This window comes from Leucopleurus acutus, assembly GCF_964270905.1.
Source record: "Leucopleurus acutus genome assembly, chromosome: 4".
Taxonomy (NCBI): domain Eukaryota; kingdom Metazoa; phylum Chordata; class Mammalia; order Artiodactyla; family Delphinidae; genus Leucopleurus; species Leucopleurus acutus.
Window position 1 is genome coordinate 73,617,037 of NC_139146.1, and position 72,089 is coordinate 73,689,125.

The following is a 72,089-nucleotide window of genomic DNA, read 5'->3' on the forward strand; positions in this document are numbered from 1 at the left end:
ACTAATGCAAGCAGTAATGGCATTTTTGCTTAGGTCTCCACCTGTGAAAAGGGAAACTTAATATGCTTCTGAGAACCCTTGCATTTTTCTTGTCAGGATGAAAAGAAAAATAAGTAAAGGAATAAAAACTCAGAAAATAAGAAATTAATTCTTTTAAAACTACAATATTGAGATGACTCAAGGAAACAAAAAAAATTATCCACAAACACAAAATTTCCCTTAGTTTTTAAATGTTTCAAATAGACTCAATTGTCATTTTGCTTTAACTATAACAATCCAGGTGATGGAGTTTTAAAAGCATCTCTATTGCCTACTGCAGAAATGTCTTAGTGTTGAAAGCATCTCTACTGCCTACTGCAGAAATGTCTTAGTGTTAAAAGCATCTCTACTGCCTACTGCAGAAATGTCTTAGTGAATTTCTTAGTTATAATGTCTTAGTTATAATTACTTTATCTTAGAATTGTGTGTGTATATATGCACACACATACACTTTTTTCCATATATATGGAACTGTTTTTTTTAAAGGTTTGCACTGGAACCTGGGTCAATCAAGTAACATGAAAAAAATAAAAGTCTGTACGACAAATAGTCATTTGATACAATGCAACAGATAAACTTTAGCTAAATGCTAAATGTGTATATTTACAGGAATAGTGATTAGAATTATCTGCCTCCCCCTAAAAACTGAAAAACCAATGCTAAACCTTAATAGCTGTATTGGCTTTAAAAATTTAGGGACAACTTAAATAAGATCTTTGGAGGAAAAAAAAGGTAATATGTAAGTTGTATTTTTTCCTCTTCTTTGTTCCAACTCTAAAGCAAGTTCATGAACACAATATAAAATTTTCTTTAATAAGTTTATTGCTCATAGTTCCTAAACTCATATTCATAATGTTAAATATTTTATTCCCAGATATTTGTAAAGGTCATGTCTACAGAAGAAATATGTGGATGTATATTCATTCACATGGTCATTTCAACAGACATTATTAAGTTTGGTCAATTTCTTTTAAAGTGATTTGATCTCTAAATTCCAGACTCCCTTTTCCAACTTCACCTAAATTGGCTTAAAATTTTATTTGACATATTATAGTCTTAAGAGACCAAATACTGTGAAGTAGCCCATATTTCAGTTTTGAGCATGTAATCATGTGTTGAAGTCATGTGTTACAACAGACTCACTTAAGAACAATAAAAACTCAACTAGGCAAAGCAAGCAAGCAAAGTAAAAGTTAAAAACAAAACAAAACAAAAAATCCTGTAGCTCAAATTAGGTCTCCATTTGTTTACTAGAAAAACTATGTCAGTGAAGGTTTAATTTTGCAAGACTAAATATACTGCAACCTACACTGGAACAAAAACGAAGTCACCTTAAATACAGATTTCCTCACAATTATAAAAGCCAACAAACTTTTATCTAACCATAAGAAAAATCTCATCTTAACAAAAACAGATGATATTCGTTTGACAATGGCTTTAATTTCTCAATAATGAAAGAAAAATATAATACACACCTTTAAAATTCAACTGCGTATTTTACCAAAATTGTATTCATTTATTTTAATGTTACTAGACTTAGCTGAATGTAATTAGAATTACCTGAAAGCATAATTAATAGGGACCTCTTGGGTCTGCATAAATGCTCACCCATCAAAAATTTCTGATGAATTATTGATATTTTATTTGTAAACTATTCCATGCTCATCAAGGACATAGGAACAAATTCCTAAAATCCTTTATTTGGTACTTTTTTAAATTGTCACACTTAAATTATAAAAAATAAATAGAAGAATACTGCATTCAAGGTAGCCTCCTATCTTCTCAAAGGACATTATATAGCAGAGGAAAACTCTATCTAGAACAGTATTTTTCTTTTAAAAAATAATTTCCATTGTAATACATAAAGAAAGCTGTGTGCAGTTCTTGACCATTGCATAACTTTCCCCTTTGTAAACCAAACTGTAGGATAACAATGCAGTTATTTCTCTCCAACAGCAGATTTCAGCATATTGCTTTCCAAATCATGTCTACCTTGCTTTCCACTGCCAGTTTTACAATGCTTAACTCTTCTGAGAGGTCAAAATGTCACTAGCTCTAACAAATGTAAAAAGAAAGTGACTTTAAAGGGCTTCAATAACTTCAGTTAAAACAAACTCCTGTTTATGAAGACTTCATGGTAATGCAATGAGATTGTAGTAATTACCTAAACAAACTGCTATTGGAAAAAAAGGAAGAGATGGTGGTCTTTTATTTAGTACAAAAGGTTTCTTGAGGAACTAGAATGTGCTTTTCTTCTAAAACATTTTAAATCGATATAGCATTTATATTGAGAAGAACTGGAACCAGTTTTACTAAATTAAGAACCAGTAGGAAAAATAATGAGAGAGAAAAATCTGCAGTTTGAGGGTACATAATGGTCCAGTAGAGGAGAGCAGCCAGAACACCAACCTGTTACTTATCTTCTCTTGAAGGCTGGCTGACATTATGGTTCTTTAAAAAAATTAAAAAAAAAAAGGAATAGATAGCTTATCTGCCAAAATTAAGTATTACCTGGTATAGTTAGTTCACTGAACTATTTCTGAGATAAAGAGCTAAGAAAGCAATATACTGTCTATTTTGCATGAGGAGAAAAAAGTCAATTCTCAAATTCAGAGCACCATGTTTATGAAGTAAATGTTAAAAAACAAACCAAAAGAAAGGCGTAATTTTACTTTAATATTGGAGGTGTAACTATATTTTAAAAGGTCTTATTAGAAACTTCTCTCAAATATTATACTTAATGTTTACCTTTTTAAACAAGCAAAGCATTACTATAAGTATATATAGAGGAAGTACTCACTCTCTTTCATTTTAAAAGCAAAATTTGATAATAACTCAAGTTTCTGCCGATATTGTAAATAAGTCAGAAAAGCTACTCAGTCATTACTATTAAACATCTAGCTACTTAACTTCTATATAGGACTTAATAACAGCAAAATAAATGATTAAAAAACATGAGGTAGTCATAGTATCCTCCTTTTGTGGAAATGAAAAGCAAAGATGCCAAGTAACTTGATGATCTTGCAGAATATCAGAAATCAATTCAAAATCAGAATCAGCAATCTGAATTTCCGTTTTCATTACTGTCTATTAAGGCTACAAACAACCTCTGTTGTTTCAATTTACCATGGGCAGGTGGCAGGGGTAGGGGGGCTATTGCTCCCTCGAACAGAAACAAGTACACAAAATTATGACTAATAATGTAAACAATATTTAAGTTTCTCCTAAATTACTATCTAAAAATCTTTGTAAAAGTACAGACAAGGTAACTCAAGATTTAAAGACAAATCTCCTTCAAATCTCAACTTATATAAAAGGTATGATCCTAAAAACAACATAAAGTTGGCTATTATATCCATGTAAAATTAAGAGTTGTTTTATTTATTTTGAAAAGGGTATTTATTTAAACAGAAATTATTATGGGATAACCAATATTTTGGTTTGGGATTGGTCTTGAGCCTATTCTTTCCACCTTAATACTAACATAAATCAACTTTCTTTAGAAATAGTGGTTTGAGAAGCCCCATATGCAACCATTCTATTACTCCTTTCCTGGAAAGTCCAGATTGATAGGGTCTATTGAAAAGGAAAACACCAATTGTACCACTGCACCAATTGGAAATTTAAGTTAAAAAATTACCTTTTAAAAATGCAAGTACCACTTTAGCAGAATTCAGTGTGTCAGCCGTTCATCACTTAATGTGACTGACTCACTTTAACTGGCTTTCTAAACACCTAGCTAAGAGTGCCAAAAAATTAACATTCTTACTGGGAGCTTTGGGGAAGGAAGACAGAAAGGCAATTCTGAACTATGTCCACGCCTGGGTGAAGACTCTGGACATCAGGAGGGCAGCAAAAGGACCCACAGTACTTCAGTGGGATAGGAGAAGGAAACAGAGTCCAGGACGAGATGCTGGAATTCAGTCAAAGACAGTTTCAAACACAAGGTACTTATGATTTAGTACTACTGACCAAGAGCTGAGCCAAAGCAAATATTTACAGTGAAACATCAGGCAAGCAGCTAATGGTTATAACTGTGAAGCAAATACCATAAAAGTTGAAACAGTCTATATACAAAATATTAAACCAGTGTAGTTTGAACTCATGCAACTATGGATCCAACTGTACATGTCACTATTTAATATCATTTTTTATAACCAAGATTGATATGGAATGCTGTCAAGATTTTATATACGGTTAGCCTGTGTCTATTAACATAAAGAAGCAATCAGAAGCTCTCTACATACAACACTGAAAATACAACCATGGAGAAAGTTGTTACAAAACTAGTTCTCTAGTAAGAAAAGGATATCATTGTTTACTAGTATTCAAGCTTGAACACTTGTTGATTTCAGGCCAAAATTACATGTTTATATTTTAAATGGATGAAACCTAGTCATTAAAAAGTCTTAAAAAGTCATCTGATGACCATTTGATATAGGTGAAGTTGTGAGAGAGGGGCGTATATACCTTAAAAGCTAAATGTGTCACTTCAGTTTTACTGTAGTCATTAGGTTTTGGACTACATATTTTAACTTAGGTATATAAAAGTCATGTACTAAAATATAATAAAGTTTGCAAAGTACATTATTTGATAAAGGAATGTTTCTACAAAGGGATACTGGACTAATTGTAAAATGCCAGTAATATATGAACAAAGATCATAAGTAAAATCTAAACATTAGATTTTCTGCTAATACCTTTCCTTGGCCAGTTTTACAAGTACTATGGTTCATGTCTCACAAACTTTAAGTCAGAAAACAGACAGTAAAGATCATCATTTAAAACACTTTCTTTGGACTAATGTTCATATAACACAGGCATCTCTGACATTCCTAATTTCCAGTAACATGGGCACTTAAATTCATGATTCAAGAAAAGGTAAACCAGAGGGCTTACACTGGGGGGTACTAATGAAAACCCAAGTGTGAAAATCTAACTCCTCAAAGCATCACTGGCTTATGGTAATGCCACATACTAAGCATTGACAGCTCTTTTCTATATATTCATTAGAAGCATGAGTGCCCATTTCTAGGGAATCCTTAAGCAACTGACATGTTGATACTTCTCAATAAAATTAGGAAAGTTTTAAAAAATCCTATACTTAACATCATCAAGTATGAAAACTATCTTACTGTTAACAATATTCTTATGGGAATATAATAATGTCAAAATTACAATTTATAGAAGAATAATAGGAGAAAAAATTATGCCTAAATAGGTATAGTTCTTCCTATAAAGCTGATTAATATGGTGCTTTACAAATTTACAAAATTTTAGATTTGGAAAACTGTGTTGCATAGTCTACACAGTCATCATATTTTTCTGTTCTTTCGGAATCCTGAGGCAGAATTAGCATTCTCCATACAATAATCTGTCACAGGGAAACCAAAGAGGAATACTAGAGTTTCCGAACAGCATTACCTTTTAATCTGCACTACTTTAAGGTGACAGGACACACCCAAGACACAAGGTAAATAAAGTGAGAAGTGTATGAATCCTTTGTACTTTGAGCTTTTCATAGGAAAAGTGTTATATAAATTCAAGTTGGTGTTTTGGGAGGCAAAGGAAACAAATAAATCTCAGACCAAAAAAAAAAAAAAATTCCTAGTTTTTAAGACAGTTCCTAATGTCCAATATAGGATATAAGATACTGGCATTCAACTATCCAAATTTACATAGAATAATAGTACTTTGGAGAAATATAAATGAATACTTTTTAAAAATACAGGTATATAAATTAATGAAACTGGTATTTAAAAGATTTAATACAAGGAAAAAAAGTATTATATAGTGGTACCAATTCTTAATACAAATTAAGCATAGTTTATATAATTTCAAAAGTTATTCACATTATTGCTAGATACCACAGTTGTACGGAACAAGTTCTTGACACACACAAAATCTGTATAATTTCAGGTTTATAAAAACAAAAATTTATACATAGGCCATTTAGAAATTTAGAAAGTTTTAAAATGCATGGAGATATGTACAACCAAAAGGAGAAAAAAATGTATGTCTGTACATATTTGAAAGAAACAAACTGATCTGACTCAAACTTGTATGTCACACTCCCAATCAAAAAAGTATACATAACTGGACTGAAAGCAAACTAGTGGACTAAAACGGTACTAAATATGCCCTTCATTTCTTAGTAATAATCTGTTTTAAATATTAATGGGGTATTAAACACCAGCTTACTTTAATTCTACAACTTTTGCTTTCTTTCAAAAACTTTTCAGAAACACATATCCATTCTACAACTGTGTTAGACTGGGACAAATATTTTCCTTAGAAATTTTTTAAAGGAGTATTTCTATACTTTTGTATACAAGATTTGATAAACAATAAAAAATAACCCAAATAAGGCCATTATTAATATCATCTTGATCAAAAATATACAGATTGTAATGCTACTATATTTTGTGATCCTGAGCTCTAGTAACCATTAGATGCATGCATACCATTCAGGGATTTGTCTATTCTAATGAAAATAATTTAATCCTGCCTTACTACTTTTGAAGACAGAAATACCTTCAAAACTTTTTGATACGTCTTCATAATGTTACAGATATTTCTGCTGTAAACAGAGCATTAGGAATTGTATGAGAAAATATGTTAGGGTTCAAAAAGCTATGAAAGAAAATTTACTATTTTAAAATAATGACAATAAATTTAAAAAGCAAGAAAAATAATACAAAGAGGGTGCTTGCTAGAACAGATAAGTAGAGCCTTACAAAGGTCTTTTTCTATATTAAGGAATTAATAAATAAAGGACTGTGTGTACCTTGGTGGTAAAATAAAAAAGGCTGGCCACTTTTTATGCTAAGTTCAAATGTATTTTTTTGATAATACAAAAAAGTAATCCTTGAAAATCAGAATACATAACATAAAAGAGCACAATAACTTAAGTATTAAACATCTGTATGAAATAACTGTTGCAAAGTCTGACAAAAATGCACACTTAGAACATGCGGTTATTTAAAAAAACAAAAACGGAAAAAAACACCACACGATTCTGTAGAACCAATGTTATGTCACCACCAGGAGAGCACCAAGCAAGGCACCATTGGAAAGACAACATACTTGGAAAGTCTCTATAAATAAAGTAAATGCTAATCTGGTCGAAAAATCGGTGTCTTTGGTAAAAATTCTATGAGGATGACCTGTAGAAGGAGAAAAAAAAGTTTTAAAAAGATTTAAAAAAAATTTTATCTTAAAAAAAACTTCAGTTATATTCCATCACTTAAAATGATTTTGATAGTGCCTCTGACAGACAGAAGGAGAGTGCATGCATGAATGAATGAGAAAAGGAAGCTACCATTTACTGAGAACTAACTACATACCAAGTGTTTCACACTATATGGATCTATTTAATCCCAACAATTTTCTGTGAGGCAAGTATTGTCATACTCATTTTATAGATGAGAAAACTGATGATCCGAGAAGTGTAACACCATGGATTGTGGAGTCAGTATTTGAACAAAGGACTGTCTTAACTCCAAAGCCTTGCCCTTTCTACTGCCCTATGGTGGCTGTGGCTGACCCAATATTCACTTCCTCTGGCTTCCTCCCTTTTACCTAGAGTTGTTCTCATTTTATTGTACCAGGATATGTGATCTCTAGAAAAAGAGTTGGTCGTCTTTCTCTTAATTTTTTAAAAACGGTCTTTTCTTTTTAGGTTAGCAAAATTAAAGGTTAAAATTTGTTCCAAAAGACTTTTTACAAGAAAACTAAAGGAAAATCAACAAATACAAAACACAGTAACACAGAAAGACACAAGTTGACCACAGTTGATTTTTATTCTAAACTTGGAACTGTCTTAAATTACAATCAATTCTTCCTCTTGTTCCAACTCTATATGGAATAGATGCTAAATGATGAACTCCTCACTCTTTTTCAGAAACTGTGTCTTGATATGACCTCCAGGTTTGGATACTCTTCTACATTTAGCCATCTGGGCCAGAAACCTTCATTTTCACTCTTCAGTTCTGGCTTTTGATCTGTCTCAATAAAGAAGGTATTTCTATACGTGGCTCCAAAACATTCCTCTCCTAGTTGACTTATCCTTAGGTGCCCCCTGGGCCACTCTCCTGACCTGTTATTTGCCTACAAAATGTTTATTAGCTTCCTATCCAGCTTCTTTATTTAAGCTAGATTCCTCTGTTTCTCAGTTTCCTCATCTATAAAATAAAGGGATTGGAGAGATGACAAGATTCTTTGTAGCTCTAAAATTTGATGATTAAATTACATTTTACAGTATATACTACATAATGAATAATAAAAGCTATCTTTGACTATACTTGAATTATTACTAGTTTTTAAAGAATATATCTTACAAACTTTTCCCTTCAGAAGCCACACATAAAAATTAACCACTCGTCTCATTTCTTCTAGATCATACTGCTCTGCCATATCTCAATAAAAAAAAGTTGGTACAAGTTGGTATTTTTCATAGATTTACTCCAATATTCAAAATATAATCGAGGAGAATTACTTCCCTTTAACTAACAAATGAAATTTCTGTAAGTTAAATAAAATCTGAGGTCAAATAGATATATATGGTAGATTATTTACTATCTTAACTTTTCAAAACTATTTTTAGGGGGTTTTTTAAATTATGTTTTTCCCCCATTCAACTATCACAAACATATACATATACATACACACACACGCTCTCTCTCTCCAAGAAAACTTAGAAAAATACATTTTTTAAGCAATTTTTTTTAAACTGCTCTTCTTAGTAGAGTGTTTATCTAAAAATTTATGATAATTAAAGGGAACTATTTTACAAACACAGCACATAAGTTCAGAATGTTTTGGAAGGTTAAATTAAATTATTTTGTTTTAATTAATAATAGAACATCATAAAAATAAACATGAATATAATATGCATATTTTATGAATGAATGACATTCTTATAGTTCTATCCTGAAATAACAGTATTGGGAATAACTTTTATGTTTTGCTTTCCAAAGTAAATTTAGAAATGTGCAAAATAAATAAATAAATAAAAAGCTCCATTTTAAGCTTAGTGTTTGGGTTTATAAATATAGCAAATATTCTTTTCACAAAATCCTTTAAATCTCTTACATATCCATCCCTCCTCACAAAATACATAAACTCTCTCACCATCTATGATGAAAATATAAGACTAGCATATTCATAGGTCAATCTCAAAACAAGTTATTTGAATGTGCTTTTATTATTATAAAGAAGTATCAAGTGTCTTTTTATCATCATAAATTAACATGCTTAATAGATAATGATAAAATCTACATTATTTGGTTCACTGAATAGAGATATTCTATGAAAGAAGAGACATTTTAAAGATATCTTTTATGTTCAAGGCTAGAAATGGGATTTGATTGTGCTAATGAAAGAGAAAATGCTACAGAGAAAAAAATTTTATGATAATTTCCAACTATTTCCAGTATCTAAGCACTATTTTCATCAATCTTTTATACACACACACACACACACACACACACACACACACACACACACATAAAACCTATGATGTCTATACTGTTTCAAAGAATAGACAAAATTTGTCAGAAATGATGTGTCAGATAGTTAACTCTTCCTCAGATCTTTTTATTTTTGTATATTACCTTTCCATATTTAAAATAAAACACCCAAGCTCGAGGGAGAATAAAGATTCATAATTTTCTATAGTATTCTGAACTTTTCAAAAGGAGAAAAACTGTTCAAGTAAATCAAGAAGTCAGTAAATTAAATCCCATTCTAAGCTCTAAAATTCATTGTATATACATGCCCATTAGACATCGTTTAAAGAATAAACACAGGATGAGCAACATCTCATCTCCTGTTTACTTTTAAGATAATTTTTACAAAATAATATTCCAATAACACTTTAAAAGACTCTTTAAAGGCCACTGAGGTATGGGCAGTTAAAATCTATAAAGGCTAAAGGTTTCTTAAGCTCCAGCGGCTTGACTGAAAGGTTTTCTTCCATACTTGGAAATCTGATTAGCATTATATAAAAAAGCCATATCTGACTTGCTGCGTAACCAAAGTTGTGGTTATTCTTTATACAGCATCTAAAATTTCACACTCCATCAACACATGTTCAGCCTATTTTATCTTGGCAATTAATTTATTATTTTTCAGAACACAGTGAAGCCTTGTTTTCAAGTCATTCATAACTTTATAAATCAGTCTTGCACATGAAACCATGCATCTGTGAACCGTAGAAAATCCTTGCACTCAGGAGATTAAGCTCCTGACACCTTTGCTGATTAATAATCATGGAAAGAATAAGATCAGAAGCAAAATAAATGATCATTTAATAGAGAAACTCACAAAACAGCCCTTTAACTTACATATTCCATCATGTTATTCGTTTCACATTTCCTTTTGCTCAGTCTCCAGTGCAAGCACAGCTAGACAAGAAGGAGAGTAAAAGAAGAAAAATGAGCTCTATTTTATTGCAGCACACAGACTAACCCATTTGTCCACCTTTCATATTTTTAGTTCAACAAAAGCATCTGTTTCCATACTGTGCAATTCAGACCCCAACGGTACGAAGCTGCTCCCTGTGGTACTCACCTTGTGGTATAACCTATTGTTTTCCCATTCTAATAACTTCTCAATCGATCTTCGTGTCTGGAAGACAAATGAGAAAAAAGTTTACTCTTGACTGGTTTTAGAAAAACTTTGTTTTGCAGCTGCTTTTTGTGTGAAAAGGAAAGAGGTATAAGACAGTGACTGAGTATAGGGTGGTCTATAACACTATCAATATTTAAGCACTAAATTGTAGCCTGAACAGAAATAGTACTTTGTTTTGATAAAGATATGGTTTTGTTTTTTGGCATTGTATTTTTTAACTGTTTCGAACTTACTAGCCTCTGATTAAAACTATCAAAGTCTAAACAGCTAATGTTATCTACCAAATGACACAAATTTAAATCCCCATTTCTTTCAAAAATATTGTAATACTTAAGTAGTAAAACAAGAATACCTTAATATATATATATTTTAAAACAAAGGTTATTTACACATTAGTTAACGAAATGAAAAGGGCCTTTATAGTAAATTTAAAAAGGAAATAATTAAAGGTTAATAAAAAAATCAATTTGCTAACAAATCAAACTAATTTTTACCTCATACTTAAAAATAATGGCCAAATTTAAGAGCTAGTTTATTATTCCACAGATAAAGATTTTCCAACAGAGGCAAAACTGCATTTAAACCAATCATTTTTGTTGGTTTTCAAACAAAACTGGTTTTACTTGAAAATCAAACTATTCAATACTACTGTTAAAGGAATCAACTAAGAAATTTATATTTAAGATCACTTGATTTTTGCAATATATACTATGCAGCATGAAATGTTTCTTGCTTGGGAGGAATAAAGGGGAGGATAATTCATGGTGCCAGGTGTTAGGATGAGACTGACACAGATGCAGGTGCAAACAGGACAGTGTTGCCACAAGCAGCAACTGCAACTTGCTGCAGCTGCAGCTTCATTCAGTCTCCAATCATTTTTGTTGGTTTTCAAACAAAATTGGTTTTATTTGAAAATCAAACTCTTTATTCAATACTACTGTAAAAGGAATCAACTAAGAAATTTATATTTAAGATCACTTGACTTTTGCAATATATACTATGCAGCATGAAATGTTTCTTGCTTAGGAGGAAAAAAGAGGAGGATAATTCATGGTGCCAGGTGTTAGGATGAGACTGACACAGCTGCAGGTGCAAACAGGACAGTGTTGCCACAAGAAGCAACTGCAACTTGCTGCAGCTGCAGCTTCCTTGCAAGGAAAGGAAAAAAGCATACAGCTCCATTAATGTGGCACAACTAAATAAGTACTAATCATCAAATACGAAAATCTTCATGTCAAACAAGGATGAGCTAGGTGAAAAACTGTTAGGATCAAGCTGGTTTTGAATGTTACATAATAAAATGTTTAATATTTATTTAAAGTACCTACTATAATCTAGTTACCATATTACCTCTTAGCATGTTAAACATGCTAAAGACACACCACAGTCACAGAGGTGCCAATTATAATTCATAACTACTACTTACTGCCTTACATTTTCTAAGCTTATGTCATAAAAATCAGAAAATCAACTAACTCCCTGGATAATAATATGCCAATGACTAATTTATTACATTACTTTTTTTGAACAGTTTTTTGGCAAGAATTTTAAAGGAAAAAAGTGCCCTTGTTAACAATGATCAGCAAACCTCACTTGTTTCTTTGTAAAGATAGCCTTTTAGAGGCAGCTCTCCTTTTAAATGAAAATAGGGCAGCAGTTATGGTCACACTTTTTGTTAATTTAGTTGCCAGTCAGCCCCAAATCAAAAGAAAATAAGGCTGCAGAGTGTAATTAACATTCAGTTCAGTCGTTTTGTCCCTTGTCTAGCCCCCAAGCTTTGTTAAAATTGCCATCTGAATGCTGAAGGCTGTAGGGAAATCGATTTGATTCTAATCGCACCATGAAAAGAACATGATCTAACTGCTTTCAGCCCTCCGTAAATCTGTACTAGGTCTTTAGCACAATGCAACTTCCAATTTAAAAAGCACTGAATGTCTCGTCAATGACTTTGTGAAGAAAAAAGAACAAGGAGCAGACATAAAAATTCCAATAGTTGTTTAAGCATTAAAGTTCATTTGCATCACAGCGAACCTGAAAAGGGCTGACCTCTCAAACCGCCTCTCAGGTCTATGAAGTTGTAGCCTTGACAAGCTCACATTGACAGAGCTCATTGACTCTGAAAGGCTACTCTATCAATGGTGAAAAATGGCAATAGGTTCTACTCTGAGCAGGCATCTGCCTGCCCACCCGCTGCTAAACCAATGGCAAAACCGATTCAAAACCTGAATCTACCTTGTAATCTTCCTTTCTAGGACCTTTTAATAATAGATTAAGATTACTATACAATTTGAGGTTTTACTTTTTACTGATGGTTTAAAAAGGGGGCAGGGGGTATGAAAGAAGTAAGGTGGGGAGAACAAGCTTTCCAAGTCTCTTGTTTCATATTAATGTATAAAAATTAAAAGGTTGACATTACAATCTGCAAATATTCATTACTCACAGAAAAAAGGGTAGTTACCACAATCATCGTTTCATCACAAATTTAAACCCATACTATATTATAACAAGAACAAATCTCATTATGAATGGATCTCATGGTGTATATGATACATACACACACACATAAATTTAGAAACTTAAATATTTACTTTAAATAAATCAACTACCAGTATTTGAATAAAAGGTAATTATAAAGTATGAACCTTAAATTCCAAAATATTCATGTAGGAATTCTGAATTTATCCTTTGCCTCTAACTGAAAGTTTAATGACAAGTTTTGATGATATAATAATTATATCTTACAATATTTAAGAATTCTAAACCAAACAAACGGTGGTATGCCATATTCTAAGTAAGCATCTAAATATAAAATATTTTTACACACTTCACAGTCTGGAGTAATAGCTGTGAATTAACACCATCTAATCTTGCTATAAGACTTCTTTCCTGCTTGACAGGTGAAAAAAAAAGCACTTGCACGTGCAGCTTAATTAATCATTGCACTTGACATCTCAATGATTTACAGTGAGGAGCAGGTGAGAACATACAAAACCAGAAAGGAACCCTTCATCTGAGTGGAACATTTCTAGCACACTAAGGTGACAAGTATATAGATTGTAACAGTCATTAAAAAAAAAAAAAAGAAAGAAAAGAAAGAAAGAAAAGAAACTGTGCCACAAATTATTTGTTAGTAACAACAAAAGCTCAAATTAAATGGAGAAAAAAAAAGCTTTAACTACTGAGAATGTTTAATACTTTGCAATTATTTTAGTTAACAAAATCAAAATATATTTTCACAATTAAATACAATACCAATTTGGCAGATATTGAAAAAAATATGACACTTCAGCATTTATAAAAGCTATTTAAAGCCTTTAAACATGAAAAGAAAGTACCTTATTATTGCAGTAATCTAGAAGTAAAAGTTAAGAGTTTATGTCCACAGGGTTGTCAGCTATTTCTAATGAAATATAAGATTTAACATTGCCAAACTCTGTGATTACTACTCGACAAACAAACTTAACCATATAAATATCTGTCCTTGATTTTTAAAAGTTTGTATCGATCACCAAATTCAACATAAATTAAAGCAAACTAATATGCATCAGAAAAAAAAACAATATGTGTAAGTCTGTCAACATGAAGTACCAAAAACATATATCATCTTTCGGTATTCTAGGCCAGTGGATCTAAAAATAAGTCATCTTAATTTTCTTAAAAGAATTTGGTGCTTGTGAAAAGCACCAGACTGACAGTCATGGGAACTAAAAATCTTCTATTTAACTGAAAGAACAGGGGAAAGGGCAGTGCAGGCTTCAGTGCAAGCTTCCCTACAGTGGGCCTTAATCCTTTTCAGTGCTCACACCCTGGGGGCGAGAGGACAGGTTAGTGGTTCTTAACCAATGAATCCTCAGTCCTTCTGCATAAGATGATCAATAAGAAATCTAATTTTATCATGGATTCTTATCCTTAATTAAAAGGACCAAGACCATCAACTCATACCATGTAATCAAAACAAGTTTTTTATGAGAATAACATCATGTCAGCTAACCTGGTTGGGAAAAGGACTGCTCCAAGCATCTGGACTCCTACCCATCTCCCTCATCACAGAGCTCTCACTTTAACTTTTTTTTTTAACACATTTCCTCATTTCAGCACCTTGCTAATTTTATTTTTCTCACTGGTGAACTAGTTCTAATATAGCTGTTCAGCAATGTTAAAGTAAAAAATAATAGAGGTTTAAAAACATCATTACAATTATAAATAGACTTATTTATTAAATAGACTCAACTTGAGTAGTAAGTAGTAATAACAGGAGGATAGAAATTTTGGCTTCTACTCCTTTGGTTCCTTTACATTTTTGGCAGAATTGTGGAAATAAGTCAAAACATGCCAACTGCAAAAGAGGTAAAATAGCCTGGATAATTCACATAAAAGGCTAATTAAATAATGATTAATCAACAATTAATATTAGGTATGATACAGCCCTATCAATTTCCAAAGAAGCATCTAGAGTAAGCTTACAATAGAAAAATACATATGAAACACCTAGATAAAGTTACGTTACTGCAATTGAAAATCAGGATTTCCTGAAAATTCAAATTTGACTTATTATTAGAAGAAACATTTTTGTAATTTTTTTCTAATATCATACTTTCTAAGGAATATGTTATTTATTCCCTATAAACAAATTATGTGCCACTAGATATAAATAAGTCTTTCAGGACAGCAAGAAATCATTTAGCAAATCTTCAATGTATTACTTCTCTACTTTGTTACCATTATTACTTAACAGCATACTCATTACCAACGATTCATTTACTCACAATCAATTGTTTGAAAAAACGGTTTTTCAAAGAAGTAGTTTTCTAGAACTTGCTAATAAAATCAATAGAAATTTCATAGATTTTAAAGTACTTAAAACCAAAGGAAAAACGTTTAATGTGGAAGCTGTAACAAAATTTCTCTGAATTTTTCTCAAAGAAATGACATTCTTATCAGTCTTTAGAACATAAGATGCTAAGATATGTTAACAAAATGTATAAATAGGGTAGCTCACTAAAAACTATTTGTAAAAGTTCAACTACTTAAAATTAAAGCTTATTTGAACAGGATTTATTCATAACATCACAATGTTCAATGTCTTATTTAAAACAAGTTTTAGTTTTAAACTCCTAAGTTTATAATGCATTAATTAAGCTTTAGCTAGAATAATGCTTTGAATGTATTCATAATTTTTTAAACTTTTAAGTATTTTCAAATAAAAACTATACTTATCTTTTGACATCTGTGCAAATTCAAATCATTAAAATAAGTGAAACAAAAATGTTCTTAGTTATAAGTCATTAGAAAGAAACCATACAAAATTTTAAATAATTATTTTAACAAGAGAAAATTACTTGATTCACCTCTGTCTGTTCTGGATTAATATAAATCTTATACTGCAGTTATGTGCAGAAAATTAAATGGCATATCTCAGTATTATGATACATGAAAACTGTATAGTCACCAAAAGACAAACTAGAATATGATTAGATTCCTCAAAAGGATTTTTAAACAAATTCCCTTCCTGTACTTAAAGGCCGCTTTTAAAAATTTTATGTGAATATTAACTTTTAAGTAACCTAGATAAACTAAATATCCACTAAAGTATATTCAGAACAATCCTTTTCATACTGTTTGTTAAAAGTACTATTTTTAGATGAAGATAAACTAAACAACTGCAAATATTTTGTGTATCAAAAGTGCCCTTTTAACTTAGTACTGAGCAGTGACTTACAGGTACTAATCTTAAACAAGGTATGCTTAAATACAATTTAATCAAGAGTATATGACTAGGGCTTCCCTGGTGGCGCAGTGGTTAAGAATCCACCTGCCAATGCTGGGGACACGGGTTCGAGCCCTGGTCCGGGAAGATCCCACATGCCTCGGAGCAACTAAGTCCACATGCCTTGGAGCAACTAAGCCCGTGCACCACAACTACCGAGACTGCGCTCCAGAGCCCGCAAGCCACAACTACTGAAGCCCGAGAGCCTACAGCCCGTGCTCCACAACAAGAGAAGCCACCGCAGTGAGAAGCCCTCACACCCCAATGAAGAGTAGTCCCCACTCGCCGCAACTAGAGAAAGCCCGTATGCAGCAAGAAGACCCAACACAGCCAAAAATAAATAAATAAATAAATTTATATTAAAAAAAAAAGAGTGTATGACTAGGCTTGTGGTTCTTAAATTTTTAAGGTTACTCTGACTACCTTGTGAATGATGAAAAAAGCATTTATGCACCAATATGTAAAATGTTGCACACAATTTTAAGGGGTTATCCACAAACCTCTGATAACTTTTCAGAAAATACTGATAACATATCAAAAAACTAAAACTGAGCTTCAATTGACAGCAGAAAATTAGAAAAATTATTCATAAGACAAATGAATTTCACTAAGCTAATAGAGTCAAATGTATTACTATCAGGGATTTTTAAAATCTATATAACTACACAAGGAAGAATCACTGGCTAGAACCAACAGGTGGGGTTAAAAAAAAATCACTGCTGATTAATTATAATGGACAACTGGAGAAACAGAAACAAAAAGGAGTAAGGAATAGTATTTGTTGATCCTCACTTTGGATGTGACCCCATGCCATGTGTCTTCCCTTTGTTACCTTATTTAATCTTCACAATAAACCTAGAAGGCAGCTTGTATAACTTTTATTTTACATATGAAAACTGTGTCTTAGTGGGGTTAAGAAACTTAAAGCTACACTAGGAAATGGTGGAGCTGCGATTTGAAACCGGGATTGTATGGCTTTCAACATCATGCTCTCTCCATTATTCAACGAACTATGAATTTGTAAAGAATTTGTAACTTGTTGAATAACACGTCTATGACACGCAAGGTATCTTAAGCCACTAACTAGGCTATCGGCCTTGAACAGCCAACCTAATCTAAAACTAAATTTTCTCCAGCTCTAAGGTCTAGAAGTACTCATTCTACTTTATTCTTAAGTCTCAATGAGATTTATCCAAAATGTATTTTGTTTTTGTTTATATCTTGCTTTGTGCAACAAAACATGAATTGAGGTATATTATTATTTTATAGATTAAGTACACAGGCTTAAAGAAGTTAAATAGTTTGCCCAAGGTCACACAACCAGTAAGGGTAATGACAGGATTCAAACTCAGATCTCTAAACTTTAAACCCAACATTCTTTTTACTTGGGATCAGCAAGCATAACTATTTTTACTTACAACTGAATTAAGAGACATCAATTTATAAATCCTCCCAATCAAGGCACAAACATAAAATGAATACAATGTCCTTAAAATACGATTTCTTCAATTCCAAACACGAAGAAATTTCAAACAAAATGTTAAAAAACAAGAGAGTGATAATCACACCATTCTTTCCTTCCCAACATGCAAAGAACAGCATAATCTTTATGTAAAGTCAAGGTAACTAGAGACTTATATTTCTGTGTAGGATGTCAAACTCAAGCCAACACTCCCATCACAAATAGAAACGGATAAACTGAAGAAGAAAAAAAACCCATTATTTTTAAAACATCAGAAAATTCTGGAAGCAACAAGGACTAGATGAAATAAAATCCAGAGAAGGAAAGAGCGCTTTTTAAATCATTTGATGATATGTACTGGCCATTTTCTTTCTTTGCTGATTAGAGAGGTCAGCTGAGGATTAGGCTTGGCACCAGTGGGACTCTACTAGGGAAAAGGGAAATCAACAGAGCTTTTGTAGGTTGTACAGCCTGGCCCAATGGACTGGAAATTAGATGTACCCTAAAATGCAAAGCCAGTTTTCCCTAGAGACACTACTGAATTCTGGGGCAGCATGGAAGGATGGGGGACCAAGACAAAAAGGCAGAGAAAAATTACTCATAGTCTCCTAGTATTTAGGAGACAAAATTCTGCTAGATGGAGGACGATCTGCAACAAACTCATGATTGGTCTCCCCCTCAAAACACTTGAACCTGCATAAGATGGAAAGCTAAACTCAAAATATCCGAAGGATACAACCTCCTGAGGAGAGGAGACAAAGACCTGCCAGGCCTCAATCAAAAGTCTGAAAGGGTCATACCCAAGAAATAGAAAACCAGAGATGGACTGAATCTACTAAACTTGCAACCCAGCCCAACCCACCTCAATCTCTCATTAGATCAAAGTGATCGTTCTCCTCAAGCTATCTGCCTAATACAGAACAGATGGGACCCTTGATTTTGGAAGATTTTTTCTGGAGTTTCTACTTCATTCTGTTTATAACATCTAGCATAAAATTTAAAACTAAGAGTCAGGAAAAAATGACCAATAATCAAAAGAAAAAACCCACAGAAACAGATCCACAGATAATTGAAGTATTGATATTAGCTGACAGGAATTTAAATTAACTATGATTAGTATGTTCAATTAAATAGAGGGAAAAGACGGACAAAATGGGTGAAAAGATGAAGAATTTCAAAAGAGGACTAGCCTCTATAAAAACATCAAATGGGGCTTCCCTGGTGGCGCAGTGGTTGAGAGTCCACCTGCCGATGCAGGGGACACGGGTTCGTGCCCCGGTCCGGGAAGATCCCACATGCCGCGGAGCGGCTAGGCCCATAAGCCATGGCCGCTGAGCCAGCACGTCCGGAGCCTGTGCTCCGCAACGAGAGAGGCCACGACGGTGAGAGGCCCACATAACGCAAAAAAAAACAAAAAAAACATCAAATGGACCTTCTAGAACTGAAAAATACACCATCTGAAATTAAGAACTCATGGCATGGGGTAACAGCAGACTGGACACTGAAGTAGGTGAGCAAATCTTTCTATAAACCACCACACCAATACTATGTTCTAAATATTCAGAGGGAACTGAATGTCAGCCAGCTCTAGGCAAAACACATTTTAAAGGAGTCGAACACATCTTTAAAGTCCCAGTGCCATCTCTGCACATTTAAGACTCAAAGTTTACACTTCTTTCTTGCATATCTTCTTTCATAATGAGAATTTAATTTAGTAACATGTTTTTACTCCAGCTAAAAACAAATCATCAGTGCCATTCACACTAACGGAAGTAATTTATTTAGTTTATGTAAGAATCAGTTTTCTAAGTTTCACGCCTAAAGTATTCTTTAAAATGAAACAGCAATAAATATATTCTTCTGGTCCTAAGAAATTTTTTACATGAGATCCCTTTTCCACAGCAATTGAAGTAAGATTTGAAAGAGGTTAAACCTATTTATCCTTATAATGTGGGAGATACTAAAGAAGAGGCAAGAAACTGCAAATTGAACACTTAAGGATAGATGGGTGTTAGAATACCCGATTCTACCTTCAGTGCGAGTCCCTGTCCCCCCTACTTTGCATTAACTCCTTACATGACATTCTCAGTCTCTCTAAGAGTAAATACACAAGTTTTAAGGAAGGGTGTAATATTATAAAAAGAAAAAACTTTACCAGAAATAATGTGTACTTATTTATTAGGGAGTGAGACCCTGATAATTTTTCAAAGACAGGGATGTTGATTTTTGTTTTTATAAAAGTAAAATAGAAGCAAAAGCAATATATCAACTCTTAGTTGTCCAACTGGAACTTTGTATAAAATCTGATTAAAATATACTGTTTTCCTGCATCTTTACCTCCTTTATGGCCTCCTTCCTTTACTGTTAGTTTGTATTTTCAAGAAATACAAATTTGTTTATGGGCTTCCCTGGTGGCGCAGTGGTTGGGAGTCTGCCTGCCGATGCAGGGGACACGGGTTCGTGGCCCGGTCCGGGAAGATCCCACATGCCGCGGAGCGGCTGGGCCCATGAGCCATGGCCGCTGAGCCTGCGCGTCCGGAGCCTGTGCTCCGCAACGGGAGAGGCCACAGCAGTGAGAGGCCCATGTACCACAAAAAAAAAACCAAATTTGTTTAAATATTAGGGAAAAAATAATTGGAAAGCTAAATCTGCTGAAAAACGAAAGTACTGCAAAAGCTAATATAAAATGCTTGAACACTGTTACCATTTATAAATCAACTGGATAAACTTACAACACTCAATGGGCCTGAATCTCCTATCTTGTGAAATAATGATCTTTTAAGTTTCTTCCAAACCTCTAAAATCCCCCTGCTTCCAGGTATAAAATTAAATTATGATAAGTAATAAAAAACAGCTTGATTTTGTATCCTTATCGAAGAGTGAAAAAAAAGCATATCTGAGGCTTTAAGCCTGGGGTTCAAATTATGGCCTAGCTTTGTAGACTGTGGGATCTCAAACAGATTACTTAACTTCTGAGCCTCAGTTTTCTCATCCTTAAAATAGGAATAATATGAATGCCTACTCTTGGAATTTGGGGAAGATTGAATGACACAGTACAAGTAAATTGATTAACTCAATGACCCTGGCATTAAGTGAACACTCAAGATTAGAAGAGAACGTTTGGGTTTTGCAATATATATGTGTATCAGATCATCATGTTATATACTTTAAACTTATGCAATGTTATGTGTCAATACAGCTCAGTAAAGCTGGGGGTGGGGGAAGAATGCATGGGGTAGATCTTACATTAAATGTTCTTGTCACACCTACACACAAAAAAAAAGAGGGAGGAAAGGAGTGAGTTATTAGAGGTGATGGTTGGGTTTACAGCACCGCTTATAATGTTGGTTTCACAGATGTATACTTATCTTGAACATATGAAAGCCCTTATAAATATGTTATATTTATAGAAATAAAGCAATTGGATAGCATTCGTTAAAAAAAAGTTAGCACTGGTTTTCCTATACTTTCAATTAATAATAATGATTGTCATAAGACTACATTTAACTCATCATCTCTTTTGTTTACCAGAAACTTTTCAAGATCGCCCTTCACTAAAATTTCATTGATGTTTTTAAGTTTGTTTTGCTTTCATTACCTGAAACATATTAGCATTTTTCTTTATCTAATTAATTCTTCATCCAAAGGTTCACTGACATTCTCATGATTCAGAGTTACTGAATACAAATGCTCAAATCCCAAACACAGAGTAAATTAGAGTTCTAAAAGTTTTGGGTAACTTTTAATACTGTTAGTATAACTGAGTAAGTATACTTCAAATTCCTCTCATATACAAATATTTGCAGCTCTTTGGTTATGACTGTCCTAGGTTCACTTTCCCTTGAATTTTTTTAAGTCTTACAAGGCTGCATTCTCGCTCAAAACCCTCTACTCTTGACCTCTTCCATTTGGATTTTCCACCCCTTCTATACCCCAACCAAAGTAACTCACAATTATTGGATAACTAAACTTGAGGTTGACAGAAAAGATATCTAGAAGTAAATCTAAGCATAATACAACTTAAAGTAAAACAGTTAGATGAGATACAGGCCTTTTTTTTTTTAATCAAAGTTTCAAAACTAAATAGCAATTATCCAAAAAGAACTCAGAGAAGCCAAAAAAGTAAAAGGAAAACTAAAAAAAAACAAAGAAAGAAAATATTTACTAAAATGTTAAATCTTTAGATTTGAAATAAAAATCAATATTGAGAACTTCTTTACTTAGAGCTTGGAAATAGCGATGTTTTGTAGACCTACACAGTTCAATTTCCAAAGGATTATAGATTTTTAGGGCTGGAGAGTACCTAGAGAGATTAGTCAGCCTCTCTTCTTCTGAGATTAAAAGAAAAAGAAGATGTGGGGGGGATGGTGGTGAAAGTCCAGTCTCAGAGAGGTTTTAAGCGACTCTCTCAAAGTCACTCAGCTTCAAACACTAATTTACTATTGTTTATACTTTATCACACTGCTCCTGCAGAAAAAAAAAATGTTATCTACTCTAAAAGACAAGATGCTTTTATTTACTTAGGAATCTTATTTTGAATAGTGAGGACTATATCTTCTGAAATGTTACGTTCTTACTACTCACGAATTTCAAAAGCCAAAAGGTACATTCATTCAGCAAATACTTATTGAACATAAAGTAGACGAGAGGCACTGTGAGAGGCACTGGGGATATAGTAGTTAGCAAGACAGACACTGGGAAGAATAATAAAATGATATTAATAGCAACTGCCGTTAACTAAGCACACACCATAGCCAAAATGCTATACTAAGTACCCTACATGCACTTGCTCTAATTTTTAAAACAACACTGCAAAGAAGAGATTAACGCCGTCTTAGAGAGGTTAAACTGAGGTTTAGAGAGAGTGAACTGATCATTCTGAGTAAGTACCACTTTCCAAACCAGTTCCTCTAGCACCAAAGTGCAGGTCCCAGCTACCACATGTTGCAGCCTATTTCCCTATTCCTAAAGAAATGATTCCCTGATACAGGACAACATACAAATAAAAGTATAAAGGGAATGGAAATATACACTATTTACAACAAATCCATACAGAGAGCACTTTTAGAAAGCCACACAATTTTGGTCATCATATGTAAGACAGAGATTAAAGCACTAAAAAAAGGAGGTAAAGACAACTCACTAGATTAAGAAATTGGTGTATAAACATTCTAAAACTTAAGAGTTCTTCAGTCAGAAAGAATAATGGCTGAGAGCATATATAGACAAAGTCTATAAAACCACTAAATGTGGGATATTTTATATATATATGCAAAATCTTAGAAGACTGAAACTAATAGTTACTTTAGGATGGAAAACAAGCTAAAACAAAAAATACTGTAACACAATGTACAGTAAAATTATGAAACTTGTTTCCTCAATAAATAAGCCAGGCTGGAAGAAAAACAAGTCATAAAGAGTTCACTTACTTAGACATCAATTTTCAAAACTATAATATTACAATTAAGGCACAATCAAAAAGCAAAGTATAATCACAAGTATCAACGAAAATAAGCTTTTGCAAAGTAAAGGTCATAAGATCTACTTAATGAAGCTGAAGCATTTTATTTGCTTGTAAGCTCCTCAAGCTCTTACAAAGAAGAGCAAAAGGCTGAGGTTTTCTGCTTTATTGTCTTCCAAGCACTTATCACTATCTGTAATTACCTCATTGCTTTCTGTCTACTTTTTAAGTCTACAAGAGGAAACATATAACCTCTAAACAGTATCTAAACAGCATCTTAAACAGTACCAAGTCCACAGTGCTGCTTTAGAAATATTAATTGAATTAATGAATAAGTAACTTCCAGAGAATGGCATACTAGCAGCATAAAGAAGTGGTAGCTAAAACCAGCAATTTCATAAGACACATATGCTTATATTCTAAGAGTATCAACTTTATTCAATAAATCATTTTAAACATTTTCTATTAAAAAAATATATGTTTTGTAATAGAATGTAAAATTCAGATGAGTGTCTGAGATGTAACACAAGACTTCAAACATATTTTGTGACTGTAGGTGGCTACTTCATATTTCTAGACCCTAAGGACATATATTTATTGTCTTTTGTTATTAGAGCTACTTCATGAAAAACATGACAAGTACTTACAAACTTAAACTATCTCTGCACTCATCTAGCCAATTCTCCAAATAGACTACATGCTCTTTGAGTATAGCGTTAATATAAATCTTTCAATCCGCAGCACAGTAGTTATTTGTCAAAACACTTCTATAAAAAGAGGACATTCAGACTTTCATTTTCAGCGATGATGCAGCAATAGGCACCAGATTTACCCTCTGGCCTGAAACCACCAAAACAAACAAACAAAAACCCAAAATACCCCTCAAAGCATATGAAACTGTTTTCAAGACAACGGACAACAGACAAGGAAAGACCAGAATTCCTGGGAGACAGAGACAAATGAGAAAGGCCCTATGTTTCCCATGATTACTGATGTCAGAGAGCTTCCAGGCCACAGTGAATGGAGGGAGAGCCCAGACAAAGCCGGCAACTCCGAGTTAAGGAGACTGAGCTGAGAATCTGAGGAAACCAAGGCAGCTAGAAGCCACAGAACAGAGTACCAGAGAGGAAAGTGCTGCAAAGAACTCCAAAGATCTGCAGATAGTGTCTACTGAGTATCAAGGTGAGTGCTGAGCAGCACACGTGGGTAAGGAAACTACCAAAGGTAGAGCAAAGAACTACTAGAAAGGATTACAGGAAGAGTATCCCAAACCGACAAATATCCAGCACAAAGCCTCTTTCCATGAGCCATACTAGAGAACATCACAATTAACAAGCTACTGAGTAAAGTAACCAGGAAGGTCTTGCCTCACTAGTGCTCAGCCCTAGACTACACCCTGCCCTGGTTCCTCGAGAAGTTAAGCACAAACTGTGATATATATGCATAATGGGATATTATTCAACCATAAAAAAGAATGGAGAATTGATACACATTACAACACAGAGGAACCTTGATGAGTGCTCCTAAAATTTAAGGAAGAAATAATGCATATTCTGCACAAACTCATCCAGAAAACTGAAGAGGAGGGAACACTTCCCAACTCATTTTGTAAGGCTATCACTACCCCAATGCCAAAATCAGACATTACGAGAAAAGACTACAGAAAAATATCCCTCATGAACACAGATATAAGACTTCTAAACAAACTTATAGTCTATCAAATCCAACAAAACTATTAAAAGAAAAATAGGCATGACCAAGTGAGGTTCATTCCAGGAATGCAAGGTTGGTTTAACATCCAAAAATCCAATCAATTCCACATATTTCTAAACTAAAAACGAAAAACCATATAACCACTCTAAAGAAGCAGAAAAGGTATCTGACAAAATCCACCATCTATTCCTGATAAAAACTCTCCACAAACTAGTAGAATAAAACTTACTCAGATGATAAAGGACATCTACAAAATCCTGTCATTAATATGATATGGAATGATGAAAGTGAGAATGCATTCCCCCTAATATCAGGAGCAAGACAAGGACATATGTTCTCACTGCTTCTAATCAGTGTTTTTCTGGAGATTCTAGTCAGTGCAGTTAGAAATAAATAAATTAAATCCAAAGCAAGGAGAAGAAATAATAAAAATAAGAGCAAAAAGCAGTGAAATTGAAAACAGAAAAATAGAGAAAATCAGGCCTAAAGGAGTCCACTCTCGTCACTCCTATTCAACATTTTACTGGAAATCCTACTCAGTGAAAAAAGAGAGAAAGAAATAAAAGGTATACAGATTAGAAATCAAGAAATAAAACAACATAGTTATCTATGTGGAAAATCCCATAGAATGTACAAAAACATTCCTGTAATATAATAAGATCACAGGACACAATGTCAATATACAAAAATCAATTGTATTTTTTATGTACTAGCAATGAACAACTGGAAATCAAAAATTTAAAAATACCATTAATAGCACCAAAACCAAAGAAATAAGTACATATAAAGCTAACAAAATATGTGCATGATCTGTATGCTATGCAAAAAATTACAAAATACTGATGAAAAAGAAATCAAAGAAGACCTAAATAAATAGAGAGGTATGCCACATTAATGGTTTAGAAGACTTGTTAAGATGTCTATTTTCTCCATATTGATCTATAATTTCAATCCATCAAAATCCCAGCATATTTTTTTAGACACAACAATCTGATTCTAAAACATATATGAAAAATGAAAGAAATTAGAATAGCCAAAACAATCCTGAAAAAGAAGAAGTTTAGAAGACTTGCCCTACCTGATTCCACACTTACTATGAAGCTATAAGGTACTAAACTATATATATATATACACACACACACACACACATATATATGTATATATATATACACACACACTAGATACTATATATACATATATATAGATGTATCTTGTATATAGTACTTTATAGTTTTATAGTAGGTACTACAGCACTATAGCATATATATATATATATATACTATATACTATACAGCTATAAAATATTATAAATAAGACCACATGGTATTGAAATCAAGATGGACACAAGTCAATAGAACAGAACAGAGTCCAGAAATAGATCCACATAAATATGGTTGATTGACTTTTGACAATGTACCCATACAATGGCAATTTAATGGAAAAAGGATAGTCTTTTCAACAAATCACCCTGGAAAACTTGAAGTCATATGCACAAAATGAACTTTGATCTACTCACACCTGTACAAATACTGACTCAAAATGGGTGATAGACCTAAAAGCAAAATGCAGAAGAGATCACAGGAGAAAAATGTTGTGACCCTAATTTAGGCAAAGAATTCTTAGATATGACACCAAATGCACAATCAATTTTTAAAAAATTAACAAATTGGACTTAAGCAAAATAAAAAACTTTTGCTCTGCCAAAGACATTAAGAGAATGAAAAGACAATTACAGACTGCAAAAATATATTTGCAAGTTATCTATCTGACAAGGGATGTCCTTCAATTGGTGAATGGATAAACAAATTGTGATACATCCATACAATAGAATGCTACTCAGCAATAAAAAAGAATAAACTATTGATACATGAAACAAAACAGATGACTCTAAAATGCACTACCTGAATGAAAGAAGCCAGATTCAAGTGGCTATATACACTGTATACTTCCATTCATACAATATTCTAGAAAAGGCAGAACCATAGGGATAGAGAACAGATCAGTGTTGCCAGGGTTTAAAAACCGAACAGGGTGTGACTGCAGTGGGACAGAAAAAGGAAGTTTTTTGAAGTGAAAGAACTGTAATGTATCTTGATTGTGGCAGTACACAACTCTATGCATTTGTCAAAAATCATAGAACTGTACATCAAAAAGAGAAAATTTTACTGTATATTAAATAATTTTCAAAAATAGGCTGAGGTAATTTTTTTTTTTTTTTTGAGGTAATTTTTTTAAAAGGAAAAGGCAGACTTCCCTGGTGGCACAGCGGTTGAGAATCCGCCTGCCAGTGCAGGGGACACAGGTGCAAGCCCTGGTCCAGGAAGATCCCACATGCCCCAGAGAAACTAAGCCCGTGCACTACAACTACTGAGCCTACACTATAGAGCCCGCGAGCCACAACTACTGAGCCCACACACTTAGAGCCCCATGCTCTGCAACAAGAGAAGCCACCGCAACGAGAAGTCCGTGCACCACAACGAAGAGGAGCCCCCACTCGCCACAACTAGAGAAAGCCTACACATGGCAACGAAGACCCAACACAGCCAAAAAATAAATAAATTTTAAAAAAAATTAAAAGGAAAAGGCAATTTGGAAGACCTAAAAATAATAACGATAGGACAGATTAAAAACCAGGTCTCTGGAACATGGCCAGGTCATAAAAAGGATCACTCATTTGGGGATGGGTTTCAAAGACAAGGCAGAAATATAGTTATTCAAACTATTAAGTAATGTTAGGAAGGTGAAAACGCTAAGCTGCATATGGAGTATGCCTTTGGTCCTGATTTGCCTTAGAGTGAGACAATTCTAACCGTATAAGACGATTCCACATCACAAACGAGGACAAAGCAGAGGTTCAGAGGGGTTCAGAGGCTGGCAATCAGGCTGGGTTTTAGCTTTTATTTATACTAGTACCTCTAAATCAAGGGTTCTTAACATGGAATACCTAGATAGAATTCCAGCAGTCTGTGAAAGTGGACAGAACAAAAATTCATCTTTAATTTCACTAACCTCTAACTGAAATGTAGTATATTTCCTTAGGCTATGAATGCATGCAACTAACTGTGGTAGTTTAAATAGGACCTGTATATTTATCACTCATAGAAATCACAGATTTTTCCTATAACATCATACTACCATGAGTCCCCTGCTATCTTATTTTGCATGCATTAATAAATATTTATAAAGCACACATTTGAGGGGTTTCAGTATTTTGATAACTATGTAATTGGTTTCCTGAATAATCCAATGTATTTGAAAACACATTTAAGATACATTAAACCTTTCCAAACACAAATAAAACATTATTCTAAGAAAGGGTTCATAGGCTTCCCCAGACTATCAAAGGGGTCTATGATAAATAAAAGGTTAAAAATCCCTGCTCCAAATCATCCTGCCCCCATTTTACAAAGCACCCCTTTTTTCAGGGCCTCTAATACTCTTCATACATGCATGAAGGGTCCCTCTCTCCAATTATATAATAGTTTAAACCCTTGACAGGGAAATGAACAGTTTTTTAAGCAGTAGTCAAATTTTTTATGCCCACTGGACAGTAGAGTCCATAAAAAATTAAATCATATAAATACAAGAAAGACCTTATACGTAGTAATACACAGTTGAATGAAGTGTACTTTCTGAAACTACAGACTGAAATAACCTAAAAAAGTCAATCTACCTTATGTCTCAAATAAGAAGGAATTTAATGAAAGCATCTGAAATATGATCTTCTTACTAAGAATTCATGGAGAAGGGTAGGAAGTTTACTTTTGTTTTCTAAATCCTACACTGTGTGCACACTGCAATGTCTTGTTTACTCATTTAAAAAGTAAAAAACAGAATCTCAAAACCTCAAAAAAATAAAAATAACTAGGTCACAAAAGTTTCTACAGTAATAAAACTCTCTGATTCCTTGGGTTAAATAACAGCAAATGGCCAACCAAGTAAGATATAGCAGTCACTTAAACAATGGAAATGCCCAAACAGTAGGAAGAAGTGAGAGGCTCTAAACTATAAGAGCTACAAATTCAACTGTGGATGCAGGTACAACCATATTTTTTTTTCCTTTTAATCTATGGTAGGAAGATGATCTGGTGAGAACTATGGGGGGGAAAAAAAGAAATATTCTTGGAATATAAAAAAGTAAATATTACAGTAAATATTACAATAGTAATTTTATTATGAAGGTAATATCTACTTCCTATTAATAAAATGCACTAGTTAAATATTTTTCCAGTAGAAATATACATCTTATTATGCAAAACAAAAAAGGACAAATAGAATTTGCTTTTCCATATTTCCTATCATTTGATGACAAAATGAAATGTAGCCACACAAAACTATACATTCAATTTCAATGTAATGGTATTTCATTTTTATACATTTAATTACACAATTTTTTAAAGCTTTTTAACAAAAATATAACACATTCAATCTATACTAATTTGCCTTATCTCTACCCACATCTTGGAAATTTTTTATTATAAGCAGTCAAAATTATTACACTTTAGATCTTTTCAGATTACAGGATTACTATGTACTCATCACAGGAAACTTGTAAAATAACAAAAAAAATTTCTTTGAATAAAAAAAGAAAACAGAATTCCCCATAATTTCACCAAATAAAAATAAGCACTATTACCATTTTATTTCTTCTATGGGTACTATCTTACATTTCAGTAATAATGCTATTAATCAACATATATTAGACTCTTGCTCTGAGCTATTCAACTAAAAGCTTTACAAACACTATTTTATTTTATCCTTACAACAGTCCTATTCAAGTAGGGAGGTAAATATTGCCATTTTACAAATATGTCAACTACAGTTTAAAGAGGTTAGGAAGGGACTTTCCTGGTGGCGCAGTGGTTAAGAATCCACCTGCCAATGCAGGGGACGTGGGTTCGAGCCCTGGTCTGGGAAGATCCCACATGCCACAGAGCAACTAAGCCCGTGCGCCACAACTACTGAGCCCGAGCTCTAGAGCCCGTGCGCCACAACTACTGAGCCTGTGCTCTAGAGCCCGCGTGCCACAACTACTGAAGCCTGCGTGCCTAGAGCCCATGCTCTGCAACAAGAGAAAGCCACCACAATGAGAAGCCCGAGCTTCGCAACAAAGAGTAGCCCCCCGCTCACCACGACTAGAGAAAGCCTACACACAGCAACAAAGACCCAATGCAGCAATAAATAAACAAACAAACAAATAAATAAATAGGTTAGGAAACATGCCTAGAAGGTCAGAGATAAGTGGCAGACCTGAACCCAAATTTTCAATTACCACCATGAATGTATACGTAGAGAACACTATATTCTACCCTAACGTAATGTCCTATGTCATAAAAATTATAATTTTCAGATTGCTATTTAATATAACAGCATGTGGACGTAACTTAATCACTCCTCTATTGCATCAAATTATTTCTGTATAGTATTCAGAATAGTGTGATGCATTCAATACAAAAAATAAAAACTAGGTAAATGCAAGATTTGGCTTGTCAACTTCTATATTTAAATTAAAATATATAATTCAACTTACTCTTTTACTGAGGCAAATAACTGGCCACATACTGCAGCCTAGTGTGCAGCAGCAACAAAGGCAGCCACAAAGTAGCCAACGTACATTAACAGGAAGGTTCTTCTTAAGACAACTGTTAACTCTGTTGATGCTGGCTTTAAATTCTTCAGGAGCTACCTAAAGAAAAATTTTAAGAAATAACAACACTGCAGTATTAATGTCAATAAACATGTCTCATTAGCATAAATTTTTCTAATTTGTTAGGGAAAGGCTTTAGTTTTGAGGCATACAAATAATACCTAAATAATTGACACTCACTTTTCCAGTTAATGAAGAAGGGAATTCTGATTCAAATTTGTTGCTCAGTCCAAATCTATTTTTTAAAAAAAGAAAAATATGTTATTACATGTCATTGTTGCAACAAATACACCATTTAACTTAATCAAATGTCAAGTAAATAGAGTGCAACTTTATACACAGAATAACAATAGAAGTTTGAGACACACTGTCATCAGCAATTTATGAAATGTAACAAGCAATTTTAGCAGCTGAATCAGAACTTTTATACAAGAGGCTGAGAATATACAAAGACATGACTTCTTTGGAGCTATCTTTGTGAGCCAAATAGTACTGTGGAAAACAACACAACTGTCCAATTCTGTCAAAATTACTAAGATTCTTCCAATTAAGTAACAGGAAGCTAAAATCTCTGCTATTAATTACTCTTTACGTCAAGAGCATTTTGCTAACTCTCAAAAAAGGGATAACATGTCTAAGAACGCGAATTACATTTTCTGAGATCAGCATATCTACACTGCTATTACAGCTACAGAATGTCAAAAACACCTGGAACAAAACAGCTACTTCAACTTTCAAATACCAAGACATTTGCTACACATACCCCCAAAGAAATGAAACCAAGGTAGTGCATTTTAACATCTTTAAGCTTTTAAGTGTCTTTAAAGATCATGAGGATTGACTGGGCACTTGACTATTTCTTTGCATAAGTTAGTGGGAAAGAATAAAACATTCATAGACAACATTGGTAATAGCAGACTGCACCCTGGAAATAAAATTGAGATGCTTACATATGATGACTTTTAGTGGACCCTGGAGCCAAATTTTTTTTCCGGTTTTATTGAGATATACTTGACATTTAACACTGCATTAATTTAAGGTGTACAACCTAATGATCTGATACATGCATGCATTGTGAAATGATTACCACAGTAAGTTTAGTTCACATCCATCACCTCACTGTTACATTTTTTTTTTCCTGTGAAGAAAATGCTTAAAATTCACTCTCTTAGCAACACTTGAATACACAATACTGCATCTTGGGTATCTGGCACTGGTAAGAGGGATCCCCTAAGATATTCTGTATGAAACAGCTGGCCAGGTCAAGGATTTCTAACTCAACCATCAGTGGAGCTAGAGAGAGAAATCAAATAAGGTAGGCTGTGTGCAGTCAATAAGGAGTGGTGGAGACCAGCCAAGCAGAGGTATACAATTTGTGTGTGTGTGAATGTAATGAGTCAGATCCAGCTGATTACTGTCACACTAGAATGCAGGCCCACCTTTGACAGGTTGTATTTTTCTTCTTCTAAGAGGAGATGGAAAACCAGATTTCTCTGCAAAATTTCCCACCTTTATAATACTGTGCAAGTCAATCACAACACTTCTGTGGGTCAGGTTGTCGTTTGCATCATGATCTAGACTTCCTTACAACATGTAGATGGTGGCATCTGAGACCATTTTGTCATCATCTTAAAGTACTTTCAAAAATTACTTAATAGCAGCATTGAAATAACATCAAAATGTCTTTATAAACAATGAATACTATTTATGAAAAAAGTTTTGACACTAAACGTAAATTGACAACCATTACTGTTTAATATAATTCTGGCATTGGTGATATTCTCTTTCTAAGACTCTGAGCTAAACCTGTTTTTTCTGTGGGGGCCTCAGAGCAATGTGGTTCTACTTGAAAATGCCCCTACAGATAACTCACCTACAACTGTAAAGGCCCTAGCATGAGGAAGAGGTATGCAGTACTCGCTGACAGTTCTATAACGTCTCTAGATAATGGACTCCCTTTTCATCTATTTGCCTTAGAGGGGATACCATTCAACAAATGTTTATAGAATACTGGACCTTCTAGATTATACACTTCCATCTCTTGTGTTATCTCCCTTGGTCTGAAGATCTTCTCCTTCAAGCAACAGGTTTCATTTCAACCATGTTTATTACTGCAATTAACCATCTCCTTCCAACTGGTCCTCAAATTTTTTTAGAAAAGCAACAACCAGATACCTCCAAGTCTCCTAAAGATAAGTATCTTCCCCTTCCACCTTCAGCCATTAAATATGTGGAACAGATTATTTTATCAAATACTTATAGTTTGCCAGTAATATGCTAATTTAGAGGGAGCAATCCAGTATGAGTATAAACCTTAATTTCCTTTCTTTTCCAAGCCTGGATACTTCCTTATAATAAGGCTGAGTGTTGATGCTTTGCCCAGGGAGCACTACCAGCTAATTGCCCTGCTGTTCCTGCAAGCCAGGGCTCCTTGTAAGTCAGGCTAGTAGTTATTCTTCTGAGTAAGAACTAGCAGTTCCAAGGACATTCTTTAGGCACTCTCCTCTTCAGTCATAATTTTGTTGTGTCTTAACAACAGACAGTAATCCTTTCTCTTTCTTCATCTCACCCCCAAAAGAATGACATGGTTCACAATAGATGGGAGTGCTTAGCTTTGCCACCAGCCTTCCCTTCTTCCCTCCTTTCTTCCTTCCTTTATTTATTTATGGCTGCGTTGGGTCTTCGTTGCTGTGCGGGGGCTCTCTTTAGTTGCGGCGAGCGGGGGCTACTCTTTGTTGCGGTGCGAGGGCATCTCACTGCAGTGGCTTCTCTTGTTGCGGAGCATGGGCTCTAGGTGTGCGGGCTTCAGTACTTGTGGCTCGCGGGCTCTAGAGCACAGCCTCAGTAGTTGTGGCGCACGGGCTCAGCTGCTCCACGGCACATGGGCTCTTCCCGGACCAGGGCTCAAACCTGTGTCCCCTGCATTGGCAGGTGGATTCTTAACCACTGCGCCACCAAGGAAGCCCCATTTCCCCTCACTTTTCTTTCCCACCTGCTCAACAAGAATACCTGTAAAGAGGGGCAAGAAGATGCTGCTGTTGAAGGCCTTGGAGTCTCCCCAGCCCACAGGAGTGAACCCCAACTGCAATCTGCTTTCGCTTTAAAAATGTTTAAAGACATTTAATATTCAAATCAAGTACTTCATGATTATAGGCAGATTGAGCCATGATACCCAGGCACCCTTTCCTCATTTCCATTTGGAATATAGTACTCTACTATATTCAAACATTTGGGTGAACAAGGGGTGTTCAAACATTTGGTGTCAGGACTTCTTTGGTCTCTTAAATCCTTGAGGACCTCAGTGAGCTTAAGCTTATGTGATTTAGATTTATCACTATTTCAGATTATACATTAGAACTGAGACATCTAAAACATTTAAAATTTTTATTCATAAATGAGCCCAAAATGCTCATTTTTACGCTAACAAAAATAATGTTTTTATGAGAAATATTTTTCAAAACAAAAAACTTTAGTGAGATTTTCTCACATCTCTTTAATGTCACACAATGGAAGATAGCTGAATTCTCACATCTCTTTCTGCATTCAATCTGTAGTGATATGCTCTTTTGGTTAATGTTTATAAAGAAAATTGAGTTTCACCAGATATGTAGTTGGAAAATTGTATATATTCTTTGACACTATAACAAAACTTGATAAATGCTACCTTATTAAGGATTTCTTGTAAGGAGGAAACAAGCTTTATCAATGAACTTTGAATACTCTGTTCAATTAAAATCCACTGTATATCTTGCATTTTAAATGGATTTTTTTTTCTTACCCATACCTGATTTTATAACTTCATATATTTGTCCCTTGGAAAATACCGGTAGATTGAGTTATGCAGATTTCCAAATGTTGACACACTTCATTGTGTGATATCAGAATCATCACATTCATTAATATGACCACTGATCTCATCGTAAGTATTGAGAAGCTGTCAAGCTCACAGAGGCAGATGTAAGTTTTCCCAAATTCCAATTTTCATCTGAAAGCTGGAATTATTGACAACAAATGCTATCAGTTGTTTTACTTGAAGTGATAGTCTTGCTTTACTTAAAAAAAATAAATAAGAGGCTGAATGATAACTAACCAACAAAACAAAACAAAAAAAGGTTAATTTGAGCTACCACCTATACCTTAAAACTAACTTCAAAGCATATTATTTTAATATATAGAATGGATAAACAACAAGGTCCTACTGTATAGCAAAGGGAATTATATTCAATATCCTGTGATAAACCATAATGGAAAAAATATGAAGAAGAATGTATATATATGTATAACTGAATCTCTTTGCTGTATAGCAGAAATTAACAAAACATTGTAAATCAACTATACTTCAATAAAATAAATTTTAAAAAAAATAGATGACTTTTTTTCCTAGCTTTGAATGCTACTAATGGAGATAGGCAATGGCTGTGGATTTTAATAGGTGTCCTTGATATGCGTAAGCAATAAAAGCAGGAGAAGGAAAAATACAGGGAAAAGTTGGAAAGGGGAAGTAGAAGGAAAGAGAGAGAGAAGAAATGAAGAAGAAAGTGAGGGTTGGCAACTACCAACAACTGTCTTATTTACCATTCAATATCTATTAACTGTCAGTCCATTAGATGCCTGAAAAATGTAGACATGTGCTACATCTACATCTATTCCTATGAAAGACCTTGTCCTTAATCACTCTTAAAATACGGCTTTAGAAGTGATAAACGATTTAAACTATTTTCAAAGAATGACATATATGACAAGAAGATAAAACACATTAAACAACCAATTTTACCTATTACAAGTTTACAAGTCTACTAGTACTTGGAGAAAAAGAGAAATTCATTCAAATCAAACTATTGAGCACCTTCTATGTAACATTTCATGATCACAAAGTCCTACAACAGAAGGCTTATATAGCTTTAAAAAAATTTTTTTAAGAAAGCAAGCATGGGACTTCCCTGGCAGTCCAGTGGTTAAGACTCCACGCTCCCAATGCAGGGGGCACGGGTTCAATCCCTGGTCAGGGAATTAGGATCCCGCATGCCGCACAGTGTGGCAAAAAAAAAAAAAACAAGAAAAAGAAAGGAATCAAGCAGGTAAGAGGCCAATTTTTACTTTTTTTTTTTTTGCGGGATCTTAGTTTGCCGACCGGGGACTGAACCTGGGCCCTCAGCAGTGAAAGTGCAGAGTGCTAAACACTGGACCGCCAGGGAATTCCCCCAATTTTTACTTTTATATAAATTGAGGTAATTTTCAAAGCTCTTACACCTGGTAAAGCTCGGCAAAGGGACTGCAGCTTTACACCTAAATCTAAATGGAATCTTGAAATAGGCTTGTTTTACTCACTTACTTCCATTTCACTGTCGCCTCGTTCCTAAATCTATAGCCAAAATTCAAAGAATAAACTAATCTGTTACCCTGCACTCTCAATCTTCATCTAATTCAGAACTTCCCTTTCCTGATAGATTCTTCCCCTTCCAAACCTCTTTTAATATTTAACTTTGGAACCCCTGATCTACTGATCTGCTACCTGGATACCTATTTATATCTTCTCTTTAAAAAAAAATTTTTTTTCTTCACTTTAACCAAAACTCCTGTTGAAATGACACTCTTTCCTTAGAAATTCTCAACTATAGCTCATTCCCTGGAGTTCATCTTCCAGACTCCATCTTCCATGTCCTCATAATACTTGACTATATTCTCTCTTGCACAGTCCTTATCATATCTCATTATAATTATGTCATAAGCCTAACTCCCTACCCTGATAGTCAATGAGTTGGTTATAAGTAGGCACGATATCTTAATAATCTTTATATTCTAAATGTCTGGTCCAATGCCTGATAAATATTCATGAAATATTTGCTAAATAATTTCCAAGCAAGAAGAAATGTCTACATTCCACTACCTCCTCATTGCAAAATTCCACACCACTGCTCTCTCTTCCTCTGATGCACATGATTTCCACATGTTCCAAGCCCAACCGTCATTTTCAGCCTTCCAGGTCGCTCCCTCTGTGTTGGGGGTCCCCAAGGCCACCCTCAGGTGGAGGGTTCACTAGGAGGGTTCACTAGGAGGACTCACAGGACTCAGCATACAGTCCTGTGAGTATAAATCTATACTCACAGCTAGATTTACTACAGCAAAAGGATACAAAGCAAAATCAGCAATGGGATAAGGCATATGGGGTGAAATCCAGAGGAAACCAGAAGCAAGCGTGCAAGAGTCTCTTCTCAGTGAAGAACACAGGATGTGCTTAATTCCTCCTGCAACTAGTTTTCACAACATGTGTATAATGTTGTCTACCAGGAAAGGTCATTAGAGTCAGTGCCAAAGCTTTTACCATGGACTAGTCACGTAGGCCCCCTCTACTTAGCATGTACCAAAATTCCCGACTCCCAGAAGGAAAGCAGGTGTTCAGTATACACCATACTGTTTGTACAAACAGTTTAGGCACAGTGAGCCATTCTTATCAATTCTGGGCATACTGGGAATGCTTCCAAAGTCCAAGTTCTCAGACAACCAACCAAAAGCCGACACAGCAAGCAAGGCTTTTTAAGGATAGCAGTCTCAAGTCTGCTGTGCTCTTTTTGGCACAACTTCACACTCACTAATGACACAGACATTCACATCACAGTTTTTTCTTTCTACAAGAACTCTTGTCTTCATCCCAAATAATTCAGTACTCAGCACCAAAACCTAACTGATTAACTGACCTCACCTACTCTGAGGAAATTCACCTCTATTTAATTCAGCAACCCACGCCATCATCTGGAACTGTATCACCTCTGAAATTCTGAACTGTAAATTTCTCCTCTTACCACTACCATCAATCATTTCATTTCTCCCACCCTTATCAAATTTGCTTTTTTGTCTCTGGTTGTAACCTACTCCTTACCACTCCTCCTTGCTTTTCTACTCCAGATCTGCTCCCTATGATTCCACTTCCTCCTTTATCTGCCAGAACTACACAATCAATCATTTAACCATACTCCAACAAAACCCTTTATTTTCTGCACCTCTAGAGTGTCTCTTGTCAATCCAATTTAATTGAAATGTTTACTTTCTTCACCTCAATTCCCACTGCCTGGAGCTACAATAGAAAAAAATCATACAAATTATTTCTAACTTCAGTTAGATTAATGCTATAGCAATCTTTATTCATTCCTAATCAACTCCCTTTTCCATACTTCACAATTGCTCCTCTATGTGCTCAGCCTTTTCCTCCCAACCCACTTTTTTGCAGATAACCATGGTTCCTCCAACCAGAGGAAAAAAGATCAAGAACATAAACTGCTATGCCTTCTCTCCCTTTCATTTTTAGATTTACCTATGTTTTCAGTATCTTTACTATCTTTCTCAATGGAGGCAAACTAATCATTTGCTCCTGGTTGCATCTCCTTCAGTCTCCTCTGCAATCCACTCGTTTCTCCCTCTCTCTGGCTCCTTACACATAGCTTACAATCCTGCATAAGTCTACCCAGCCTGAGATCTGAACCCCTATTTTCTTCTCTCTCAAGGTAGGATGGCATCCATCTCTTCTCCTTCCTCATCCAGTGTCTTGAAAGAGTCTTCCACATTCACCTCTTTATCTCACCTCCCATTCATTATTCAAACCACTACAATCCAGGGTTTAATTCACATTTCTTTACAGATGAGACTGCTCTCAACAGAACAGCTGAAAACACTCTCTTCAGTGAGTCCCACTTCATATAGCATGCTTTCTCCTAGCAAAGAGCTTGAGTACCAGAGTGGCAAGTCTTTTACTTGTTATTGGCTACAGCAAATACCTCCTTTGCTGTGCCAACCAAACAATACTGTCAGATGAAGTTTTAACAAAACCATCCTTTTTCATTAAATGGATAAGAAAAGCCACACACTTCATGTTTGTTAATATAACTACAAAATATCATCTTTGATGGTTTTGATGTGACATAAGTTACTTAATTTTGATACTACCTTAGTTCCAGTTTGGGGGGTGGTGGTGCTGGTTTTGTTTTTTTAAGTTTGGCGGGAAATGGGGTTTGTTAGCAATGAAAATGAGAGGTATGTTTCGGTTTAACTGGACAGCATTATAAATTACTCCTTTTATCCATTATGTTCCTTCAAGTTTAAAGTTTTAAAATATAATAATAATAATTTAGTTTATTCTAAGTCAAAGTACAGTTGGCCCTGGACAGTAATGGAAAGGTCAAATTTCTTAAAATAATAATTCGATATGCTGGAAAGAAGAGTAATGGGTAGGAAGCTGAACTCCCTTCAAACCTAATAACCTAACATTCTGTTAACCCAAAAAACTAGAAGTAGCACTTAATAATTTTAAAAGATATAATTCAAGACAGGTGGCATCTTAGTTATCTACAAAGACTAATAAATGAAATTAAAAAAACACTTTATGTTGGCAAGAAGGTCTTAAGATGGAAAATATCATGTACTGTCGGTGGAACTATAAATTATTACAACCATTCCAGAAATCAATTTGGCATTAAAAATATTTATACCTTTGGCACAGTAATTTCTCCTTTAGGGATCCTGCCTAAAAAATAATCTGAAATGTGAATAAAAATATATTCATAAACAAGCTCCCTGAAACTTTATTCACAATAGAGAAGAATAAAATAATGGGAATGTTAAGTAAATTACAGTATCTCAGCATAATAGAATATTAGACAACTATTAAAAATGAAGTTTGCAAACTAATAACATGGAAAGTACATATAATATACTGTTAAATAAAAAGAAAATACAAAAACATACATGTAACATATGATCTAGAATGTAAAGGAAAAAAACTTACAAAATGAAAGATCTTTCAAGGGCACAATTTGATAGTATGTAAAAAGAGTCTTAAAAAAAGTTCATACCTTTTGACCTAATAATTCTACTTCTAGAAATGTATTAGAAGAAAATAATTACAGTGGCACAGATATGTTCACGAATAATCAAGTATTCTGCAGTGCTATTTTGGTGGGGGAGTATTAAAGACATTTTGTTTCATTTGTTGTTTCTTAAAATAGGATCTGTTTTTCAGCAGATGTACAGTAATTGCTACGCAAACATATTTTATAATATACGATAACATCAATATAATTTTTTTTCTACTTGAATCTTTTATTTGGCATTAACTAGGTATGTTATCATAAGTAAACAAGTTTGGGGTTCACTAATCAATAGCTTTCCTGAATGCATTTCAACCTTTTCTATAGTTCTAGTCTACATAATCCCCAGACCATTTTTTTTAACTTCGATTTTTAATTTTTCTGTGTTCCTTGTATCTCCTCATATTAATGTCTCTTAGAATTCACTAATGCATTGTTATTTCGAATTTTGTCTTTTGATTTCTTCAACTTTGTTTTGTGCTATGTTTATTTTCCTTGTTTCTGAGTTGCAGTGCTATTTTTAACAGTGAAGGTTTTAAAACAATAGAAAGACTAAAACTGTATGAAATTAATTATGATATACCAATTTGAAAGATACTACACAGCTCAAAACCATGTACACTAGAGAGTAGCCTGTTACTCTGCATGCCTGACTAGGAGCTCCCTAAGCTCTGGTGAATTAGACCACAAACAGGCATCTGCTTTAAGAACAGCTAATTCCTGGGCTGGCTAGCAGCATATGGGATGGCAGGGCCTACCCAACTTGGACAACATTAACTAACTCAATCTGATCCTCTTTCTTGAGGTATCTGGATAAGAGACAATAGCTGGTAACATGAAGCTTAAGCGGAAGCGGAGATACAGTAAAGTCATGTAAGTAGAGGTTAAAAAGAATTTTTTAAAAAAAGAATAAGCTGAAGCCAACAGTAAGCAGAAACTATGAGACAGAGGCAAAAAGGAATCTGCCAGTTCACAACTGCAACAGCAGAAGCTAGAACTGAAAGAAGGTAAGTCGCTGTGACAGACCACTAGACCAAAGGACACTTGCTGCTGAGAAAAATGACAGAATAACTTCATCACCAGAGCTGCACTCAATTATCCAAAATAATAATATTCCAGTCTCCTTGAAGTCTGGCTATACAATGGCAAAGTTTCCTGTCTTCTTTAGTCTCCACGCATTCTTACAAAAAACGTGCACTGCTTAAGGCCCCCTGGGTGGTTCTGTTCTTTGAAATCTAACAGAGCCTAATGTTTCAGACTATGTAAGAACCTGTAATAATATTGGCAAATGTTCCCAATATGTTAAATGAAAAATGCAGAGTACAAAATACTTTATAAGTATGGTCTCAATTTTTAATAAAAATATTTATATATACACAGAAAAACAGAAAAAGTTTATCCATCAAAATATTAATAGTGGCTAAGCCTAGGCAAAAATATTACGGGTGACATTTCATTTTCATAATTTCATGTTTTCCAAATTTTCAATAATTACATATATTAGTATTTTAAACTAAACAAAATATTTTAATAAGGACAAGGAACAAACACACCAAAATATTAAATGACCTTTTCCTCTTGGTGATTATAGATGGTTTATTTTCTGCTTCACTGGGAAGTACTACTTTCCAATTTTTAATAATCTTTATGTTTTTCATTAAAATTAGAAAAAGCATTAAACCTGAAGAAAAAGTAGATGATTAAAGGAGTTTTGTTTTTACTTTTAACTCAGCCTAAGGAAATATATGTGCAATTGACATGTCTAGATTTCAAGATAATTCTACTAGTTTTAAAGTATATTTTAGAGTATATTTTAAGGATTTTTAAAGTATATTTAAAATACATATTAAGTATACTGTAAAGAATTTTAAAATTAAATAGAAAAAAATAATTCCTAATTCCACAACAGAATCTCAGAATCTGAGAGCTAGAAAGGACCACAACTATCATTTAGTCCAAACATTTAATTTTACAGATGAAGAAATTGATGCATAAAAGGCAAGCAGCTTGGGTCTCATAGCTAATTAATATGTAGGATCTAGGCTAGAGCCTTATTTTCCTGAACCCAAGCCCGGGGCAATTTCTACTACAGGACAATGCCTCTAATAACTTTCTCTGTAAGCATAGAAAATGTTTATCTCCTTGAACTGGAAACTCTAAATTGAGAAAATATTTGAGAATTGGAGGGAAAAAACTTTTTCCATCAAACAGAAATTATAAAACTAACACGTAACAAATGTTAAAATTCTCATACGGATCTAGGGGAAAAAATCTGTTTTTGAGCTTTTCACATTTGTATCTAAAATCCCAAAATGTATAGGATTTTGTTATAAGTGTTTCTGTTGATGAATAATATAGAGAATGCTTAAGTTTGTTGCTCTGGTTCAATAATAAAAGCAATTAAGTAAACAATACCCTGGAGCCAGACTGCCTTGATAGAAATCTTGATACTGCCTTTTCTAGATGTGTCACTTTGAGCAAGTTTACCTTTTCTGAGCCTCAGTTTCCCTATTTATATACCAGGGATAATAATCACCCCTAACTCATTAAATGAGTTCATATACATAAAGCACCAACAGTGCACAGTATAAACTCTGTATGTTTAACTGCTTTCATTATTATAAAACAATGTATGCTTAGTTTTTATTATGGTTATCATCCTTCTAATAAAGTTGACAATATTATAATTTAATGTCCACTATAGATAATGCTAAATTAGAGAATGTCCAGATCTCAATGACTTCACAAATATCCTCTTCAAATAGCTTAGCAAATAGAATAGCCGATGATAAAACTGGCTACTGTTAACTGTCAAAGATATTCCAACTTTCTGCCAACCTCGTCAAGGTCAGGGGTAATGTGGAGGAAACAGGGTACATAGAGAGGTGCTGGGTTCAGGAAAGCCAGGCAAAATTAAACAGTTGTAGCCATCATGGACAAGCATGAGGCCAGGAATCCAGGCAGATGAGACAAAGTTTGAAAAGCACAAAGAAGTTACTGTGGTGAAAATATAAGAGCAACACAATGGAGAGACAGAATGCCTGAATTCTAACCCCGGTCCAGGTATGAACTAGGTATATTATCTCAACAAAGCAAATCTACCTTTTGGTTTTATTTGCCTCAGGTAAGACAACATGCTTCTCAGGGTCATTTATGGCCCAAAAGTCAAATGCAGTCTCAAAGTTTTTAAGAAAAAAAAAAAAGGCAATATTTTCTGGGTTCACATTTTATAGGTGGAACAGCTGCTGTAAAAAAGCAAGAAAGTTTTAAACATTTATTCTTGTCAAAAAAGTGTGAGAGTTTTCCTCTTTGCAAGAGAAAGTTGTCTAAAGTTTGTACTCTACCAAGCCTGGTTCACCTCACGTTCTGACAGAGGAAGCACTATGAAAAAGGAGAAAGCACAGAGTAAGAGGAAGTAGAGTTGTTTTAATTTTAAGTAGAAAGTAGGGTAGGATGCATTAAGATAATTGTGAAAGATCTGAAGGTGAAGGAGTTAGCCATTTGGGTATCTGGAGGGGAATATTCCAGAAAGCGGAACCAGCCAGTGCAAAGCGCTGACCAGAAGTGTGCCTAGAATAACTCGGGGAATGGAAAGGAGGCTTGTGTGCCTAGACTGGGGTAAACAAGTGAAAGAATGGTAGAAGGCAGAGAAATGGGCCAGATCAGGTAGGGTCTTACAGGCCATTAAAAGGAACTTTAATTCTGAAGATGGGGAGCTTCAGGGAGTCTTGATACAGAAAAGAGACGTGATCTGACTTATGTTTTAAAAGAATCACTGTGGCAGATGTACCAAAGAGACCGTAAAGGTTGAGAGGCAAAGGTGGGAGCAGGGGCAAGAAAAGTATTGAGTACAAGGCAGAAGAGAGAAAATGATAACTCACACCAGCAGTACAGATGGTAAAAAGTGGTCAGAGTTTGGATACATTTTGAAGACGGAGCCAAGAGATTGATTTCTTGACAGATTAGAGGCAGTGAAAGAGAAACGGGGACATCAAGAATGTGTCACAGATGTTTTAGTCTAAGCAAATAGGATGCCAGGTCTGTCATCAACTGAAAATGGGAAGGCTGCACTTGAAGCTGATTTGGGGGGAAGATTATAAATTCAGTTTTGGATATTTTGAACTCTGAGACACTTGACCTGTACAAATCTATAGACTAAGAGAATTTTATCTTCCTGTCGATATGACAACACATATGAACTAGAAATTTCAGATTCAACCTGAACACATGGATTATGCAAATGGCAAGTGAAGACAACACTTATTTCCTAATGCTGAACTCTGAGCTCAATGGAATCAGCTTTTTCGCTATTTTGGGAGATGAAGCCATAACCATAGAAGAAATTAACAGATTTCAATGCATAAAAATCACACTTTAAATTCATCTGGCTGCCTTAATACACATCTGAATATCAATGTGGCTCATGGAAGGATAGAACTGAAAGTGTACTATATTTACCCAGAAGATACAGAACCCCTGGAGTTGGAGACATATATATGTCTCATAATATAACTCTAAAAATTTTAACTGTGTGACCAAATTCTATACATTTGGGTTCAACCAGCTCTGTGAGAGTATAATCTCATTCATAAACTAGTGAAATCAAAAATTTATTTAAATCATGTATTACAATCAGTCTATCATAACCTCATAATTATACACAGTTCTATAATATTCTAGCATTAGAATTTTACTAATTTTCAATTATTAAGGTATTTTCAAGTATTAAGAGACGATTACATATAAAGCAATAAAGTTATGTAAATGTATACTGATTAAACTTCATGGTATTAATGTCTGATGATTTAGAGATTCAACTAATCCAACTCAACTACTTTACATTACCTGTACCAGACCAAGGAAAAAAGACCTTATATATCTAATTTATATTTATTGTAGAATATTCTTCATATTTATATAAATACTATGAGCAATACAATAAATTATGCTCATTTAAGAAATAATACATAGTTGAATTGGTTTATAGTACAGACTACCAACATATCAATTTCAAGTAACATTTATAATTGAATAGTTTAGAAAGGGCAGAGAAAGAAGGCTGGATACACAGGAACTCCTTCACTGCACTAATCAAGGACTCCATTGTAATTATCAATACAATGCAAGATCAAAGAGAATAAAACAAGGTGCTCTTGCAGGAAGCATACAGACAGACAAGACAGACAAATAGAGATACACATAAACATTCACTTCTTATCAATCAAAAGAACAAAGGTAAGCTAACACAAAGTCCAACCAACTCTACCCTAAGTAAACTTCACTTACTAGATGTAGGATGGAAAAGAGCTCAAGAAGAAGAAAATCATTTTTCCAGATCTTTGAGAAAATTTCAATCCTTATGTAGACAATTCAGTTTTAAGTGTAAACATGTAAAAAGCACAGTGTTTTCCTCCTAATGAACAGATCATTGTCACACATCTTGTAGCTAAAGGGTACAAAGGTCCTCACTTCAAAATCCACGATCTTGTGGGAAAGCCCCTCTCCACTTCTGCCACATGCTGTTCTCTTGGCATACTAGCTGCCATGTGGCAGCAGAACAGGAAATGTAGGTATGTCATCAAGACAGTCTCCAGTCAACAGTAAGGGCAGCCACAGTTCTTTGACCTCACCCTCCACAAAGCCAAAACAAAAACCAAAACCAAAACAAAAAATACCACAATTGGGGAATGAGATGGCAAAAGTGGCCAACGCGAGTTCTGCCATACCTCATAGGAAAGTTGCTAAATTTGATGGTTTACAGTTAGAACTGAAATACCTCCTTTATCTAAAGTCCATCACCCTAGACCAGGCCACTATCATTTCATCTTTACTGTTCCAAGAGCTCCTAACTAGTCTTCCTAGTTTCACTCTAATCTCTCTGCAATCCTTTCTGGCCCCTACCTGAGCTCGCCAATCTCATTTCAAGGCACTATCTCCTTTGTTTCCTACATTCTAGCCACAATACAGTAGTATCCTTTCAGTTCCTCAGGGAAGCCGAACTTATTTTGCTGTTCTCCAGACTTGCAGTGCTCTTCACAGGACTCTTTCACCCTTCCTAAATGTTTCCTTCTCAGAGGGGTTCTCCCTAATCACATTATTTTCTATCAGAGACTTTAATGGTCTCCTTCACAGCAATTTTCTCAGACATAATTTGTCTATTAGTTGTAAGCTCCAGGAGGGCAGAGGAACTATGCATGTTTCATTCGTAACTATATACCCAGAGACTCACATGACATTTAGCATAAAATTTAATAAATACTTGTTAAATTACTTATCAGGAAACCTCAATAAGACAGTTGATAATGATTAGTCAAAAATACTCTGAGCAAACAAGTATCTTAAAACCCAAGTATTAAAATTCAAGCATCTAAGTCTAGTACTCACAACCAACTTCTCTTACTTCACACATAGCTCTAATAAGGTTGGTTGTCTCATTTCCAACCTACAGCTGATCAATTAGAAAGAAAAGAAGAATGTAAACAGAAAGTAAAATCTCTCACATGTGAAATTCAAAAGAAAGTGCCATTCAGAGAAGATCCTCAAACCCCAAAATACCTCAACAGCCTCGAAGAACATCACTGTGTACCAATCTGTCAGTATCTTCTTTTGATTAAATGTTTCCCCTACTCAATCAGATAATTCTGATTTATGCTCAGGATCTTGCTTTAAAGCAGGAAAGCATATGTCACATTTCAGACTGATTTCCAAGAAAACGGTAAAGATTAACCAAAAAATATGCATGAAGGGATAAATATCAAAATATATGGTAATCATTTGCTGAATGCCTACTATGGGTCCAGGTAATCAGATAAATTATTTCTGACTGTCACACCTAATCTCTGAGGTAGATATCCCTTTTGCAGATGAGAAAACTAAAGTTCAGAAAGGTTAATGGTTACAGTTAGGAAGTTTCTGAGAACTGAAATCAATCTGCCTGACATCCAAGACCACACTCTTTCCACAGTACCATCTATTGTTTTCCAAATGCATCTGATATAAGAATCACCCAAGGTCTTATTAAAAATAAAAATTCCTAGTCTTCCCCTAAAGATTCTGATTGGGGATGTCTTGGGTAAGAACTCGAAATGTATATTTTTTTAAATGTCCTTAGTGATTCTGATGCTCAGGCAAGTTTAAAAAATATTGTACTGGGATTAAGCTAGACTGCATGAACACGGAAACACTGGTTTAATATCTGATTTTACAAGTGGATTCTGAAACAAATTATGAAAAGTCACCAACAAATCTTACACAGAAGATACTGGAGTAAGGATACCTAACAGCATCTGTTGCTGTTATATTTTAAAGCTTAATTTTATTGTGAATGAAATCTTAAGTAGCTTTATAACAGATTTGAAAGCTAAGCCAGACATAGATACTAGAGAGACTTAAAAGATTCCCTTCTGAGTATATAGTTAGTCTAATATCCTAGGTGTTTAACCTGCTAGGAATATAAACTCAAGTTGGAATTCAAGAGCAGCTCTCATATAACATTATTATTTAGAGTAATGTTATTTAGAATAATAATATTTAGTATTTGATTATTTACCACCATAAATAATTTCATATCATTTACGTCCCACCATTTAGTTCCTATATTCCACTTAGCTAGACACATAAAATCTTAAGTACTGGTTAATTTCACATCTGTTGGTAGGCAGAAATTCCACATTGAACTGTTTGGACTGGAGTATCATGTGAATTTCAAATTCAAATACAGTAAAATTTTGAAACTTCAGTTTACTACCATATTTCTCATTTCTTCAAGAAAGTTTACCCATTGAGAATTTTTGGCAGTTAATCCAGTTAAAACATTTAGCATTTTTTTTCCTTCATATTATCAGAGATACATTCAATGCTATGTTCTAAATCAAACTAATTTCCTCTCAAATTATACGGAGTAAGAAAATTCTCTGGGAAAAAAATATCTACTTTAAGTTGACAATTTCCTCACATTCACCAAACTTTGTTTTTTAAGAAAAGACATCAGCCTGCCCTGTGAATCATGTGGAGCAAATAGAAGCCCAGACTTGGGCATCAACCCCTATTCTTCTCTGCCTTTGGTATCCTGGCTTCTCAATTCCCTGGCATTCTTATTTTATTGTTATTTTAAAATGATAGGTATATGACATGGGAATTAATTTCCTTTTATTCCTATTTACATTGCTCGTATTTTTTCTTCCTCTCCTCTTAGGCAATCAATTAAATGTATTTAACATGCATCTTTTCATTTGTATGTGTTTTTACAAAAATGAATATGTTTGTGCATGGATTTTTAATAAACGAATATATACATTACAAAAAAAAAAAAAGAGAAGCCAGAGAATTTCCTGGCGGTCCAGTGGTTAAGACTCTGCTTTCACTGCCGAGGGCACGGGTTCAATCCCTGGTCAGGGAACTAAGCTCCTGCAAGCCGCACAGCACGGCCAATAAATAAATCAATGAAATAAGACTGGCCACTTATCTTATAAATGTGATTTCATAAGAGTTCTATTGCAAAATATTGTTTGCCTTCATTGGTAGGTACAGAAAAAAGAAAAAAACAGTTATTCCTTTGACAATTCTAACAAGATCCAAAGATGTATGCAATCACCTCATTTATTTAGAGAACATTTCAGGACCTATAACATTCCAGACACTATATGAAGCAATGGAGAAATAAAAACCCAAGAAGCATAATTCCTGCCCTCAAAGAACTATCCAGTTTTGTGCAGAAATATCAATAAGATCTTCAAAAATCTCCAAACAAAAAATTTAATCTTTAAAAATGGAATTATGTGGGTTGGAAGAAAGGAGGTGGAAGTTATAAAGTTTAAAACAAACTGTTAAACTAAAGTGAATCTGTTATTTGGGCAAATCATGTTCAGGTCTCTTGTTGCTAACCACAGCATCTAGAAGCAGTCTTGGTTCAATACATTTCAAGACAATTTTTTTTTAACTCTACCATCTGAAAGGTCAGTATACACTAAAGTGTTCCTGTGATGTCTCCTCTGCAAAGATCCTATTGTATCCCAAAGTGTTCCCATATTTTTTCAAGTCACATTTCTAAATCTTTCCATTTTCACAGCTTACCTGAGATGAAGACAAAGAGAATGATGTCCCACAGCCATTGATAAAAACTGGTAAAGGATGAGGAATTATTTGTGGACATGACAGGAAGATTATACCTCAGAAGAAAGTACCCGAAGACACAATAATTTAGTGAAATTAGAAACAAACCCCAGTAAAATAAGTTGGCTCTATGACTGGGCTTATTTTAGAAGTCAAAGATTATACATGCCCTATGAAAGCTCCAAGTTTGATTCTGATATGGGAGGGCATGAAATGAGACAGGAACTAATGTCAGTTATAATGATAGTTTAGATAGGAAATACTGGCCTAAAACCAGTTTTAAATTCTAATTTTTATATTAACACATCACTATCATCATTGTGAAAAATCAAACTCTTCAACAAATGATCATTATATTTTACACAAATTTATTCTAAGGGGCAAAGAACACCATAATTTAAAAATATTAACAAATTTGGCCAATACCACCTAATAAGTTAATCAGTTTTTTCCCCTCATCTTCATTACATAATAATACACACACACACACACACACACACACACACACACACACAGGAAATCTACTTTTAATTGAAGTGGGAGTTCAAGCCTTTTAAATTACATGTACATAAACATTATGCAATAACAGGAACTTATCATTTCCCTCTCTTCCTTCAAATGCCACTTTCCTCAAAATATGCTTCTGCACAAGATTTCTTCCTGTTGGAGCTGCCACCCTGTTTCATATTGCTACATGCAAATCCAAAAATGAAGGAAATTATTATACTCATCTAGAAGAATATCAAGAAAGAATACTGATCTTAATGGAGGTACACAGTTTAAGCCTGATTTGGGGTCAACATGAAAATATTTTATTAGAAACTACATTAAAGCAGGCTTCGTTTAGGCAAATTATACATTTTAAATACTTATGTTCCCAAAATGTGATTATGCCACAAAACTAACCAAGACCTGCCTGTGTAGTAGAAAATGGAAGGTGACTTAATTTCTCACGTCACTATAATGACGTGCCAAATTACATCATATGAGAATATAGTGATGTCTAAAATGAGAGTAATAGTATAATACGATGTAGTAAATCATAGGGGGAGAAAAGAGTAGAAATATTCAACTATAAGCATCTACTCAAAACTGAAATCTGTGAAAAACACACATGGATGGATTTATATCTTTTCAGATTGATCTGTATTACAGATGATTCTATACATTACACTATAATTGCCTTTCAAGGGAAAAGGGCTCTGAACAGTTCCTTAGTTTAAATAAATGAGTAGGGGGTAGGGCAGCTGCAGTGATAAGCTTAACCAGTCTTATTATAACTATTTTAATAGCTCTTCCCATTTATACTTAAGATTTTTTTTTTGATGTGGACCATTTTTCAAGTCTTTATTGAATTTGTTACAATATTGCTTCTATTTTATATTTTGGTTTTTTGGCCGCAAGGCATATGGGATCTTAGCTCCCCAACCAGGGATCGAACCCACACCCCCTGCATTGGAAGGCGAAGTCTTAACCACTGGACCGCCAGAGAAGTACTTAAAGGCATTTGTACTTAAAGGCAAGAAAAACTGAATATGCTCAACAGGTATAGCAACCCATAAACACCAATTTCAGAAACCTTTATAGGTGTTAACTGGGTTCCTATTGGCATAGTAAGCCTGTGAATTATGTATGACAGAGTCATGTAAAAAAAGTTTTGCATTAGTTACTATATTTATATATGGCACCACAAAACAGGATTAGGTTTTCAATGCAGAAAGATTCTTATTAATCCTCACTGAAATATTTCACACAATAATTTAACCTCATACAAATTGTCTAGAAATGGAAAAACAAGACTAAAGTGAATCACTATTAGGTTTGAAAACGGCAGTTCGGATTTCTTAGTACTGTGCTTTACTCCTATGTTTTTCAAAGTGGAACACTGTGTGTGTGAATGATAATAAAGGCTAATATCTATTGAGCACATTACCATACAATGTGATGAATTCTTTGCATGTATTTTCTCAATTAATCCTTAATAATTTTAACAGTGAGGGACTATAACTATCCCCATCTTAAATGAAGAGTCTTAGATATAAATAATTTACCCAAAAAGTGGCAGAGGATAGATCTGAACCCAGAGCCTGGAACCAAGGTAACAGGAAAGAAAGGGAAGTTGCTGAGGGAGATTGCAGAAAAATTAACTCCCCTAGTAGAAAGGCATACTGTTTACTGGTGGCATATAGTTCCTCTTATACTCTGGAATAATGGTTTTCAATCCTGGGTACATATTTGAATCACCTGTGGAACTTTTTAAACAAGCTATGCAAGCCTGGGACACTCACTTAGATAACTGGCTTTCAACTGGGGCAAAGACAAGGCTTTTTTTTTTTTTTAAAGCTCCCCAGGTGATTCTAATGGGCAACTAACTTGAGAACCACCACTAATTCTCTCCACTCTGTTAACCTCTCTAAGCAGCCAACTAAAATCAAATTTACTAATCACCTATTTGGTTCTGAGCACTTCGCCTATTATTATTTTCCATCATGCCCAAGAAAGTACTTAGCTTTTCTTTCCCTTAAACAGAGGAAACATTATAACTATAGTTGCACCTTTTTAAATAAAATATTGCCAGCTTTTTTTTTGACAAGAGGAATGTAAGGGGCAGGGTGGGCAGACAACATGCTAAAGTTTGAAAACTCTTCTTTAAGCACTCCTTAGGCTTAAAAGAGTGTGAAAAGGTCCTAATAGTCAAACAAAACTTAAATGGCAGGCTCTGAAGACTTAAAAATTTCTGTGATATGTGTTAAAAAAAAAGATTTAATATCCCACTATATTTGGTTACATGTCTTAATTCTGCTGGTGATAACAGTTAAAATACTAAGTAACTTATTGTGGTGATAAATTCCATTGTCTTCTCATGGCACTGTGACAGCACTTAGGCAGCGTTTTCACCCTGGTTAAGTCACCTGAATATAAACTAACAGGTGCTAAAGAAATCAAAGCATTACATAAGCACACCCAAACAACAATATGGCTGATCACATCATGTATTGAGAAATGCAAGGGTTTTGCTGACGGTCTTATATGAAAAGTCTTACTGTTTCACTGAAAGTTATTCACTGCAAGACCCACTCACCCTAAACCAAAAATATAATGAAAAGTGTTCCAGGCAGTCTCAGACTTGCTGGCCCTTTTATTTTACTAAAAAGGTGAAGTGGGAAGATATCTGACAAGCATGAAGAGTTTGACCTAGGATTTGAACAGAGATCTAAAATGAAAAACAATATAAATACTTCAAGTTGTACAAAACTCTGGACTTCTCAGAGAAACATTACAAAACTTCCTGCTTCCGGACAGCTCATTATTTGGTTCAAGTCTTCACATTCCTTTATTAGTCATGACATTTCAGAAAGCTCTCCGTCCTTATTGTTTGAATAATATTGCGCTTTTAAAATGCTGCCAGTTGGACTTACAGGAGCCCTTATCAAATGAAGAAGCCATCCCAGAGTTCATGCCCAAAGGAGGGACTTAGATTACTGAGAACCCCCAGTAACCTGAGCGGTGTGTGCCCATCACATAGATTTTTTTTTTAATTATGTGTAAGCATACATCGTTCTGCATCTTAAATATATATGTTCATCTATACTTTTTATCATATACAATTACAGGAACTTGCACTAGTTCCGCAGAAACTGACTGCAAGAAACTGGGAAGACCTGTGGGTGTGTGAAATACACAAGGACAGGGAACCACTCATTACCGATCGTCACTGGGGTCTCACCCGGCCCACATCTGGCCTCTGAGCCATATGTCACTAGGCTCAAAGGCACAGACGAGGAGACAGAAGCACAGGGTGACTGGATGAGAAAACAGGGGGAGACACCTCAGAAATGCGTATTTCCACCCCAAGGCTGAAGGGGTGGCCGGAAGGGCAGACCCTGAAGAATAACCTTCCTTCTGGGATCCATCAAGGCGCCCAGGCCCGAAGGGCCTACTAAGAGGGGTGCGGGGGAAGGGAGGGCAGCGTCTCTCCCCACTTCAGAGACCGAAACCAATGAAAATAAAGCAAGTTTTCACTTCCTGGTCGCCTACTCCTCCCGCAGGCCTCCGACACCAGACGCACACCGGGGCGAGAGGGCCCCCGCGGAGTAAGGGCCCGCCCCAGCCCTGCACCTCCCGTCCTCGCCCTCGCCCTCCTCCGGGCCTTACACGGTGACGTGACCGGAGCCGCGGACCACCACCGGGTCCGGCGAGTACTTGAGCAGCTGCTCCTCCAAGGCCCGCTCCTCGTCCTCCTCCTCCTCATAGATCTCGTCGAAATCCGCCATCCTGAGCCTCCGAGGCCCCCTGCCCGAAGGGGCCTGTCCAGGGGCTGAGGCCGGGATACGGGCTGGCAAGGCGGCGGAGGCTGAAGGGAGTCGCTGCCGCGGGCTCCGAGGCCGCGGAGTTCACTCCGGGCTGTCTCGGCGTCGGCTACAGAGGAGATGGGGTCCCGGCCGTCGCCGCCGCCATTACCGTCAGCAATAACAACAACACAATGTCAACATCCGCCCAAGAGCCGACACCTCCACCAGCGCCGCCGCCGCCACCGCCTCCGCCGCCGTCGCCGCCGCCTCAGCAGCAACTCAGGCAACCACAGCAACAGCCTGCGCCTCCTGCAGCGGGAGCACCGGGCTACGGCATCGCGAGACTTCCCGGAAGGGCGGGCGGGCGAGCGGGCGCGCGAGCACGCGGGCTGGATGGCGGGAGCGCGCACGTGAGGCCTCGCTAGCTCCCCCAGGTCGCTTTCGTTCCTCCACTTCCACTCGCCGACGGCTCCTCGGACGCGCGCTCCCGCAGGCGCGGCACCGCTCCCCAGCAGAGGGGTCGCGGACCCACAGAGGGGAGTGTCTCTGGGAGCTGGTGGCGTTGACCCCGCTCAAAGAACAGATCTCTGAGTGTCCAGTGGGGCACTTAGTTCCCCAGAGTAATGTCTAACCGAAACAACAAAAAATAAAAACCCTGATTGGAATAGAGAATTTGTGTATGTGGTTGCCAGTTTATCTAACAATCGAATCTCACTTTTCGTCAGTTTTTTTAGTCTGTGATGAGAACCAGAGTCTGTACTTTTCCAATTTGAGGAACCCAACAGACACACTGCAAATATTTTTTGTCCACTATAATACAGGATTTTTCAAAACATATCTAAAGTCAAACATCTTGTCCCATTATCCCCTTAAATATAGTCCAGTAGATGAGGCCAATTATGCTGATTTTTTTTTCCTACAAGAAAACTCATTTTAGTCATGCCATGAAGCAAAATTGGCAAATTCTCTGGATTCCAGATTAGAAGAAGCATTCTCCTGCCCCAGCTTCCTCACCAGCTATAACCTCTTTTCTCCCGTAAGAACTTAGGAAATCCCTAAGTTCTTAAGCTCCTCCCAGGAAAGGAAAAGTGAAGGAAGGAGAGGGGAGGTACCGTTTAATGGATTCCCCTTACCAGTAAAGGCTTAAGGTTCACATTGGGCACTTGGCTTCATGGTCAAGAACCTGCCCAGGCAAATAGTTCAGGGGCAGGAGTAGGCTCCTGAGAGAGTCCAGGACAAGGAACATACACTGTGTGGGCAGGAAAGGGTAGTCATACCCAGTGCTCGTGAGAATATTCTCCAAGTACAGTGTTCACTTCTACCAGTTTAGGTGGGTCGTTGTTAAAGTTGAGAAAGTGTAGGGGAGGGCAATTAGGACAGTGAGTGAGAAATGCCAAAGAACCTCCTACTGGTAATGGCTGAAGAAAATGAGCATAGTTAGCCAAGAAAAGATGAAGGAAAAACATAGTAGATAGTATCAGACTTGCTATGTATCTCTCCTGAGTACATTTATGCATTCGACAAACATTTACTGAGCTCCAACCATGTGGCAGGCACTGTGTGTGGGGTGTGTGTGTGTGTGTGTGTGTGTGTGTGTGTAATGAGGTACAGTTCCTGCCTTCCAGTAGCTTATTTATCACTAAGGCAAGCAATCATAATCCTGTCGAGTGCTCCCAGAGGAGTATCAGAGGGCGGCGGTAACAGAGCACACAGGAGGCAGCTTGGTTTGGTGATTAACTGCCTGCCTGACTGCCTGTCTTTGAATCTCAGCTCTGCTACTTACAATGTGACACTGGACAAGTCATTTAACTTCTCTGTTCCTCATGTGTAAGTTGAGGATAATAATAGTACTACCCCACTGGGTGCTCTGCAGATTAAATAGACTACTACATGTGAAATGCGTAGAAGAAAGCCTGGCACACAGTAAATACTGGGTGGCAATAGGAGATCTCTAAGGCCCCATCCGACTAATCAACTCTATGAGGATCAGCACAATTGTTTTGCATTATGTAATGCTTTACTGTTTATGAAGCACATACATATCATTTAATATTCCCCAAGAACTCTGTGAGGTAATCTAGGATGTAATTGATTCCTGAGTTTCAGAGATGCTATGTGACTGCCCTACAGCCAAATGGCTATCTAAGAGTCAAACTCAGGGCTTCAATTCAGTGCACTGGGTAGGCCAAGCTTCTGAATTTCTTTCTTGGCAGGAACTAGGAGGCCAAGTGGCTGCACTCAGTTAAAGGAATGGCTGCAGATGGGAGGGTGAGAAAAGGGAACCAGAGGAAGAAAGGTCAGTATGTTCCAGACATGGCCCACACCCTGTGTGCCGTGACTGAGAATTCACCTTTCTGTAGAAATAATGGCAAAGATAAGGGGCTGGTGCCCCAAAGTTTCTAAATCATCACACAAGGGCAGGGGAAGTCACCATGGCCCTTTAAATCTCCAGTACTCTCCATAGCTCCTGCTTCAGAGGAGGAGCTCAATAAATGCTTTCTGAATTGAGATATATTGTTACTGGTGCTATTTCCAGAACATCATGAGTTAATTAGGCTTTTGAGGACTGTGCGAATCTCACCCTTATCTTAACACTGGTTCTGTGTGGGAGAAATGTTCTTATTCTAAGATCTATCCAACAGAGAGAACTTTGTAACTCCCACTGCCTCAGTGTAAGGCAGGGGCTACCTTATTTTTGCTCCTCCTATTTCACGCTTCTTTTTCCTGTTCTGAAAACCCTGTCACAGCCAGCAAAAGGGTGTAGGACCTGGGAACAAGGGCGAGAGGGTAAAGGGAAGATGAGTCAAACATTTCCCTGATGATGGTTGACATCATAATCCCAAACTCCATTTCCAGCCCTCCAGGGTCCAGCTTCCTGTCACACTCCTTTTCCAGTCTCTTCCTGGGGACAAATCTCCCTTCTCAGTATCTTTTCCCTCAGCTTTCAGGTGCTCTCCTGCGCTCTGCAGTATGGACTCCCCTCCATTTGAGCTCCCCTTTACATTCCTGCTTCACACACTTTCACATGTACCCTCACACCAAAAGGCTCAAAACCAAACAGGAAGATGCCTCAGAGGCCTCATGAGGCAGCAAATCTACAGTTGCTTTTAAGGCAAATATCCCTAGATTTGAAAACTTCCAAGTTCTGTCATGACCTAGCTGAGTGGCCTTGGGTAGTTTCAACTTTCTAAGCTTCCTTTTCTTCATCCTGAAATGGGACCTATGTCATGGGGTTATCAAGGGTCAAATGAGATAATGCATGTGCTATGAGGTGAATCGTGTCTCCCCAAAATTTATATACAGAAGCCCTAACCCCCAAGGGGACGGTATTTGGAGATAGGGCCTTTGGGAGGTAATTAGGTTTAGATGAGATCATGAGGCTGGGGTCCTCAGGACAGGATTAGTGTCCTTATAAGAAGTCACCAGAGAGCTTACTCTCCCCAACACCCTTGCCTTGGTGTGAGGACACAGAAGGAAGACTTCCACCTGCAAGCCAGGCAGCTGGTTCTCACCAGGAACCAAACTGGCAAGCACTTTGATCTTTCTGCAGACTTCCAGTGTCTCCAGAACTTGTGAGAAATACATTTCTGTTGTTTAAGCCAACCATTCTATGGTATTTTGTTACAGCAGCCCAAGCTAAGACAGCATGTAAGCCCTCATTTGTTCACTCATTCATTCATTAAACAAACATGCACTGAATTACTCCCGTGTGCTGTACTCTGCACCAGGAACAAGGATTTAGCAATAAGGTAGTGAATGAAACACAGTCCCTGCCTTCATGAAGCATAAAGTCCATGGGGGAAGGGTGACAGACAACTATAAAAATAATTAACTATCAGAGTTGTGATCAATCCTGTGGAGAAGTACAGGGGACCATGAGAGCTAATGGACCTAACTTATCCTGAGAAATCAGGAATTCTCCTCTGGGGAAATGACATTTAAGATAATGAGCTAAGCAAAAGTATGAGGGTGGGGAAATAGAAAAGAGGAGAAAGTTCTAAGGCAGTGAAAATGGCATGTTTGTCTTAGTTAGGGCTGCTGCCACAGAATACCACAGACTAGGTGGCTTATGAACAACAGAGATTTATCCGCCCTCATGACCTAATCGTCTACCAAAGGCCCCACGTCCTGATACCATCACATTGGGGGGTAAGATTTCAACACAGGAATCTGAGGAGAACACAAACATTCAGTCTATAGCAATACTTAAAGACTCTGAGGCAGAAAAGCACATGACCCAAATCAGGTAAAAACCAAAGTGTGGTTGAACCATAGGAAAGAAGGCAGAGCCAAAATGCAATGGGATAAAAGAGGTTGAGAGAAACTTGAAGGCCTTGATAAAGAGCCAGAAGTTCATCCTAAAAGTAAGGAAGATACACTGAGGATGTGAAGCCAAGCCATGACATTATCAGATGTGCATTTTAAAATCCGCAAATGGGAGACCAGTAGTCCAACTTACCCAGCATGCATACCCTACTTCTTCTGGAAACAGCACTCATCCTCCCCTCCCTGGACAGTTTGTGGTAAACCATATCTCCCCTACTCTCAGTACAGATGATTGGGTTAAGCTGGGCACATCCCCAATTCCAAGAGTGTGCCTATGACCTAGGGTGTCAAGTCAGAGAGCATGGGATACCTTGAGGCAGAGTGATTGGTTTGAACAGATACATGATTCAGACAGAACCAATGAGATTCAATACCAGAACTTTTAACATAACTATTGGGAAGAGGGGGATCTCTTTTTCTATGAATCTACTAGGAACCATGTCGCTCTTACAGTAGTAGAAACAGTCTAAGAATGATGCCAACACTGGGGGAAGCAGAACCAAGGAATGAAGCAGACATGACTTTTCCTGATGACCATGTCCTGAGTCCCCTGAGTTCAGCTACTCCTAAAAATTTCCCTGGTTTGTAGGAGAGAATAATGGATTTAGTGGACACCCAGTGGAGATGCCCAGTAGAACACAGTTAGATAGACACGGATATTAGACAGATAGATGGATAGATATGTGGGTAGATGAATGAAGAGATAGATAAGACAGGGAGAAGAGAGAATGAGGAGAGGGAGAGGCTCAAAAGATAAGTCTTGGCAGGAAATAAAAACATTTGGGACCCATCAACTAATAGATGGTAAAGGTAGCCATAGAAGTGCCCTAGATGGCTCAAAAGCCAAGAGGTGAGGTCCCCGGGAGAGAGTGAGAAGATAAGATGATGTAGGGTGAAGGAATTACAGTGAGTAGGGATGGAGACAGGAGGAAGGACTGACAAAGGAAATTGAGAGAAACTAGTCAAAGTGGTGAGAGGCAAACTCAGAGAGTGTGGTGTTACAAGTAAAGGGAGAGAAAAAAGTAAAAGGAGGAGGTAGTAGCTGTTCATGTGAGATGCTGCAGAGATAATGTAAGAAACCAGTGTCCACTGTATTAAGGAGAACAGCAAATCCTGAGGAAGGACTCAATTTCTACAACCAGCAATTTGATAGTGCCAACAGAGAACCCCTTGATTAAATATAACCATTAAAAAAAAACAGTAATAAAGGGGAGCATAACTCCCCACTCCTTAAGTGTGGACCATACACAGAGACTTCCTTCCAAAGCAAAGGGGGGAAGACTAACTTTACAGTGGTGCCACCTGACAAACACTGCAGCCAGCTAATCAAAGTCAACATCATGCTGACCATAAATTATGTTGATAGTATGTACCTTTGTTATGATATGATGACAATGGCACTTAACCTTTCTGATCTTCCTCCCCCAAACCCATAAGCCCATTCTAATCATAAGAAAAACATTAGACAAATTCCAGTAGTGATGCATCCTACAAAATACCTTAACAGTACTCCTGAAGACTGCCTAGGTCATCAAGAACAAGGAAACTCTGAGAAACTGTCACAGCCAAGAGGAGCCTAAGAAGACATAACAACTAAAGGTAATGTGGCATCCTGGATGGGATTTTGGAACAGAAAACGGAACTTAGGTAAAAACCAAGAAAATCTGAATAAACTATGGACTTTCGTTAATAATAATGTATCGATGTTGGTTCATTAATTTTAGCAAACATACTGTAACATGTTAATAACAGAAAACTTGCATGCAGTAGTGTAGGGAACATTCTGTATTATCTTCTCAATTTTCCTTAAAGTCTAAAACATCTCTTAAAAAATAAAGCCTAAGTTTTAAAAATTAGTAATATAGTAAATGCTGAATTTAAAAGAGAGACAGAGAAAGCTTTTTAGTGCCAGAAGCAAAGATGAAACTTTAAGCTTGAGTGATAGACTCATAGACTACATCATGGGGCTGGGAGGAGAAGGGTTAGGGGGAATTACTGGACCAGAAGTAGGTCCCAGCAGCTAAAGGCAGGAGTTTCAATATGCTGTGATAGGAGACCTGGCCCTGGGCAGGTTCAAGGCAGGATCATGGCATCTAACCAGGAAGGGCAGCAAGACAGAAACCAGAAAAACTCTGCCCATGGGCAAAGGAAGCAACATGGAAAATTTTTCTCGTGGAATTCTGGGCTGAGGAGATAAAGATCCCTGGTGAAAAATCAAAGGCCCAGGCCTACATCTTGCTTAACTGCCATATCCAAATTTACACCAAACTTGTAATACAGGAATGGCTGACCTAAGACATTAGTTGAGGGAGGAATCATTTCTAGCATATGATTTTCAAAAAAGGCAAATGGGTTGGGATCTAGCATACAGTGCCTGGAACCTCACAGAAGATGTTAGCTATTTTTCTTTTCTTTTTTTAAATATATTTTATTTATTTATTTATTTATTGGCTGCGTTGTGTCTTCCGTGGCTGTGCACGGGCTTTCTCTAGTTGCAGGGGGCTTCTCATTGCGGTGGCTTGCGGAGCACAAGCTCCAGGCACGCAGGCTTCAGTAGTTGTGTCACACGGGCTCAGTAGTTGTGGTGCACGGGCTTAGTTGCTCCGCGGCATGTGGGATCTTCCCGGACCAGGGCTGGAACCCATGTCCCCTGCATTAGCAGGCGGATGCTTAACCACTGCGCCACCAGGGAAGCCCCAACTATTTTTCTTCTTATTACTCTATCTCTGTTACTATCTAAGAAGAGTGATAGGGACAATAAAAGTAACGTATGATTTTGTATGTTCTAGAGCCTAATTTATTAATATTTGGATAGGGTAGTTGTGGTATTAGGGAACATGGCCTTAGGAGCAGAAATGTTTGGTGCCAGCCATGAGTACCATCTTCCTAGGTGAGAGGAAGAAGTTTAAATTGCATCAGGAGAATTTTCAATTGTCTGGAGAAATTCAAATTTCTTGGTTCTCTGGGAAAACAAATAAAATGTCTTACTTAGTCTTTACTCATAGGTATAATTCCCAAAAAGAAGTTAATCTTCTCAACCCACACTGATCATTAGCACTTTTTTTAAAATTTATGTATTTTATTTATTTTTGGCTGCGTTGGGTTTTTGTTGTTGTGCGCGGGCTTTCTCTAGTTGAATTGAGCGGGGGCTACTCTTCATTGTGGTTGGTGCGCAGGCTTCTCATTGCGGTGGCTTCTCTTGCTGTGGCTTCTCTTGCTGCGGAGCATAGGCTCTAGGCACGCAGGCTTCAGTAGTTGTGGCACAAGGGCTTAGTTGCTCCGCGGCATGTGGGATCTTCCTGGACCGGGGCTCGAACCCATGTCCCCTGCAATGGCAGGCAGATTCTTAACCACTGCGCCATCAGGGAAGCCCCCCCACACTGATCATTTTTTAAATCTTTTTTAACATAAAATTGACACTATGTGTCCCAATCTGAGAGTTTGTGGTGCTCAGAGTATTACTAGTGAAAAATAGCACTGCTGCTCCAGTGCCCTAGGATTAAGGAAAGGTCGTGTGCAATACAAGTGTGTGAAAGGCCTTTGGGGAGCACCAGTTATCCTCTTCTGCTTCCACAGTCATCTGAACAACTGTGGTGACTGAGGAAGAGAGAAAGAAGGTGATCTAAACTAGAGTGGGAGCTTCCTGAGGGCAGACGCTATTCTACTTAGGAAAAGAAACAAATGCTTATATAGTATACAGTGCACGGGCTTTCTCTAGTTGCAGAGAAACTAGATGTGCAACTAGCTGTGCAACTAGAATAGTGCACTATTCTAAGCACTTTGCATATATCAACACATTTGCATATATCTAAGCACTTTGCATATATCAATACATTTAGCCTCACAAACATCCCTATAACATAGGTACCATTTTCATTCCTATTTTACACATATGCAAACTGAGGCAAAAGGAAATTAAAGTAACTTGGCCCAAGGCCACACAACTAGGAAATGGTAGAACCAGGATTTGAGCCTAAACAGTATGTTTCCTCACCCCATGACCTTACCACTATGCTGTCCAGTTTTAAACACCGGCAGAGAAATATTCAGATCACTTCCAACTTCCCAACACCTACAACAGTGCCTAGTATACAGTTAGTGCTTTATAAATATTAGACGACTACAGATATGAACTCATTGCTTTCATTGTTCTTTGATCATTTCACACTGTATATACATATTTAGTTCAATGTCTCCAAATATTTTTATAATAAATCTGTAAAATCCATATGGATTTTCCTAGATTACCCTAGAATAATATCTACAGCTGCTCACCTGATTTAAACCAATGCTGTAAATATGACATATAATTTGTACTGGGTTTTCCTCACTGCCATCTTTTTTTTTTTTTTTGCGGTACGTGGACCTCTCACTGTTGTGGCCCCTCTCGTTGCGGAGCACAGGCTCCGGACGCGCAGGCTCAGTGGCCATGGCTCACGGGCCTAGTTGCTCCGTGGCATGTGGGATCTTCCCGGACCGGGGCACGAACCCGTGTCCCCTGCATCGAGCAGGCAGACTCTCAACCACTGCGCCACCAGGGAAGCCCCTCACTGCCGTCTTTTAAATTCACAAATGTCTAGAGACTACTAAAATCATAGGCTCATAAGATCAGAATGAAGTCCAGAAGTCATCTTGTCCACACTAACCTCCAAAACCATGCTTCAGTCTAAACCATGTGGTGCTTCCTTCTCTATTGAACATCTTCGATAATTATATTAAATATCTGTAACCATACTGAGCATAGGCAAAAATGCTGTATTATGTTCTTCCACAGCTCTTAAAGACTGGATTCTTTAAGGTCTGGGACTGTATCTTTGCTATTTTTTTATTCCAAGCCCTTTAATATTGCCTGGAATTCAAGAGTCATTCAATATATCTTCATCCATTAATTCTCTTTCCAATCTCTGGGGAGACATAAATCAAGTTTACTCTTTCTTCTATGTGACAGTCCTTCAAATAAGTGAAGATATCTCCACCCAAAATTTTTTCTTTGAGCTAAACATGCCCACTTACTTCAATCATTTTTCCTCCAAGAAGGTAGTTTCAAGTTCCTGACTCTTTTCAGAGGCTGTATATGCCTCTTATCAGCTTTGTTGGGTCAATAGCCATTTTATTATTTGGGGCTCAGAACCAGAAATAGTGTGATTTGACTAGTATGATAGCCAGCCTCCAGGCTGATCCCTAATGAGCCTCATCATCTGGTATTCACACCCTCCTGTAGTCCCTCCCACATTGAATAGAGCTGACCTGTGCGACCAACAGGATTGTGAAAGTGACAGTATGTGATTTCTGACGCTAGGTTATAAAAGACATGGCAGCACCCACCTTACTCTCTTAAATCACTCGCTCTGGGGGAAGCTAGTAGCCATGTCATGAAGACACTCAAACAACTCTACGGGAAGGCTCACAAGAGAGGAACTAAGGCCTCCCACCACTCCTGTGAGTGAGCCATCCTAGTCAAGCCTTCAGATGGCGGCAACTCCAGCTAACATCCTGACTGCAACAGTATGAGAGTTATACCCTGAGAAAACCAAAATTCAAAAAGAGTCATGTACCAAAATGTTCATTGCAGCTCTATTTACAACAGCCTGGAGATGGAAACAACCTAAGCGCCCATCATCGGATGAATGAATGGATAAAGAAGATGTGGCACATATATACAATGGAATATTACTCAGCCATAAAAAGAAATGAAATTGAGCTATTTGTAATGAGGTGGACAGACTAGAGTCTGTCATACAGAGTGAAGTAAGTCAGAAAGAGAAAGACAAATACCGTATGCTAACACATATATATGGAATTTAAGGGAAAAAAATGTCATGAAGAACCTAGGGGTAAGACAGGAATAAAGACACAGACCTACTGGAGAACGGACTTGAGGATATGGGGAGGGGGAAGGGTGAGCTGTGACAGGGCGAGAGAGAGGCATGGACATGTATACACTAACAAACGTAAGGTAGATAGCTAGTGGGAAGCAGCCGCATAGCACAGGGAGATCAGCTCGGTGCTTTGTGACCGCCTGGAGGGGTGGGTTAGGGAGGGTGGGAGGGAGGGAGATGCAAGAGGGAAGAGATATGGGAACATATGTATATGTATAACTGATTCACTTTGTTATAAAGCAGAAACTAACGCACCATTGTAAAGCAATTATACCCAATAAAGATGTTAAAAAAAAAAAAGATCAGCATTTAAGAACATCTCTTTGCACTTAGACTACATAACAGTGGGTATAAAGATACTTCTTAAAACTTGGAGAGATCTTGATCAAAGGGATGCATATTTTATCCTGTCTAGGACTTTGGCTGACAGCCATCAACTGTCAAGATCAGCATTTCCCAATGTTTTACTCTGAGAAAATCTAGTCCTGTGAAATGCTTCTAGAAAAAAACAAAGGGAGAAGATAAGTGTTTTTCTCTTCCTTTCTTCCTTCCTTCCTTCAAAACTGAATTCAAACTGTCTCAATAAGTAGACATTTGTTGACTTCACTGATAAAGTCTAGAGGTGGGGCAGGCAAGGTACAATGCGATCAGGCCTCAAACTCCATTTCTGGATTCTGGTTATATCTGTGTGTTATATTCTTCCTCTTCTCTGCAAAATGACTGCAGCAGATCCAGCCCTCATATATACACATCACACTCTCCAGAGCATGAGAGAGGATCAGTGTTCTTAAACTCCACCACCCCGCCTCCCCACCACCAAAAGTTCTGAGACTTGCTTTTATTGGATCCTCTCAGGTCACAGGCTGTTTACCAAGCCAATCATTACGCAAGGGATAACATATACTGACTGGCTTACCCTAGATCATATTTCCCTCTTTGGAGCCATAGATAGTATCAGCTTCCCTGGAATTCCAAGGCTGAAACAACAACACTACCAATGCTGTAGAAATAACTAACTGCTGTCCACTATAAATATATTTGGAAAATATTGACTTATACCTACTTCTTAATTCAAGTATAATCTTGAAAATGAAGAAGACTCCAAACCTGGAGAATAAGCATTAACAAGAGACCAGTCCCATGAGATTTATCAGCATACCCCTAAAACTTAATATAAGGAACTGTTAGAACGTAAGCCCCATTAGGAGAAAACTTTACCTGTTTTCTTTTCCCTGGTGCCATGAAGACTGCTTGACATACAGTAAGCGCTCAATAAATATTTGTGGAGTTAATGAAGGAACTGGTTTCTAATGAAGGGCCTTTTATCTGAACATCAGCAAACTTTGTTCTCAAAGGGAGGAAGGATCCATAAATCTCTAAGTTCCCCTTCTGAGGAAATGGGCATAAGAAGGAATGATTTTTCCAATTCTCCATGAGGTCTGGCTTTGCAGTTGCTGAGACATACCCTACTTTCCTTTACCTCCCTGTCTATCCTTACCAAAACACTCAAGTCAGCTGAGGGAAATTGGGTATCCATGTGTTCCTGCAACCTTAAAAAAGCCCATTTCATTACAATGTTCAATACACAGCCCTGTACAAGGAGGAATGTAAAGAGATAAAGAAAATACCAGGAACTATTTTTGTCCTTTAAAAAATGAACACTAAAAATATGGTGCTTTGGCAAGATTTTGAACTGCAGAGTCTCAAAGGCATGGGTTTGAATCCAGGTTCTGCTCTTTACTAATCATGTGACCTCAGGCAAATTAACCTCTCTGAACTTCAGTTTCCTCATCCGTAAAATGAGGATGATATCCTCTTCACTCAGCCAAATGTAATAACATGGCAAAATGCTTATTCTGGCATAGCAGACACAATAAATGATACTTATTATCATTATTATTCTCAGCATCTAAGAAACTTCAAATTGACTTAGTTGAATAGTTCATTTAACTCAACCATCTCTCTAGATGATGCTGAGGGTTAGTCTATAAGATATTGCTCTTGAAAGATTAGCATCTGCATAAACAGATCCTGAGAAATTATGCCCCAGTATAGACTATGTAGAGATAAAACTTATAGTTACTATATATGTAAACACTGAGGAATTTTAGATTTGTGTTTTCACCATTAGGAAGAAAAAGGTAGAAAAACAGGGTAGAAGCACTTTAAGTGGGGAAAGATGTCAGTAGGAAGCCCCAGACATGGAGCTCTGTGTGATGTGGACCACAAACAGGCCTGCCTGCTTAAAGCAGAGATGTTGGTCCGGAATGTACTAGGATGAGGGCAATTAGATAGGTAACGAGGTGATGGATGGAAAATAAATTAAAAGTTATAGCTGATGATAAATGGTGATAAGGTATATGCATTGATTTACCATTTCTCCCTGCTTTTTGCATCTACCTGGGGTCTCAAAGGTGAGCAACCTTCTTTCTGGAGGTGGATATGACAGACCATTTTGCAAGCACTTGAAGTCGTTCACGAAACACAAACACCTTGTGACCCGGAGCAGTCCCTTAGGATTGTGACTCACACTGCGAATCTGAGCAATGCTGTTGCTTAGGACCAAGCCAGAAACATCTGACTGCCCTACTTGATGGGTCCTTGGCATGCTAAGTTGGCAATAGGCCCTTCAAAGTTGTATCAATCAGAAAACGTCTAAGGTCTACATGGAAAAGGAAGTCTTTGAGGAAACAAGGCAGGGTATCTGAATACTACATTAAGATTGCCCTACTTCACTCTGTTTCTATTAGATGGGCTGGGATGAAGAAAGAGTGCTCAGGCCAACTTTCTAAGGCACCTGGTTGGCTAAAGGAGGCTATTTCGAACTCTAATCCCAAATTCCCACCAAGCCACCTTCCAACCTTGATTTGGTTTCCAAATCTACTGTGTTCCAGTCCCATTGTCAACTGGTAGGGACTTGATTACCACTAGATAGACTGACCAAGAGATTATACAGTTCCTGAGAGCAGGGAAGCGAGACTCTGGAACAGAGTCAGCTTTCAACAAACATGTTAAATACTATGTGCCAATTACTCTGGTGGGCACTATACCCATCAGACCTTGAGGCCTTTCCTGACCACCGTCCTAACCATCACCTCAACCCTCAGTAATTTCATCTTATCTTAATGCTGCAACCATTATTCGAATACAGTTTAAATACTGTAGACTGATGCCATTTATTTATTTATTTATTTTGGGCTGCATTGGGTCTTCGTTGCTGCGTGCGAGCTTTCTCTAGTTGCGGCGAGTGGGCTTACGGGGGCTACTCTTGGTTGCGTGCATGGGCTTCTCACTGCGGTAGCTTCTCTTGTTGCAGAGCACGGGCTCTAGGCGCGGGGGCTTCAGTAGTTGTGGCACGTGGGCTCAGTAGTTGTGGCTCACAGGCTCTAGAGCACAGGCTCAGTAGTTGTGGCGCACAGGCTTAGTTGCTCCGTGGCACGTGGGATCTTCCCGGACCAGGGCTCGAACCCATGTCCCCTGCATTGGCAGGCAGATTCTTAACCACTGCGCCACTAGGGAAGTCCAACTGATGCCATTTTTACTTCCAGCCCCAATTTCTCTTAAGTTCAGATCCATTTTTCCAACTACTACTATACATAAAAAATTTCTCCTTGACTGTTCCCAAAGTACTAACAACTCAAAATGTTTAAACCCAAATACTTTTTCTTCTTCCTCTTCCACCCACTGCATCCACAAGCCCACCTGAAATAACGAAAAACTGCTTATCTTCCATCTGTAACCACTATGTTTGTTAATACCATCATCATTAACACAGATACCTGAGCTAGAAATCCAAATTCCCCACTGACTCATTTCTCTTCCTGTACCCACATTCCATCTAATTAGTAACCAAGGACTGTTGGTGCTCTCTTCCAAATGACTCTTGAATTTATCCTCCCTTCTCCTTTCCTGCCACCACTGATTAATGTAACCCTCTTCATCTCAGGACTGGACTTTAAGACTTTAACTGCCTCTGGTTTCTCTCTTTTCCAATCATTCCTTTCCAATGATTACAATATAATCATTGCAATTTTCTGCTTAGCACCGTCAATGACTGTCCATCTAATATAGAGGTATCTCATAGTACTTCACTTGCCACTCAGACCATTTGCTTTCTAGCGCTCAGCAGCCCTTGCTGTTTCTCCCTGCTGCGTGCAGCCATTCCACCTCCACATAACAGACATCCACCTTCTAGGCCTGTGCTCACTAGCAGACCTTTGGCCTAAAAGTCTCTTCTCTCACTGCTGTTGTGGTGATGTTGTGTTGTTTTGAAGCTGAGCATGTCCTACAAACAGTTCAAGGCCCCATCTCAGAATCCCTGATGCCAGCTAGAAGAAAGAATGGCTCTCTTCTCCATGGTTTCATAGATTGTTGCATTCCATTAGAATTCATCAAGGGTTGTGGTTAGATTCTGGCCATCTTTGTTACCCTAGCACCTAGCACAAGTAGGCACTCAGTAAATAATGGTGAATTGAACTGAACTGAATTTTAATAGCAACTGTAGCTCTACTTCCAGAAGTTCCTCTAGCAATATGGCCTAGACCTTATATTTAAAATTGGCCATTATTCTGACATGCTTTGCTTGTGTTTACAACTAAATACACCAAGAGTCCTGTCTGGGTAGGGGTCATTCTCTAGCCAATATAAATGGTATTGTGATCCTTATTAGTTACGCTGTTTGGAACTCCATTAACTTGCCTGATCTCAGAAAAAGCACAGGTAAAAAGCCTCTTTTAGAACAGCAACGATGCAGTTAACTTTGGCTGCCGTTGTTCCTTTCTGAACTATGCCTTCTGCATTCATAATTAACATCTCTGTTGCCGTAGAGCACCTGGAACTGAAAAACAGTGTATAACTGAGACATGTATTAAATTCTAAATGGAGATGGATTGGCAATAATCTGTGAATAACCAAACATTGAATTAATATTTCAACAATTAAATTGTTCTTTTCCTTTTCTTGTCTCGAAATGTTTTAATTTTCCCCATTCACATAAAAAAGTAACAATTTATGCCATTTGAGGGATAACAAAGAAGCAACTGTCATTCACTACATGTGAACATCTTTGAGGAAAAAGTACTATCTTTAAAAATTTGTTCAGAATTGGTAATTTTATATTTACATCTATTTTCTGAATCACATTACTTTTTCTTTTACTGATTTTAGAGTTCGATATAATTAATTGTTGCTCTAACACCAGTTATTGATGAATGGCTATTGAGGTATCAATGCTCTCAAAAGGAGATGTCAATTTTTCATAATATCTGGGAAGACAGTGGTGCTGTGTATGCCCAGAGAATGAGGGACATTGTCTTGCTAAATCAGTTTGCAGTCAATGAGCTCATCAGCTAAATCTGATGGACTGACAGAGAAACCAAACATGAGGAAGGAACTATAATACACTGACTAAGACAGTATGTTGGTTTGCCCAGAGCAAGTCAGACAAGGTAGGGCATCCAGCCAAGTCCAGGGAATCGGGGCAGACTCCAAATGAGCTCAAGCTAACAAGACAATATCTCTTGTTTTCAACCCGGTGCAAATTATGAACACAAGAGGATGTGGCCATTGTGTTATGTTCCCCCAAGCACCACTCATTTAGCTGGGGCTTGAGCAGATACATAATACTAAAGACAGACAGTAGACAGAGGACCCCAACCTTCATCCTGGGGCCAGATTTTAGAGGGACCCACAGTGAACCAGTAACCTATTAGTTCTCCTCATTGAGCCAAGTGTCTCCCACCCAAAAAGACACTCTGATTTAGAGCCTAGTCCTGGATCTGATTTGGACAAGTCCTTTAACCTGTGAATACCGCATTGTGGAAATAACTGTTGGGAAAAAAAAAAAATCCTGTCTAGCTTATATTAATTGTGAGATCCAATGACACAACATATTTAAGACATATTTACAACATATTCTTTGTAAACTCCAAAATGCTATGTAGAGGTAAGATAGAGTTGTGGTTAGGCATCTACCCAGAACACTGGCATTCTTCTTTCAATCCTGTACTTAGTACTGATTGAGCACCTACTGTTCTCAGTGACCCCAACAGACATAAATATCCTCCAGGAGCTTTCAGTCTAGCAGGGAGATTCTGACAATAAACACACAAACACAGTACACATTATACATTATAGAGTATGCCGGAAAGTGATAAGTGCTATGGGAGAACAAAACAGAGCATGGTGCGGGGGTTGGGCGTACAGAGGGCACAGTAGGAGCTTTGGTATTTTTAAAATAGTGAGAAAATGACATTTGAGGGAAGACCAGAAGGTGAGGAAGTGAGCTTGTGGGGAAGAATTCTCACCAGAGGGGAAGGCCAGTGCAAGAGAGGGCCAGACAAGCAAGGAAAGTAGAGCAAGCGTGTAGGTCAACAGGAGAAGCGGGGGTCAGAGAGACAGACACAGCCAGATCATGGAGGGCCTTTCTGGCCATTGTAATATATTCGGTTTTTGCTCTGACGTGATCTGACTTCTTTTTTTAGAGGATCTTCTAGCTGCTGGGTTGAGAACAGACTATAGAGGCAAGTATAGGAGAAAAAAGCCCAGTCAGGAGACTAGACTGTGATGTGGACCAGTGTGACAGTGGTGGGAGTGTTGAGAGTGGTCAAGTTCTAGATTTTTTTTTTTTTTTTTTTTGCGGTACGCGGGCCTCTCACTGTTGTGGCCTCTCCCGTTGCGGAGCACAGGCTCTGGACGCGCAGGCTCAGCGGCCATGGCTCACGGGCCCAGCCGCTCCGCGGCATGTGGGATCTTCCTGGACCGGGGCACGAACCCGTGTCCCCTGCATCGGCAGGCAGACGCTCAACCACTGCGCCACCAGGGAAGCCCAAGTTCTGGATATTTTTAAAGGTAGAGCCATCAGGGCTTTCCAATGGATAAATGTACAGAGGGAAAGAGAGGAGTCAGGAAGAGTCCAAAAGTTTGGTTCTGACCCACGAGAAGATAGAGCTGCCAGCAACAGAGATGTGTCCAAATGGAAGAGAGCTGGAACTCCCTTTTTCCCTCCTAGTTGCAGGAATTCTTCCTGCAAATGTAAAATTGTGGATAAAATTGTGACTAATTGGTGACTGCTAAAGGGACTGACCATTCATCTCCCGGGACGTCAGTTTCTCTGGCTATAATATGAGATGGGCCAGCAGGATAATGGCAAAATTCCTTTTCAGCTGCTAAATTCAAGAACCTAGATGTTGCAAACAATTCTCGCACTTTTCAAGATTTCTTTCTGTTTTATTTTCTCTTGAAAAAAGGAAGGAAATTCAATCTTTGAACATGATCTTTTTGGTTTAAAATAAAATTATTTTGTGATCCTAGTTAGAACATCAAAAAAAAATAAAAGAATCTTAATAAGACAGCCTCCTTTAAAAAAAAAAATTATGTCCTGCAATTGTTTATACAGTATCTTGTTCCAGGGAGGCACATGGCTAATCAGGAAACAGATTTCCTATGTCATATTTCATCGGAAACCTTGCTCACAAGTTTAAATTACAGCACGCATTTTGTGTCACTGTGAAAATATTCCCTTTCACTTTAATGGTACCTGAGTGGACTCAAAATGCTTCTAAGGCTGCCTGAAAGAACATTTGGCTCCTGTAGATTCTCGCTGTCTTCCCTCAATACTTTTCCATTTCCTCTTGACAACAGCACTATTGATACCATTGGTTCAGGAGAAGTCACTCGAGAAGAATGAAGACCAAGTATCTGATACTCACAGCCTGATTCTAGAGAGGAATGCAGTATAAACATACACAGATTCATTTAATTTAATTTAAATCCATGGATAATCTCTTAAACTTGTAGCCCACAAACACAGCATCTCTCCTTCTCCCACATTCCATCAGGCCTGGGGAACACCATCATCACCATCATCATGGTTTGTATATATTGAGGGCTAACCATGCACCAGGCATTTTCCCACGGTTGTCATAGCAACTCATTTAACACCCACAGCCACCCTATGAGAAGAGTCATTATTATTTTCATTGTCAAAGGAGGGGAGATTCACACCCAGGACCTCCTAACCCTATGCCCAAGCTCAATAGTGCAGTGAAAGGGTTGAGGCTGGGATGGAGCAGAATGCACACACACTTACTACAGTGCATTGTCTCATTGCTATCATTGTCTGTCTTATAAGCCCTTCTGCTGGAGGGCACAGGCCAAAATTTATGTTCGTATCATCACCATTTGGCAAAGTAGTTACCCATGAACAGAAAGCCCTGTGAAAACTCCACGATGAGTGAGACCTAAGCTATCTTGTTCTCCTGGTTTCCCCAGCGGCCTAAAGCAGAGCCTGGCATACTGTAGGCACTCCATAAATGCTCACTGAGAAAATGGATGGAAAGACGATCCAGATGGGAGTGAAAAAAACCGGCGGCAGAAAAGAAGGGGACTCCAGGAGCCATTGCTCCAGAGCCCCGCCCGCTTAGCACGTCCACCTTTAAACGTGAGGTTCCCTCCTCCCCCCCCACCCCTCCCTCACTCTGAGGTCGCAGGTTCCAAGGCTCCATGCAGACAGAGGCGCTTGCCCTGCGGTGGATGCCCACTGCGTAAGCAGGAGCGAGCAGCCAAGAGGCCCGGCCCGCGGGAGGAGCCACGCCCCGCGCACCCACCCCACGCACGCACGCGCTCTCAAATGCCAACTTCTCTCTCTCTCACACACACACACACATATATACACGCGCACACACGCCCTCTTCCACGTCCACACTCGTACTCAAACGTGCACACTCCCCAGTCACACTCTTCACAGACACCCTGGCAGGCCCGCACACACACCTGCTTCCACAAACGCACACACTCATGGGACCCCACTTTTCTCATACACTCACATTCACACGTCCTCTCACACACTCAGCCTCTCTAATTCTCACATTCAGATATCCACACACTCCTATAGTCACACGCA

General features: G+C 37.0%; 1 protein-coding gene across 1 annotated transcript; it reads right to left on the reverse strand.

Annotated features, from left to right (window-relative positions):
- Positions 1–5,789: 5,789 nt before the first annotated feature.
- CHIC2 (cysteine rich hydrophobic domain 2) lies at positions 5,790–53,244 on the reverse strand. Its single transcript, XM_082838239.1, has 6 exons — positions 52,846–53,244; positions 30,902–30,956; positions 30,605–30,760; positions 10,612–10,668; positions 10,386–10,445; positions 5,790–7,205 (listed from the first exon to the last, which is right to left on the reverse strand). Exons 1-6 carry the CDS (start codon positions 52,962–52,964, stop codon positions 7,155–7,157), a joined length of 498 nt encoding a protein of 165 aa, XP_082694365.1. The 5' UTR covers positions 52,965–53,244; the 3' UTR covers positions 5,790–7,154.
- Positions 53,245–72,089: the final 18,845 nt, after the last annotated feature.

Excerpts from the sequence above, each read along its gene's own strand:
- CHIC2 (XM_082838239.1), bottom strand. The coding sequence starts at position 52,964 with ATGGCGGATTTCGACGAGATCTATGAGGAGGAGGAGGACGAGGAGCGG. Across the intron at positions 30,957-52,845 it reads GGCTCCGGTCACGTCACCGT|ATTTGGACTGAGCAACAAAT; the intron begins GTAAGGCCCGGA and ends TTTAAAAAATAG. Across the intron at positions 7,206-10,385 it reads CGAATAACATGATGGAATAT|GTCATCCTCATAGAATTTTT; the intron begins GTAAGTTAAAGG and ends CTCCTTCTACAG.